This window comes from Polyodon spathula, chromosome 1 (assembly GCF_017654505.1).
Source record: "Polyodon spathula isolate WHYD16114869_AA chromosome 1, ASM1765450v1, whole genome shotgun sequence".
NCBI lineage: Eukaryota > Metazoa > Chordata > Actinopteri > Acipenseriformes > Polyodontidae > Polyodon > Polyodon spathula.
The window spans coordinates 103,355,104-103,416,051 of NC_054534.1; the positions used below are offsets into that span (position 1 = coordinate 103,355,104).

General features: G+C 39.4%; 1 protein-coding gene across 2 annotated transcripts; it reads right to left on the bottom strand.

Moving 5' to 3' along the window:
- Nucleotides 1-10,164: 10,164 nt before the first annotated feature.
- LOC121325705 (lactosylceramide alpha-2,3-sialyltransferase-like) lies at nt 10,165-56,299 on the bottom strand. 2 transcript variants are annotated; one of them, XM_041268577.1, is made up of 7 exons: nt 55,946-56,299; nt 25,487-25,606; nt 18,793-18,913; nt 13,421-13,761; nt 12,613-12,799; nt 12,065-12,223; nt 10,165-11,575 (listed from the first exon to the last, which is right to left on the bottom strand). In XM_041268577.1, the coding sequence occupies exons 2-7, from the start codon at nt 25,522-25,524 to the stop codon at nt 11,318-11,320; spliced, it is 1,104 nt and encodes a 367-aa protein (XP_041124511.1). In that variant the 5' UTR covers nt 25,525-25,606; nt 55,946-56,299; the 3' UTR covers nt 10,165-11,317. The 2 variants fall into 2 exon arrangements, with proteins under 2 accessions (XP_041124511.1, XP_041124521.1); XM_041268587.1 differs by having other exon boundaries at nt 18,793-18,875; nt 55,946-56,298.
- Nucleotides 56,300-60,948: the final 4,649 nt, after the last annotated feature.

Sequence of the window (60,948 nt, forward strand, 5' to 3'; positions counted from 1 at the left end):
TTAATTTTTTTTCCTGAATGTTGTCAATAGATTAACCTTGGACTGTTCAACTGCTTTTATTTTCTTAAGAATGTTTATTGCCAGTTCAGGTATTCATAGATTGAACCATATAACTAATCGTGTCCATGCTGTGTGTGAGTTTGTTTTTAATACTATAGAGTATATTTGTGCTGTGATCTTCTTATTACAAATAAGCATCAGAAGCTGTAGTTCAGAAATAAAAATAAAAAAATATGAAAGGGTCAGGTTAAGTCATTCTTAAAATAAAATGTTGGTTTCCTATAACCTGACTCAGGATTCTGAAGCTGTGTAGTTACAGGGTTTATTAAAACTTCAAGTTATTATCATAAGCCTGGTTCCCTGAAATAGAAATGTAACCATTGCCAAATGGGTATTTACCTCCTAAAAACCTGAAACCTGAATAAAACATATCCAAGCTGCTCGCAGAGCCTGTGATGCAGTCATGGCCCACCACCAAGGGCACAAAATGACAGTGCTCACAGATATCAACGTCATTTTTCCTTCAAGCCTGGATGCAGCGATTTCCTTAAGCCTCTGATGCAGCGACGCTGAACGCAGGTTAATGGTTACATTTCTATTTCAAAAACCTATCTCAATTACTTTCATGCTACGGAAATGCAACCATTACCTAGAGGTTTTTCCTTCAGGTCCACGTGACTGGAGGAAGTGGGGAGGGGGGGGGGGGGGGGGGTGGGGATTCATCACGGGAGAGGTGGTAGGGTTGCCATCAAAGATACACTGCCTTGTCTCTGATTGCCTTCTGTAGGCCAGGGCACTTGCAAGGCTGCAGTGGCCGGAGAGCTTAAGCGCAGGGGATGTGCTGTCTGAGACCACGTCCTCAGACGGGAAAGCCAGCTCCTGCTGGGCCACATCCTCAAGGTTGGAAAAGGACATCATTTCCTCCTGCTGCCAATCTGTGCTCCTAGCCCCCTGGAACCCCAAGAGGTCTGTGAGCACTGTCATTTTGCGCCCTCGGAGGCGGGTCATGACTACGTCACAGGCTCTGTGAGCAGCTTTGATATATTTTATTCAGGTTTCAGGTCTTTAGGAAGTAAATACCCATTTGGTAATGGTCACATTTCGTACTTAAAAAGGAACTGTTTTACTTTTTTTCTTTTCCGTTCTTATGCATTGGTAACTATAATAAGATAAACTATTTGTAAATGTTGTGTTTTCTATTGTGTTGTTATTTATTACCTCTGTTTCTGTAGTGGTTAAGACAATATGAAGGGTGGGTTACACTACAAAAACCCAAGGCCTTAATAACCCATTTCTGACACATTTTTCTTGTGGGGGGGGGAACAATAATTTAAAAAAAAAAAAAAAAACATCTGGGGAGCAAAATCCAACCCCACAATTTGAATTTCTACTTCATATCTCCATGTAACAGCTTGGTGTACTTTTCTTTCTACAGCGCATTTTGTATATGAACATTAATTTGGAGTTCCATAATAAATAATAGTACTGCAAAGGACCCTTTCAAATGCTTTACAATTCCTATAATGTAATGTACAATTGGGTTGTGGATCTGGTGTCAGATGTGTTCAAACAGTAAACTATTATTTGTCTTACTGTCAGTGATCTAAAGCTGAAATCAATAAGCATCGTTCTTCTCTCTCCCATGATATCTGTCACCGATGTGTCTCCAGTTTGTGTGTGGGGGGGGGGGCTAGTACGATAATCACTATTACAATTATTATAGGTTTGATCATTTTACTATAGGAGTCATAAATCTAAACGCTACACAACCTTATGTATCCTATAGCATTTTTGTAAAGATGGTCTTCGGGGTTATTACCAGTATTTTTATGTATTTATTATTATTTATACAAATGAGTTGGTGGTGCTGTGATTAAGCAGCCACCTTTTTAATCTGACATCATCGTTCAGTCGCTTTGGTGATTGGTTCATCCAGGCTTCAATGTAATATCTTTAAAATAAATAAATAATAAACAAATTCAGACAAAATAATTGTCAGTCAGTAATTTCTTTATTTACCACAAGGGAGTGCTATCAGGCTATAACACTGAATATGATCTGAAACAAAAATACACTGAAAAAGTGAAAAAACGTTAAGTTATCAAGGGTGCCCAGTGGTGGGGGCCAAGGTTAACCCAATTGTTTCTTCTAACTTATCTTGTGTTTTGATGCAAGTTAGAAGAAACAACTGGGGCAAGCTTGGCCCCCATCAGTTTTATAATTGTGCCTATTTCCTTTGTGCTGGGCAAGGTTGCCCCAATGGTTTCTTGAAACTTGGTTTGTGTTTTTGATCTCTCCACTTTAAATGGCTGGGCACATTTAAATACTTAACGTTCCAATGTGTTTTTGTTTCAGATATCACTTTTTTTCACTTAATGGATAATAACACACACAAACACATTAAGGGACTAGCAAAATTGTTCACCCTAAGTTGAGGCAATGTAGTCCCATGTGGATAGGGAGAATGTAAATAGTAGCCTAGTCTGTTGAAAGGGTTAAGACGTGACTCTGTGTGACATGGCAGTTATATAGTTGGAGTGAAAGTATGACTAGTTAGGGTTCAGATCATGCCTGCACATTAGGGTTATGTGTGCAAAAGTAAGTATGTTCAGTGGAAGTGTCATTCATATCAACTACATTTTTTCACATTAAAAATGTGTTTGTTACACATAAATAAAATACATTAAAAAAAAAAAAAAGTAAAGTTTGCAATATAAACCCTGTGTGGGAATGGAACCCAAGACACCACGAAGTTTGCACTTACAGTTCGCAACATTTGCAAGCAGTATAGCAGTAAAGTTACAGTTTTTATAACAATTAATGAGACAACATTTTTTTAAAATAATGTATTATCTCGATTGTATTGAAAGCTTTCATCTGATTTTGCAAACTCTCATTATAAGCTTAATCCGTTCATTTAGTATATTGTAACGTTTTCATTAGTACTCAGGGAGACGGTGTTGAATTCTTTGTCACTTTAACACACTTAATTGTATAACCGATTTTTTCATAAAAATATATAAAAATATACACTTAAACGGGATTACACAGCCCATTCCCGCCACAAAATGAAAAAATAAAAATAAAAATTCCAACTTACCAAGTCAGAATTCTGAGATAGTTTTTTATTTTATTTTTTGTGACGGGAATGGGCTTCCATAGGTTGGTGATTCTCATCCTTTAAAAAAAAATCCTTCACCGTGAAGAGAATCCTAAAGGCACTGCACTGTGACTAGTATATATATATATATATATATATATATATATATATATATATATATATATATATATATATATATATATATATATATATAGTGTAGCGTGCACAGGGGAAGGCAGCAGCAGGGCTGGTAGGTGACGTAATCACATGCTAACACATAAGCCCGATATACGCTCTTTGCAAAGGAGCCGGTGCTTTTGTACAGCGGTATCAGTGCTATGCTGGAGTGCGAGAGGTCCCGGGTTCATGTCCGCGCTGTGTGTGGATTTCCTCGCCCTGTGTGAGGCGCCTGCCTGCATTAACCTAGTTTGCTACATTGATGTCAGAAGTGGACTCAGGAAACCTAAGAATATTAAAACATTTCACATAAAAAACTAAACAGAACATATATTGTTTTAATAAATTAATTTCAAGCTATTAACTCATAATATGGCAGAGCGTTCTACTAGCCTATACGTTTCAATTCTCTATATATACTATTGCTCCATATTATACCTGTATTTAACCCTGCACTTAAACTGCCTTAACCATATCTGCAATACTTGTAACACGATTATCTAACCCTGATGTAACTATTGCCATATTATCTGCTCCAATTTAATTCAATGTAACCCTTCCTTTATCTTGTACTTCCTCTTATTAGGATTGAAGTTATTGTGTATTGTACTTGCTCTGAAGTTATTATCATAATTGCTCTTATTTATACTGTAATTCTTTAAAAAAGCATATTATCCTAAGAACTAGTATTTTGTCCCCGTAAACAAGGATTTGTGCCATTGTGCGCTCATGTTGTAGCAGGTACAGCGATTTACAGAAGTATTCACCCCCTACTGATAATGTCACATTTTGTTGAATTACAAATAATGTGTGCACTGGTTTTCAAACACCCTTTTTTTATTCAAAGCTGTAGTGGTTAAACTGAACACTGTTATGAGGAGGAGGTTAAATGTCAGCAAAACTTGCAAAGAAAATGTACAAAATTAAATTTACTGGTTGCATAAGTATTCAGCCCCTTAAGTCAGTACTTGGTAGAAGCACCTTTTGCAGCAATTACTGCTATGAGTCTTTTTGGATAGGTCTCTACTAGCTTTGCACAGTAGGATGGTGACATTTATGCCCATTCACAGGAAAATTGCTCCAGTTCTGATAAATTTGTTGGGGATCATCGATGGACTGCAATCTTCAAGTCTTACCATAAATTTTCTATGGGATTCAAGTCAGGACTTTGACTGGGCCACTCAAGAACATTAATTCTCTTCTTTTACAACCACTCCAGTTGGCTTTGGCTTTGTGCTTCAGGTCATTGTCCTGCTGAAATGTAAATTTCATCTCCAGTTTCAGTCTTGGCTGACTCAAACAGGTTTTCCTTAAGGATTCGCCTGTACTTTGCACCATCCGTTCTCCCCTCTATCCTGACAAGCTTCCCAGTCCCTGCTGAAGAGAAGCATCCCCATAACATGATGCTGCCACCACCACTAGTTTGTGTAGATTCTACATGTAAAGTCTAATTTGAAAGCGTCGTGGAGTACACTCAGATGCCAACAAAATATGAAAACTTTACAGGGGGGTGAATACTTATTCAAACCACTGTATATGGGTACCACACAATGTATATGGGTACCACACACTGTATATGGATACCACACACTGTATACCACACACTGTATATGGATACCACACACTGTATATGGGTACCACACACTGTATATGGGTACCACAATTGCTGTTATTAAAGGGTAGATTAACAGACATAGTTGCTGTCTGGAAAATGCTTAGTACTATTTTATGAGCACCTATTTGCTGCATTTACTTGTTTGAATGACTCACAAAGCCAAGCATTACTGATGTATATGAAAATAATGATTTTGGTTGATTTTATGCACCAGCAGGGTCTTTTCAAATAGCTAAAGTAGGGATTTTTGCCATTCCCTATGTCCTGTATTAAGTAACAGCTGCATTACTTTTATTCAGGCAGTCAATTCTATAAATATTCTCTGCACTGACATCAGCATCAAAAGAAATATGCGTTATAATATTGGTGAATTTCCATCATTGCTGGGATTGCACATATTGCGTTGTTCCACACTCTCCCATCTCATTCATTCTCCCAGTTTGGCCTGGGAAATGGCCTTTACACACCTGATCCTCTCCTCCTGCTTTTGCACCTCATTGACTACCAGCTTCCTCCATTGAGCCGGGGTTGCCTTGTGCCATGTAGGAGGAGCTGAACTGAGACCAAGACCCCCTCTTCCATGCTGAACTTTCCCCATGATATCACAGATTTGAATGGCAGCCTTTGCATCTTCCACGGCTTTCTGTGCCGACCACTTTCTGCCAGGTTTCAACACAGGTGCTGCCTCCCTTACGTATTTGTCATGTGACTCTACTAATGTCTTTTCCAGTTGGACCTTGGTGCACTTAAACGCCTGGGTTAGAGCAGAGACTGGTAGCTGCAGTATTCCTTTACCATAAAGTCCCACTCTGCTGAGGCAGCGTGGAACTCCCAACCATTTCCTGATGTATGAACTGATTCATTCCCACAGGAATCCGCCACAAAACAATTTTACAATAAAATTGCAATACAATTCCAATCCACTTTAGACAGAGGGAGGGGTCTATAGAAGTCAGAAGACACTTTATCTACTAGCACTACCTGTCTTGATTTAACTAAAAGTGCCTGTTTAACTATGCATTTAGCCTATAAACAATTCCAATCCTCTGTGCTTCTTTTACAGATGACAGCACCTTTTTTCCTCCTTACAGATAGCAGACCTCCACCTTCTGATGCTGTCACAAAGACGGCCGGAGTGGGGGACGTCCAACCAAAAACAGGAAAATAAACAAAGAGAGAGGTGGAGTTTGGTGGAGCTGAGCAAATGCTTTCGCTCAGCATTTAATAAATAAACATAACAGAAAATAAAAAGGTTGTAACATACAAAAATACAGGACACGGCACTCGTCGCCAAAATAAAAAGACAAACAAAACAAACTATACAGACAAAACACGGTGAGCAGATATTTAACTACTTATTACTTTTACAATTATTACCTCCGTCTCCTATCCCATTCTCCACTCACCGAACACACAACACCGAGTGGGTGAAAACGTGCTGCTTTTATGCAGCTGTACCGAGACTCAACTGCTAATCAATCATTCAGTTGGAGTCGCGGTACAACTGCACGTGAATTAATAAAGTGCAATTCCCTGTGCTCACATATTATTACTTTTTACTTGCACGTGAAGTGCTGTGCAATCCTCGTGCCTAAATACAAATATACATTTTAAACACTTGTGTTACATAGACCCGTTTATATCCTGTGTACCAATGACTATACACCAATATTTAACACACCACACGCAACATATAACAGAAAGTACACACAGGGGCGGGCACTTCGTCACATATACCCTGCCTGGGCGCTGGAGACCCTGCTAACTGGGCTGCTGTTCTATTTATAGCTGCCTCCAGGTAGCAGAGGACCAACTCCACACCTTCCTCCAGGGAATTTGGGGTGTGTTCCCTCTCGTACGCCTCCCATCACTCCCTGTCGATCAGCCACAGGACCCGGATGGCTATGGGCATGGACTGAGCCTCCAGCCCAGCATTGTCCCAGATCCAGTCCCTCAGTCTGACGGCGTTGTCTGACTTTTTTTTTTTTTTTGTCTTTTTTTTTGTTTGTTTTTTTAAACAACAATTTGCGGTTCCTGCTTTGGTAGGCGTCTAGGTGGCGCTGGTAATCCCATGATGACACCATGGGTCACAAAGACGGCCGGAGTGGGGGACGTCCGACCAGAAACAGGAAAATAAACAAAGAGAGAGGTGGAGTTTGGTGGAGCTGAGCGAATCGAATGCTTTCGCTCAGCATTTAATAAACAGAACAGAAAATAAAAAGGCTGTAACATACAAACGCACAGGACATGTCACTCTTCGCCAAAATAAAAAGACAGACAAAACACGGTGAGCAGATTTAACTACTTATTATTTTTACAATTATTACCTATTACGTCTCCAATCCCGTTCTCCACTCACCGAACACACAACCCCGAGTGGGTGAAAACATGCAGCTTTAATGCAACTGTACCGAGACTCAATCCAGGATACTGGTGGAATCACTCAACAGCGGGGATGCACCAAGTTAGAAAATAGACAGACACTCACGCGAGAGGTACTGCATAGGCAGCCGCTCACACACGACAGACAGATAAGAGAAAGCAGCCTACAACACAAGCAAGAAGGCTGCTGAAAGATAGAAAAACAAAGAACTCCAATTTTTAAGAGTCGTTGATTCCAGGAAAGTGGCAGCACAAATGCAGGAGAAATGCAATAGACTCAAGAAGCTCTTTTCTACCAACACGCTCAGCTAAACACAGAGGTCTTACTGTACCGTCTTGAGAAGGAAAAAGAGAAATGGCTTCATCCGGATGACGGTTTTAATCCCTCGGTGGGAGGGACTGAGTTTGTCACCCCAGGAAGGGGCCTGTTGGCAGCTCTGATATAAAGAGCTCAACAATACCTACCCAATGGGCAGGCATATCCCGTACATAATGTCATTGGTGGTCGTTTTCGAATTGAAAGGGAACTGCACTCATAGATGACAGCACTTATACCTAGGTAAGATGGCGTCTCTCTTTACATACCAAAATGACGTAATGTCCCATCTAGTGTTTCTATATCTATCATAGAGAGGAAACCGTACTTCCTTGCACCAATAGGGACCACACTGACAGGAAACCAACAATTTTCAGAGATCAAGATCAGAACCTCAGAAAGAAGAAAATTATATGACTCTGTGGAAGGGTGGTGGGTAATTCACTTACACAGGAGACAGACAGGTGTACTTGAAAACACCAGTTTTATTTTCAGGGAGTGTTTTGTTTCTTTAGCCCGCAGAGGGCACTGCTGTCTGTGGTGTGCATACCAACTACGGTAAACAAAAACACGGGAATACCAAGCAACGGTAAACAGTTCAGTGTGCAGGCGCACTCGCAGGTGCTCCAAAGAATAATTCAAAAATAGAAGGCAAAAGGAAAAGGAAAAATAAAACAGTAATAAAACTACAAAAAGGTGCTGCACTTGGCAGCAATATCCCGGTCGCCGCTACCCGCACGAACCGTATCACTGACCCACTCTAACGGCTCACTAGCCTGCTCTAAACAGTATTTCAGGGTCTGCCCAAGGGCTCCCCGCTGTCACTGTCTCGCTGTTAAATTGTTTCTTCATCCCCGCTGGTTCTCAATCCGCGACCAGCGCTTCCGCACATTCAGCACGTCTAAAAGGGCAGACCTGAGGCAACATTAGAGCATTATCCTATAGGGCTAACAATCTCCCCGAGCCACCTCTCAGCCATTCAGAGAGAGGGAAAGTCCACACACCCCCTTTCCCACCTTCCCGTGTCACTGCCATGACCGACAGGCGGTTATTGAACGATTGCTGCCCTCTTTCTGCAGCACTATGAACACGCCAGCAGAGTCAGCACAGATCTCCCCCTGCTACAGACTCCCAAAAAATATCCAAAATGTAAAAAATATAACAAAGTCCCGAGAATTGTTTTCTCAACTAATCGTGTAGCACTGACAGTTTAACACAATTAATTAATTGTGTTAAATTAATCCAGTGTATGAAATGGAAGGTATAATTTCTAAATTAAATTACAGTTTGTCAAAGTATAAAAAGATAAAATCTAACTTAGGACAATTATCCTTTTTTTTATTTTAAATCACACAACAACAATATAAAACATCAGCTCTAATATTTTACTTCATTCGTTCATATATACTCCATTCACAGAAGCAATAAACAAAACAGGATTTCCATGGTCTGTAGCAGGGGGTGATTGTAGTTAGTTCACACATTTGACCTTTTCTCTGGATACTATGATACCTTACTGTCAGCAAGCCTATACTACGTTGAAAAGCAAAAGCAGCCTGTACACCCATCACAAACCCAAAGTACTTTCTGTAAATACTGCAAATATGCCAAAATGATTAAAGAAAATCTGGATAACGTATAACACATCACAATGAAACAAACTGCATGGGCTGTTTTCCTAAATTTGCTGACAGAACAGAAATCAAACCAAACGACCTGGAAACAGCGTCAGCAACTGAATTAAATACTATTTTAATTATGCTACGGTAATTCTAGTTTCATTGGCATCGGTTTAAATCATATCAGAAACAGAGAGACATTAAATATTATCACCGATAATTACTTTATTAGGTCTAACACTGTTTTTATTGGGACAGCAGCACAAAGCAGTATGGTATTTTGGATGATACTAGAACACACTTCACATCCAGGTTACACGTCAAGCAGGTTAACTAAACCGATTTTCAAATCATGTTTAATGTTGATTTAAGGACTTTAAAATCATTTAACCCTAAAACATGGTTTCAATCAATCTTTATTTTATATAGTGCCTTTCATAGTGGACCACCATCACAAACCGTTTTACAAGATACAGTGCAAACAATGCAAAATACATTAAATACAAGGCTAGGATGTGAAAAATCTAGAATATTGCGGATGCGTAGGTCGTATAGAACCATGAGTATAAAGACACAGTTTAAAAAAGTTAGAAGTAGCAAAGGCACAACAGCTAATAACAGGATATCAGGCTTACAGAGCATGGAAAGCAAGAGAAAACAAATGGGTCTTGAGAGTTGATTTAAAAGTGAGCGACAGTGGGGGCATCACACACCAAAGCTGGGAGAGAGTTCCAAAGAGTCGGAGCCATGAAGCTAAACGAGCGTTCTCCAAGTGTGGTGCACTTTTGTTTGGGGATAATAAGCAGGCTCGAGTCGGAGGACCTCAGCTTGCGGGTAGGGACATAGTGGGTCAGCAAGTTGAGGAGGCACTCGGGACCTGTGTGATGAAGTAATCCTGAACTTCACAGGTAGCCAGTGCAGCTGGGTGTGATGTGATCACGTTTTTTACATCTGGTAAGGATCCTGGCGTCAGCATTCTGAACTAGCTGCAGTCATTTGGTGGCGCGTGCCGGAAGACCACCATAGAGAGAATTGCAGCAGGCGAGCGGAGAGGAGACAAATGCGTGACAAACTGATGTGGACAGGGCTTAAGAATCATAAAGATAGTCTCTGTGGTTGCACGTTTAAAGAAACTGGGAGAACCCCAGTGCCCCATGAAACGCTTCCTGAAGAAGCTTGAAAAAATCTCAGGAAACTGCAGTTTTTTTCCCTCCACCCAAAAAGAGTGCCATAAGCACACTGAGTCTCAAGAAATAAGGTACAGCCTTGAGCCAGTGGAGATACCCTTCATCTTTCATGCCTTGTCTAGAACATGCTGCTGCCACCGTCAATGCATGGGAATGTTACAATTAACATTTCTAAAAATGGAAAGTTCAAGAAAATTAATTCATTCAAAACAAAGTATTTGGATTAGTTTTTCCAGTGAAGGAGCATTCAATAAATGTCTGCATTTTAGTTAATTTTAATTTTTTTTTTTTTTTTTTTTTAAATATGTTTCTCCTAATAAAACACTAGTTTTGAACAAACATTCACATGAGGTTCCATTAACAGGTCAGCAACTCCAATCTGCATAGTGCATTTTTTGACAGATGAAATAAAGTTTAATATTCTTAAAACGTATTGAACCCGACTAGTATTGCTTTCTTAAACAGTCTACAAAAGTTGAATATATATAATATCATTGAAAAGTAAAAAAGAAAAGATAACTGAGTAGGGCCTGAGAAATTAGTTTGTCCTATTGTCATCCACAATTTGGCTCAGCAAACCCGACAATCTAGCAATTACATGTTTGTTTTTTTTAAAACATGGATAAATTCCCTATAACTGCTGCATGATACCAAAAATGAATGACCTACATTGTATTGTATGAAAACGATCAGACACATACACATCATACAGTATGGAGCCGATATGCTTTTCAATACACCCCTAAAAACACAATTATCAAAATTGCAGTGCTTACCTTAAATTAGTCACCTATTTTCACATTTACTTCATTTTATTTGTACAAGCAAATTCAATAAAATTAAACATACTAAAACACTTCCTGAAAGAGCATTAAAAAATCCTCAATATTATGTGCTAGCATTAGTGACTAATGCTAAATTTCAGTTTTCACAGAAACTGCAGTGTATTCCTCCTGTGAGGTCTGTGATTACTCCTCCTTTAACCAGTTTCGCTAGGAACTGCTTTTCAGCATCCACATTGTGCATTGTTTGCCCCTTCATAGCGTCCATGCGTCTGTTTTCATAGTAATGCAGCGGAGCTTCAGGTTGTTTGAGATCATATCCAAACCCAGCCAGGCTCACCTCGTCACACAGGTATGTGGCCAGGACTGTGGCAGTGACCCCAAGCGTCGGCACGTTCTAGACATAAACAAGAGGAGAAGGTTACTGAGAATGGAGTTTAGCAGAACATGTACGGTAGCCTACCTTTCTGAAAGCTTTTGTAAAATGGTGTGTCCCATAAGTCAGGCGTCATAGGTGTCATTTAATATTGGTGGTCTCATTATTTCTTTCAGGTGTGAAATGTCTCTAAGCAGAGAGGAATGAATTTAGAGCAATTTGATAAAGATAGCCAATGAGTTGATGGACTAACTGAACAGAGAAAATCCTAAATTGGCATTACATATTATATGATGCCTGGCCTGCATGACTCCTTGTAAGCATATTCCACAGTGCTATATAAAATAAAAACTGATGTCGGTATTAGAATTCAAATCATATTCTGTAATTCCAGTATACAGAATAAAGAAAAGTTCCTGTAACACATGTCCATTCATCACACTCGTGACAATCAGAAGTCAGTGCAGTGACCTTACAGGACACAACACCTTAACCCAAGAGACACTGTACCTGGTCCCACCCCCAAAACTTCCACCGCGGTTCTGAAAACCGGAGGAGGTCCACCGCTGTTTGACTGATGATTTCAGGGTTCAGGATTCGAAACTGGGATATTCCTATGGGGATTTCCTTCGGCACCCCCTGCCAAAAAAACAACCTATCCCATAGGGACTGAAAAAAAAAAGGTATAAATAAAAATCATTACTGCAAACTAAGGCTCTCTTTTTTTTTAGTGTCCATTTCCTCACAGAAAAACAAAAGTCTCAACTCGCATGTTTAGGTGCACTTTTAATTAGGACTCTTATGTATGTGCTTCGTTTAATCTGGCTGGCAGCCAAGACAAAGGACCTTAGATCTCAGTTGAATCTCAACACTGATTCTTGGAGCTTTATTTTACTCACACCACCCGCCTTCGCAATGGCCCTTTCCTGGGGTCAGTGGGTTTTCACGGTCCTGTCCCTTGAACTGAAACGCTATGATTCATATTACAATTTGCCGCCTCAGTGAAACAGGACGTGGCAGATGCTGTAGAAAAGTACTCTCTTTCACAAACTACTCACCACCGTTTCCCTTTTAATCATGGCCTTCAACCAGTTAAAGTCAACTGTTTTGTAAATGACTGCCACAAACAGGGTCTTAGGATCTACATCATCCCATGATTTGGGGCTTCCCTCTGGATAACTCATCCTGATAGTGGTTTTGTTGCCAATGTCTTCAATAAAGTTACTAACAGGAGCATTATTCAATCTGGAGAAAAAAATCAAATACAATCTTTTTTTAGCCAATACATTAACATGTGTTTTAACTGAAAGTCTGCGCATAAAATAAAAATGTCACGCACCATCTTATCTTAATGTCTTTCATGTTCTAACGCAATATAGAAGTATGTAATCTTCTTTTATCCATTAAAATAAAAGTTTCAATGAACTGCCCCGAATTCTGCTGATCTCTTGGAGTAAGGGTTTAAGAATGAGATATAATGCAGTCCTTCAAAGCTAAACAAAACATTTTTCTGTAAAGAACAGGACCTGTGAGACTGAAGTTATGCTGGTACTATATAACAATGCCTTTGCTGCCCTGTGTTATCTATAATAAATTAGCCCATTTTGCAGGACGTAGTGGAAAAGCACAGATGGCCATGAGATGGGATGACTGGTTCCTCGTCTCATATTACGCTGGTTTAGCCCTGTGCGTCTGCTGCTACAGGCAGGAGCACAGAAAGTAAACATAGTATTGTGGAAGAATAGACTACCTACCCCCAAGTAAATAAGATATAAACTTAAAAATGATAAGTACCATGTGAGAATGCTGTGCTACTGAATAAAATTAGTTTTAATTAGACAATATACATAGACACATATTCCTTACCTGATTACAACATCAAACTGATTCAAAAGCTGGCCCACCTGCAGCCCGCGCATGATACCACCGCTTCCCACCACCACGCAGCGACTGCAGGACTTCACGCTGCTCTCCTCCCGCGCAGCCTCGGGGAAAAGGCCTAGAACTTCCTTCAGTTTCTTCTCCATGCTTTGAAACCCAAATGGAGGGGGGTATCTGAACACTGCCTTGCTCAGAACATCGTTTTTCCTCAGGAAAGGAGGAATATCTGTCTTGTATTGGTCAGGAAAGAGAGTGGACATATTCTTCCTGGTGGAAGACCACTTGCATCTCCTCTGCAAGATTTTAGTGACAAAAGTTTGTACACGCTACAAAAAAAGCATAAAAAGGGGATTTAACTTTGTGACAGTAAGGACATGGAAATTTTGCCTACGTTATATATTGTAACTTAGCTTGCAACTCACACATGGTTAGTTGCCCCTTTCAGACAGGACACAAATGGAAAATTAAGTGCTTATGCACACTTTAATAAAACAAAATAAACAAAACACAAAATAAACACCAGCCATCTCCCTCCTCCCTTAAAAGACCACCCACCCTCAAGTCTACAAATGTCAATTTTCGCCCTCTTCCACAGCGGCTAGAGGGTGGGCTGGTCCCTCTGGCGCTTCCAGGGAGGGACAGCGACCCGGTGACACGGGACCCCCACCGGGCCGACTGCAGCGATGACCGAGGCACAGGTGGCTGCAGCATCAGATAGAGGTCTTCACCTGGGGACCGGCGATGTCCAATCACCCAGGGGGAGCGACGCAGCTGACAGGGGGAGCCAAAACAACGTCTGGCAGCAGCCTAGCGACATCTGGGTGTTCGGAGAGAGCAGAGTAGGGAACCGGGGGCAGAGCTGTGACCGATGGTGCAGACTCCTGGCCTCCAGGTCTATCATAGGGATGTCTACAGACCGTCAGGGTGTCCAGGAGCACGGGGCAAGGTACCACCCGCAGTACTGCCAGACTGTATCGCATTGATGGTGGAGGTGGGGTCTTCACCTCCTCACCCTTGCTTATTGCTTCTCCCTCTCCCTCCGGAGACAGCGCGGCTTCTCCCTGCGGGGCTGCTCTTCCCTGCTCCCACTTTTGGAGCAGCAGCTCCAGCTCGCTCAGTTCCCGTTCTGGCAGCCCTGTTCCTCCTCCACTTCCTGTTCTGCTCCCGTTGAGCAGTGGTATTCTTGTTGATCCCGGCAATCAATTCCTTAATACTGTCCATTTTCTTCTGGGTCATAGGGGCGCCCACACACACTGCCACCATATGTAGCTTAGCTTGCAACTCACACACGTTCGTTGCCCCTTTCAAGCAGGACACAGGAAAAAGAAATGGATTTTTCCAGTGCTTGCGCGCACTTTTTAATAAAACAAAATAAACAAACACAACATAAATACCTAGCTCTCACCTGAGCACTAACTACCATACACAGGAACCTAACTAGTACAGGACAGCTAAGCCATTTACCTGTAATACAAACTAACAAAACAAAAAACACAAAAAGGCTTTTTCACACTACCTTTGTTACAGTTGAAACCACCATCAGCCTGGCTCCTTTACACTCCAGCAGCCCTAAACACACTGGCTGCTTTCTTTAAATATCTTGCACATGGCTCTAATTTACAATAAATACCAGGTGCAGGGGATAACTAATAATGAAACAATAAAACAATTAACACATTTATACATTCTCACATCTTTCTTTTCTAGCAGGGAGGAAATTAACCCTCTCCCTGCTCACAATATATATATATATATATATATATATATATATATAATATATATATAATATATATATATATATGCTATATATATATATATATATATATATATTGCTCTGGAAAAAATTAAGAGACCACTGCAAAATTATCAGTTTCTCTGGTTTTACTATTTATAGGTATGTGTTTGGGTAAAATGAACATTTTTGTTTTATTCTATAAACTACTGACAACATTTCTCCCAAATTCCAAATAAAAATATTGTCATTTAGAGCATTTATTTGCAGAAAATGACAACTGGTCAAAATAACAAAAAAGATGCAGTGTTGTCAGACCTCGAATAATGCAAAGAAAATAAGTTCATATTCATTTTTAAACAACACAATACTAATGTTTTAACTTAGGAAGAGTTCAGAAATCAATATTTGGTGGAATAACCCTGATTTTCAAGCACAGCTTTCATGCGTCTTGGCATGCTCTCCACCAGTCTTTCACATTGATGTTGGGTGACTTTATGCCACTCCTGGCGCAAAAATTCAAGCAGCTTGGCTTTGTTTGATGGCTTGTGACCATCCATCTTCCTCTTGATCACATTCCAGAGGTTTTCAATGGGGTTCAGGTCTGGAGATTGGGCTGGCCATGACAGGGTCTTGATCTGGTGGTCCTCCATCCACACCTTGATTGACCTGGCTGTGTGGCATGGAGCATTGTCCTGCTGGAAAAACCAATCCTCAGAGTTGGGGAACATTGTCAGAGCAGAAGGAAGCAAGTTTTCTTCCAGGACAACCTTGTACTTGGCTTGATTCATGCGTCCTTCACAAAGACAAATCTGCCCGATTCCAGCCTTGCTGAAGCACCCCCAGATCATCACCGATCCTCCACCACATTTCACAGTGGGTGCGAGACACTGTGGCTTGTAGGCCTCTCCAGGTCTCCGTCTAACCATTAGACGACCAGGTGTTGGGCAAAGCTGAAAATTGGACTCATCAGAGAAGATGACCTTACTCCAGTCCTCTACGGTCCAATCCTTATGGTCTTTTGCAAACCTCAGCCTGGCTCTTCTTTGCTTCTCATTGATGAAGGGCTTTTTTCTAGCTTTGCACGACTTCAGCCCTGCCCCTAGGAGCCTGTTTCGAACCGTCCTCGCCGTGCACTTCACCCCAGCTGCCGTTTGCCATTCTTTTTGTAGGTCACTTGATGTCATCCTACGGTTGCTGAGTGACATTCGAATGAGTTGGCGGTCATCCCGGTCAGTGGAGAGTCATTTTCGCCCTCTGCCGGTCTGTAGCTTTGTTGTCCCCAATGTGTGCTGCTTGACCTTGTTCTTATGAACCGCCGTCTTTGAAATTTTAAGGATGGAAGCAACCCGACGCTCACTGTATCCCTCTGCCAGTAAAGCCAGAATTGAACCCTTCTTTTCCTCACTCAAAACTTTCCTTTTCAACTCTTTGGGCATGGTCAATAGTTATTTTTTTATTCCAATTACTTTTGAGGTACTACTAGCACTGTTTTGCCATCCAGCTGGTCCTATTGCAAGAGGATAGTGATGACCACAGGAGTGGTTTTTATACTTTTCCTCGTTAAATAAGATTTGGTTCAGGTGATCCCCTAATCAGTACCTCATTCAGTAGAATGAGGTGTGCCTGTGTTGGAATTCAACAGACACTGGAATGGAATGGCTGCCATACATGTAGAGATGCTGATTTAAGAAAAATTTGCAGTGGTCTCTTAATTTTTTCCAGAGCTATATATATATATATATATATATATATATATATATATATATATAGGGGGGGGGGGGGAGAGGGGGGGTGACCTCTCCTTTCTAGTAATGCTGGAACACGATATTTTGTAGCGGCTTTAACACTGCAATTGGAATAAAAAAACATGTGCAAATGCACATTTGTTTAATTGTTGAATTGTTTTGTTACTTGTTTTATTAGTAATTATCCCCTGCACCTGGCTATCATTGTAAATTAGAGCCACGTGCAAGGTATTTAAAGAAAGCAGCCAGTCTGTTCAGGGTTGCTGGTGTGTGCAAGCATTGAAAAGCAACATAGTGTAAAAACCTCTGGAAGTGTAAAACTGTTTGTTTGTTTGACTCATGTAAAGGGTTAGCCGACCTGCACGATAGTTTAGGTTTCTGTTTGTGTTTTTTAGTTAGTGCTTGAAAAAGAGCTAGTTGTTTATTTTCATTTTGTGTGTATTCATTAAAAACAGTGCATCAGCTCTGTAAAACTGAATTCAGTGTCTGGGTCTGCATCTGAAAGGGGCAACGAACAACCATGGGTGCTGGCCGGGTTTACAATATGTGTATATGTATGCATATTATATATATATATATATAGTATATATATATATATATATATATATATCAATATCTTGTCACTATGTACTGTCCAAGAACAGCAACATTCTGGAAGATACTGAACACTATATTTTGTAACCCTTGGCTCTGACATCCTAGCCTCATCTGCACTATGTTTACTAGGTGACCTTTGAAGCTTCCTAAAAAAAGGTTTTAATATGCATCTACTGTATGCAGAATACAATGAATTTACATGGGTGTAACCTGTTATTGAATAATTATTTAATGCTGTGTCTTTCCTTAAGAGGGAGCAGTAGTGCTATTAGGTGGTCAGTTGTGAGCTTGTCTTGTGAATGTCAGTCCTTGCATGTACCTGTTAGTCGAAATTTGCAATCTGAGTGAAGTATTCATTATGAAAATAAATATTTATACCTGTGAACATTAGCAAGTTGCTGTTTCCTGCGTTCTAAATACCTCCGTGTTCTTGAGAGAATAATGTGATTGTGCATGGGGGTAAGCTCGGACTGTTACACACCATAACAATTCAAAGTTTTGTTTTTTTTTTTTTTTTTTTTTTTTTAAATCTACCATAAAATTGCTACTGTGCTGCACTGGAAAAAAAATCTAATAAGGAATATCTGCTACAAATCAAGGATTACTGTATATCCCGGTAGCTCTTCCATTCCGAGTGCAGGCTATCGGTCCAATTTAAAAAAAAAAAAATAGCCACATTTTAGGCCTGCTTTTCAGTCACATATGTGAATGCGCAAAGGGTGCTGAGCCACACGTGCGAACGGGGTTGCAGGCCTAAATCTGAGGAGGCCCGAGGTGGACCAGGGCCAGCACACTAGTGTGAACTGGTGTCCAAGTGGAAGAGTGGAGAGTGTGTAGGAGTGGGCTAAGACGAAAGTAAAAAGTGAATAAATGTAGAACACCAGGATAGCTGTGCTTATGTACTGTATGTGTTGTATTGTGTGCTATTTTGTTTTGTGTGTTTTGAAGTTTGCAGTATTACAGATCATGTTACATTTAATATTAAATATGTCAAATGTGGTGAACACAATTATCTACTCTTATTATACTTAACCAGGAAAAAGATTCAAGTTGGAATGTAACAATTAATCATCTAATCTTATTATGGACTGAGATCTTCTGAGGTGTTTCGTTAAGGCCATATTGTTCCACAATCTTTAAATTATATCCAAAAAGATTATCTGCTCATCGGCAGGTGAATTGTGCTCTAATATCGATGGGATCTGACGCTGGTTTATTTTTTTCAAACTGTGCGAGTTATAAACTAGCCAAATACAACAAATAATTGAAAATATTCAAACCTTTGCGTGATTGGAATCCACATTATACCCCTCCCCCATGCTGGGCTTCTGTTCAGTCTTGGATGCTTTGATGTTAATGTACGCTAAGAAAAGTAATACAATTGAAATCAAAACAGTAAACCTAAAAGAGAGAGAGACCAAAGATTAGATAGATAAATAAAAAATATTTCCTATGATGTTTCTAACATTTAAGAATGAAGACAGCAACTCTTGCTTAATGAAAAACTTACATCCCAAAGTGTCTCTCAATTATTCATATTTTATTAAGAACAAGGTAAAAATAAAAACTAAATAATGCTTACACGTGTCGACATACCTCATTAGTAATATACGCTATAGCAGATGTCACATGTTACTTTTTAACCAATGAGAATACAGCATTTAGTTTTGACAGGTGCCTTTAGCCAATCAGGTGCAACTGCAAGTCCCACCCACCTGTCTTGTCACATTTGTAGTTTTAATGCAAATATAGAAACCATGTTCTGTGTTTGTAATTTGTCACAGTAAAATGGTATTTAATTTAAATGTATTAGAGTAAAATGGGTAAACGGGTATACATTGTTTTGTTGTGCTATTTCAGAAAATAAAATAAGCTTTTTACAAAAATAAAATGAGCTCAAACGGGTATACAGTTTGTTATATTATTTATTCAGAAATAAAATGAGCAGTAAAATGAGCAAACAGAGGGTACAAAGTGCTGAAAAAATAAACAAGCTTAAATTGGGGGAGAAAAAACAAATGTAGTGTTGAAAAATAAAGCAAGCTTGAAAATGTGAAAAAAAAAACAAATGTATAGTTGAAATTAAAATTAGTAAAAAGGGAAAACAAATGTTAGTGTTGAAAAATAAAGCAAGCTTGAAAACAAAGACAGTAAAATGTTAAAAAAGAAAAAGTACATTACTCAGAAGCATGTCTTTGTTTAAACAAAAAAAAAAAAAAAAAAAAAAAAAGACAACGTGTTTTAAAATGAACAAGGGTCAGATGCTGTAAGTTCAGAGCTAAATAGACCTATACAGAAGTAAACTGACACAGGCTGGTTTAAAACAGAGAAGCGTGGCTGTTGAAAAAAGACAATGTTTAAAATAAGTAACAACCTGTTTAAGAAATATGCATACTTCTTAACCCAACACATAAATACACAAATAAAATGTGAGAGCCTGTATATATTAAGTTTACATTTTAAAAACCTTATTGCATTATTTTACACAACCGGATGTACAAGCATGTGTAAAACAGCACGTCGGCTTCTGAAATGTCTGTACCAAGTGTCTTGAGTTTAAAACATTAATTTCCCAATGAAAAATAAATAAAATGCAAACCTTGACTATCAGCTGCTGTTTAGACTTGTTACAATGTATTTACTTAAACTGAAGAAAAAAAGGGGTTTTAAAATAAAACATTATAAACCTTACATTTGTTTGTCTGAGCATACGAAGAGTCATTTGTGATTATCAACTGAACAAAACAGTCTTTAGACACGTATTTAAAAACTTTGCAATCAGGCGTTTGTATTGAAATGCAGAGATCAGGAATGTCTAGTTAAGTTTATTTAGTTTTAAAGATTAAAGTCTAATATGCTCCAAACATTTACTATCAGCGCCCATATTTTAGACTATTTCCAACTTTGTTATAACGTATTACTTAATACAAAAAACAGTTTTAAAATAAAATGCGACAAACTTAGGCTGTGTCTATTCTCGTGTGAGCGTGGCAAATGTGAGATGTGCCGGTATTCAACTATGGTTTTTGGATGCATTATAGCATGTATACTTGCGTTGTCTAAGGATGCAGGGGCCAGCCCTTTGACAAGCAAGACAGCTAAAGAAGTGAACGGCGCATTTCAAAGCCTCCAACTGCTGCATCCTGCGCTAATATTTCAAGAGAACTGTCAATGCAATTGCGATAAACACAGGTTGTGGAGTTATTTAGCACAAGGCTCATAGAATGTAATTTAATCTGTTGCACAGAGCTGCTGGCTGAGACAGACTTCGTTCAGTCCTGATGGCTGTTTGGAATATGGATGGTGGTGCACACATGCATTCAGTAGTACTGTATTATGTATTCAAAAGCACTGAAGAGAGCTGTGTTGATCGACTTAAACCACTAGGCTAACAATGTTTGTTTTGAAGGCAGTATTTTCAGGTTGTACAAGACCATGGAAGTTGTGACTGGGAATTGTTAGAGGGGACTAAGAAAATACAAGAGATCAAGACTTTTCTGATCTGAAAAAGATTCAGATGACAAAGCATTTGAAAACCACTTGAGTATTATCAATTAAAGGGCTTTATAGTGTTGGAATCTGGTGGCAAAATCTGTCTACAGGATTTTCTGGAGTACATTCACATGACTGCCCTTTCAGAAACACTTTTGTGTCAATGTTCTGAAATGAACTACGGGCCATACTGAAGACATGGGTCTAGTAATTATTTTATTTGTATAAATTTAAATGCAACAACAACTCTATACTTTCGTTTTATTTACTGTAAGTGTTTTCTTAATATGAAAATTGACTTGAAACTACAATCTTTAAAACTGTTGCTTTAAAACTACACACATGGCCCTTAACCAAGGTAAAACTTCAGTAATTGTAAAAACTACAAACATATGAAGGGGTAGTGGCACTTCCACAACACGCTTAGCACACGAGGGGAACTGCCAGCCACGCTCGCAATTCTCTCTGTTCAGTCAGATACAGACAAGCACTGACACTAGCATTTGATTTTTTTATTTTTCTTCAGTTCAAGTAAGTACATTTATAACAAGTCTAACATAGCAGCAACCGATAGTGAAGGTTTGTATTCTTTTTTTTTATTGGACATTTTAATGTTTTAAACTCAAGACACTTGGTACGGACATTTCAGAAGCCGACATGCTGTTTTACACATGCTTGTACGTCCAGCTGTGTAAAGTAAATTATGCAATAAGGTTTTTAAAATGCTAACTTAGCAATGTATATAGGGTCTCGCACTATTTTAATTTTATTTATGTGTTAGGTTAAGTATGTACATTTCTTAAACGGGTTGTTCCTTATTTTAAACATTTTGTCTTTTGAACAGAAATGCTGCTCTGTTTAAGATCAGCCTGTAACACCTCTGTGTAGGTCTACTTATCTGTAGAGCATCTGTTCCTTGTTCATTTTAAAACACTCTTTTTTTTTAAATATACACACTTCTCTATTTAAAGCCATCCTCTGTCACTTCCTTCTGTATCTGGAAAACATAGCTCTGGACATGCAGCCTCTACATGTGTTGACAATTCACATTTCCCCCCTTTTTAAAAATAAAAATGTCACTTAAGTAACAGCATTGCAACCTTGTTTTTACCATTTACTGCAACGATTCCCCATTGGTTCTGGACCATTTCTTATCTTTTAAACTGAGTGACCAGCAACACCCTTAGCACATGACCAGCGATGCTGTTAGCCAGTGCTGGGGTCATACTGCATACTGTAATATGTCACTGATGTCTGGTGAAATGCCTAATCAGATGAAACAAGCTATAGTATCTCCCATGTTAAAGTGTGGATGTTACTGTCCCTGGCACATTCAGGCGGGACTGGCGTGTGGGGAGGAACAACATCAAGTGGGAGCCACTGGTGGACCCCCGGAAGGTGCTGATGCCACCACTGCACATCAAATTGGGCCTTATGAAACAATTTGTCAGAGCTCTAGATAAGGAGTCGGCAGCCTTCAAGTACCTTCAAGACTTCTTCCCTAAGCTGTCTGAGGCAAAGGTCAAAGCCGGTGTCTTCGTCGGACCACAGATAAAGAAGATCCTGGAGTGCAATGAATTCCCCAAGAAGCTCACTAGTAAGGCGAAAGCGGCTTGGAACAGCTTTGTCGCAGTGGTTCGGGGCTTCCTGGGTAATCACAAGGCCGAAAACTACGTGGAGCTGGTTGAGGCTCTGGTGAAGAATTACGGCACAATGAGCTGTAGGATGTTCCTCAAAGTCCATATCCTTGATGCTCATCTTGATAAATTCAAGGAGAACATGGGAGCGTACTCGGAAGAGCAAGGCGAGCGCTTCCACCAAGATATACCGGACTTTGAACGCCACTACCAAGGACAGTATAACGAGAACATGATGGGAGACTACATTTGGGGGCTGATTCGTGAAAGTGATTTAAAGTATAATAGTAAATCTCGAAAAACTACTCACTTCTAAATCTTTTGTAGTCATTTTTGTATTACTTTAGTATAAATACATGTTAATTTGGATTCATATGTTGTTTGTTTCTGACTTTATGTGAACGAAAAGACACAAATTCGCCCGTTTTCTCATTGGAAATAGGTAAATTTCAAAATATCACTGTCCTGGTCACAAAAGCAAAGTTTGTGGGGAATAATAGCCATTTTCTATACTTTTGAGGCATAAACAATTAGGAAATAACACTTACCACCCAGGAACAAAAATTGTGTTACATAGTGTTATCAATCTGGTTTTTAGAAAAGCTCATTCCACAAAGACAGCATTGCTGAAACTGGCAAACGATATACACCGGGCTATAGAGAGACAACAACTGGTGTGATCTTTATTGACTTCTCCAAGGCCTGCTGACTTAGTTAATCATAGAATACTTTTTAATAAGTGAATGAATCTTGGAGTTAATGGTGTGGTTTTAAATCAGATTCATCAGAGCGTTTCCAAGCTGTGGTCTTTGACAGGAAAAAAATCTGATTTGTATGCCTGTATCCTCAGGGGTCAATTCTTGGACCTCTTATTTTTGAACTTCAAGATTGGTTTGATAATGGTTTGTTAAATAAAAAAATCATGTTTTCTGGTTCAGAGAAAATGATACAAAACAATCATTCCAATTGTATTATTGTTACTTAAAAACACACCTTTGAAGAGAGTTGATACTTTTAATGTCAATATCGATACAACTCTTAAATTTGAAAAACACATAAAGAAATATGTAGTAAAACTAAGAGAAAACTCGGACTGTTGTATGGCCAGCGTCATTGCTTACATTTTACACCAAGGTTTAAATTAGCTGAGCAACTTTTGTTTCCTGTTCTGGACTATCACGATGTCATTTACACGACTGCTAGTAAGGAGTCGCTAAAGAAGATTCATACAGAGTTTAACCGGATTTGTAGATTTGTTCTTCAGAGTACTCCTTTAGAACATCACTGTACCTTGTATTCTAGGTTAAACTTGTCACCTGATAATAGAAGGAACTTTCAATGGAATCAGATTCTTTTTAAAGGGGTGCTTAACAAACTGCCTGTTTAAGTAGCCTGTTCCAGGAGTTTACTTAATAATTGCACCCTACAAAATATTTCTGGTACCACATATTTTAAAATAAAGATGGCAAGTGCTATTAGAAGGAAATCTTTAGTTGTTTCCGCAGTTTCAGATTGGAACGCATTAAAGAATATATTTTGTATGTACTGAGAGAAAATATGTTAATAAAGAGAACTGCAATATACTAATTTAAATATCTGTTTCGTCACCTTGGTGAGATCTCTAGCATTGCCAGCTACGTGCGACATTTTTTCGAATGCATAATGAAAGACAATTAATCCCATTAGATTCTATAGTAGGGCCCCACATTCACCACCAAAAAGCTTTTCTTAATAGTATCCCCTCGCTGTCTGGTTTAAAAAAAAATAAAACCACACAAACATTTACAGTGCTCTTTGTATTTTAAACGGATAAATCATTGCACCGAAATAACACTAATATGTTTTGGGTAGATTGCATATTACACTATGATAAAAATATAACACTGTACAGTACGCCTACACAGTGTACAGTACAGTAGTAAAATCAAATGAATACACACATCACTTTTTTATTTCAGCCTGTAGGCTACCAGTAACACAAAATAAACCATGCTGCTGCATTGCACACACTGGTGTACAATGCGAATAAAATATTATTTTAAACTGAAACTAAATGGTTTTAGGTTTTTTTTTAATTATTATTGTTTTTATTATTATATTATTATTATTTTTTTTTTTTTTTAACTTGGCCTACCACATGTGTAGTCTATTGCTCCCAACACATTAGGGACTCCAGGAATGTCACAGAGATGTGTTTTCAAACTAGGTATTTGGGTGTTTGCCTCAAAAAGAAGCACAAGAAAAAGCGAACTGGGAAATGACAGCAACAATTGTGACTGTTTTAAACAGTTCTTAACAAACTGATGCAATTGTCGTCAGCTTTAGTACATCTCATTATAATATCTGAGAACCCTCATTTGTAGTATCTCTGCCTCCTTTTTGCAAATTTATGCAGGAATGCCCAGAATTACATATTCTACTTCTACTCAAGTTGCCTGACACAGCAAAGAGTGTGTGAGAAACACGGTGGCTACAGAAAGTAGCCACTGAACACTAGAAACAGACATGAACGTAGGTAATAATAATCTTTATTTTCATATAGCACCTTCCACAGTGGACCACCACAAAGTATTTTACAAGATACGAGACTAGAGTGTGTGAACTATGCATCAGCTGCAGAGTCGCTTACAACAACGTCTCACCCGAAAGACGGAGCACAAGGACTTGCTCAGGGTCACACAATGAGTCAGGGGCTGAGCTGGGATTTGAACCGAGGACATGCTGGTTACAAGCCCGTTTCTTTAACCACTGGACCACAGAATGTATCACATATTGAACTGTAAACACTTAATCAGCTGCTGTCGGTTAGTAAGTTCAGTTAACGTTCCTTTGTAGAAACTCTTACCTACAAGCACCTCTAGAGGGAAACACGCGGTTCCTCATGTTTTCATCTGGTGGCTTGTGTTATTCCATGTCAGAACACACACTCTAGGGCTGCCGGTGTCTCATACGTGTGAGCTATCCACTGCAGGGGAGAACAAACACACATTAGTCTCACTAGACCAGCTTTTCAAGGTCAATTTGCATGATATTGTTGTAAAAGGAAACATAGTAACAAACAACTTTTGATTCCCTTTGCTAACATCTAGAGTGATTTACCTGTTTTGCTTAATTTCATTCAAAAAAGTTCCATGTGTCTTTTGTTTAAGTTGAATGCTGCATGAGTACATAAAGTATAGTGAAGTGCATTGCTGTATACTAAGCATTTCTCACTTTTATTAGTTTAGCACCCCACTACACCCCCTGTGATCTATACCATCACACAAACTATTTACAGCCACCATTATCACTCAAACAGTCTTGAGTACTGGTAATGCTGTGTGCTTCTGGACTTACTGCTTACATATAACATGACCCGGGAGACGCACTGAACCATACAAAAACATACAAACATACAGCAGCTGTGGCTCAACTGAGAAAAATATAATTAGATACTATCTGTCTGCTTTAAAATGGACAAGGCCCTAGCTTAGGTTTACTGGCTCGAGCTACATTTAACAGCCAATATTCAGTACGAAAGTAATGGAACGACAATTTTGACTCTTGGAATAGTGATCGATGGGCTTGAAGTTAAATCTAGCTCTGTAGTTAGGAATCTTGGTGTGGTCTTTGACCTTAGCCTTACTTTCGAGTCACATGTCTGCAATGTCACCAAGCTGTCCTTTCTTTACCTTCGTAACGTTGCTAGTCTGCGCCTGTGATGTCTGTGCCTGATGCGGAGAGACTAGTTTGTGCCTGATGCAGAGAGACTAGTTTGTGCCTGATGCAGAGAGACTAGTTTGTGCCTGATGCAGAGAGACTAGCCTCCTTTTTAAGAAGTCACCTCAAATGGTTATAATTTAATACCGTCGCAGTTTTAGCAATTTAAAAAAGCACACAAGCTTCCCTCATGGTGGATGCTTAAAATAAACAGAGAAAAAAAAAACAGCATATATTAATAGCAGAAATAGCTAGCAGAGGCAACTACACTAGTATATTGTATGAGCCAAGGGAACAAGATCCACATAAAGACAATACAGGGATTATTTGGAGCAGGGATCCTATGCCATATGGAGTTACACATGACAGCCTTGGGTAGAGTTCTACAGTACAGCATCTGTATAGTGTAACAAGATAATGTTAATCAAACCCATCCCATTAGTGCACTGACCTTAACCCTCTGAATGGGGAGCTGGCTGGTTACTGAGTAATAAAACCAGCTGGTTTGGGAACAAAGAGCTGGATTCATAAAGCTCTTCCACAACTTTTGCCAGAAAGTGCACAGTGGGAAATGTTTAGTTGTGGTTATACTCTGCACCTTGCATAAAAACAAGACACTGTCATATCATATAAAAATCTGTCTTACCATCCTAATGTCTAACGTTGCTGTTGAGTGCAGCTTTCCATCCCTTCCACAAACCTACACTCGTCCATGACTAAGACTGGGGTTTTTATATGTGTGATTTCCGTGAAATCTACCCATTGCCGTATAATATGTAGTTCCAGTGAAAACATACATATATATATCAATTAAAATAACTACAGAAAACATTTGCCTTAATCACACACTGGCAGTTACACTAAATTTATGAACCTGGCAGCTGGTGTAGTTTTCTTCTGGTAAATGATTGAACACAAGGAAAAAGGCACAGCATCAAAGATCGGAAATATTTCTGCTAAAGATTGCTCTGTCCAATACAAAGAGACCTTTCACGTCTGTTAATTTCATGGTTTTGTTTGTTTGATAATTCACTTGTAAAGTAAACTAATTGTGGTTAAATCATTCATAATAATTAATGTCCAAACAGTAATTAGAAATTAGGCAATGTTTCCTTTACCTGTATTTGATTCAAATATTCAAGAGTTACACACACAATTTAAATAGTGGCACAGGAACCATTTTTAAAGTAGGGGTGCTGAAAGCCACTGATGAAAACTATAATCTAAACTGTTCATCTACTTCATGTAAAGGCTGATGTTGTTCTTGACAGAAGTATTAGCCCAGCGAGTGCACAGACAGCAATGTGTACTCATTTAACGACTGACCTTGTCAGACTTGAACTCGCATAACCATTTTGTGTTTTTGCTTGGCAGGTGTGTTTCCATGGGAACACTGCATGAGCCCATTGTATGATTAGACACAGTGGAATATACATGTATAAACTGAATACATTGTTAATTAGAGAATGTACTGTGTTTAAGGGAGTCCATGTAAATAATTCCTGCTCCTGCAAGGTTAAAACTGATGGAACCCAGAATTATTTTGCCATCGTAAATGATAAAGATTAGAATCAAATGGAATGTGGATGATAAGCAGGTGCTAAAACCAAGGAAGTGTTATAAAACTGGAGCAGAGCACGGTAAAGTATTGGGTGAAACAAAGAAGCAGTTATGAAAGATGTATCAATCACATTTATTTTGTATAGTGCTTTTCATGCCAAGGCATCCCAAAGCACTGTAAACATTCAGCTAGGTATAAAATTAGACGTTGGGAACTGAATTAGGTATTTTTGGCAGTGTTGTCTTTATCACCTCGCAACTCCAGTTTTCTGCGTTTTTTTTTTTCCACTACACCCTGCCAAGTGTAATTAATTCATCATGTGACATCATTCACATGTCTCTGCTGAAACTCAACATGGCAGCTGAACCAGCGAAGAACAAAATGCAACATTTCAGCAAAAGACAGAGCTAAAACATTTTCTGATTATCTATATGAGGATGGTGGGATACTATTCAAGTTTTGCTATAATTTGATTTAACATGTATGAGTCGATACCATTAAAGATTATATTGCCAGTCGTAAACACGTAGAGAACAAGAGAGCAAAGCATTGCATTCTATGCTGTAAAACTCAGACCTAAGGTACTGTGCTCAAGAAGCAAGTTAGCTAAATTATTTTCATATTTAATCATTGTTTAGTTTATTTTTTTCCACTCTACCTGCATTTAATAAAGCTATAAATTATCAATGTTAAACCATGATCATTTCTTAATTAAATTACATTATCTGACAAAGAAATGAGCTCAAAGCTATTTTTCTAGCTATATATTCCTGAAAGGAAATTGATTGCTTTACTGTGTAAAGGACGCAGTCACGTCATTTGTTTCATAATGACATTGTCTGGAGACACACCTCTTGTTAAATTTAGCAAATAACAAGGTAGAATTTGCAAAGAAACAATTGGGAGGATTAACTATTAATTATAGAGTCAGTCAACACTTTTTTTTTTTTTTTTTTTTAATGTTTCATGCTCTATCCTGGTTATTGTAATCCCAGTAAAATGCTAAACTTCATTTGTGGAGCCCTGTAAATAGGATTACTCTCATGACATTGCTGGACTGTAATATTTTTTTTTTTGTTATTGTAGTGCCAGCAATACGCTAAACAGGTCTTTTCAAAACACCTTTATTTGTAGACTGAACTACAGTGTCAGTGGAAGACTGTAAATATGACTCTCACAACAGTGCTGGATATTTGGTTTCTGAACTCATGGCTTTAAAAAAAAAAGGTTGAATTGTGGTAATATTTATTAAAATTACTTCACTACCAACATCGTATTTATGTTCAAATGCTATGTTTAACAATAAACTGTTAAAGTGGGGAAAGACGAAATTGGTCATTTTTTAAAAATGGAATTTGCTATTCCCCAGAATGGAAAATCATTAGGCCTAACACAGTTAGATTTAACTCCTTGTGACACAGACGCTGGTGACTTGCAGTTCATCTGCTTGCTTGGTTGACATTGGGGCTAGAATGTCAAACTTTTATTAATTTACAACTGATTGCAAGTAAAACCAAGCTGTTGTTGTTACTGTACAAGGAAACAGCTTTGAGAAGTGAGGATTCTGGCCATGTCATTGAGAGTGAAGTGGAATGAGTTTGTGACAACAGGATTCACAGGATGGCTGTGTGGGACATGCAGTATCATGCTCCCATTGAATTTGGTACAAAAGGACCTAGAACTATATAGAATCACAAGTGTAAAATGACGAGGCTCCTCGTTTCCCGTCATAGCACAACGGACAACACACTAACTGGATATAGAGCACTGAAGTTTCACATTAATTTAGAAATTATAAAATAAAAAGGTTAAACAACAACTCCCAAAATAAACATACACACACACACACACAGTTTAACCTCATTGTAACGAATGCCCCCGGGACCTGGAGAAATATTCATTATACCAGGTTGTTCACTATAATAGGGTATGGCAACTTGCTGTATCAGAATAATGAAGAAACACCCAAATTGAATTGAATATCTGTATACAGTATAGAGTAGCAGCAGTAACAGACAACTTCACATTGATCAACATTTAAACTGTATATTTAAAAGAACTGTAAAGAAATGAAGAAAAAGTACACTTACATGCTGAATACAGTAATTACGAGCCCTTTCTCTTGAAAAACAGAAAAAAATTGCTTTATAGTTTTTGTGCTTTTCTCAATGCACGCTGTTTCAATCTTGTTACCTCCTTACACCTGTTGCCATGATTGCAGCTTGTGTGAAGATGGCAAAGGTTGCATATATCACACATGATTAGCACAACAACAGATTATCTATGAAATCAGCCTCGTGGAACTTTTCAGGTCCGCAACTTTAAAGAGCCAACTGCACCAGTTGTTCAGAGATATAAAGCTTTATTAGTTTGCGCAAACGAGAACAGCTCAACACATCAGTGTTAGGAAGCCCGAGTAGTGTTCTGTCATACAGAGTTAGCATACAGTTATTATACCTTTACAGAGAGACAGGGTCGTTTCCCTTTCAACCAATAAGCTGGAACCAGCTCAGTTGGGGTACTTAACAACAGGGGGGACACATTAAAGATCAACCGATAAGCTGGAGCCAGCTCAGTTGGGGTAATTAACAGATAAGCTGGAGCCATGTTCCTTTTTATCACACCACCCACAGTTTAGCTCTTTCAGCCACACGTACCTGCAGTTTAATATATCTACTTTATTTCTATAAACTTAATAGATCATAAACTCAAAAGATTTTAAACATATAACTCAGTGAATAAATGTAGTACAGGGTAGCAACAAACAGGTACAGGAATGGTTCTATGCAATTATTCCCCTACATCCCCTCCTTTTGTAATATAATTACAACTCAGATAATTGCAATCCTGCAAAGGGATTCTTCCTCATCTTCATTATTGCATTCACCTTCCCTGGTAAGCAAGGGCATATTAAAAGTGAAATCAGTAGCTCTAGTGCACAGTTTCTTTAGGCAGAGTATACAAACATACATAGCTATTAAAAAGGGTACACATATGTTTCGCAGTGTGAAACACCCATAAATACTCCATTTGTCCTGTTTCCCCGACACCAACAAAGGGTGTTGTTGGAGAAACAGGCAGTTCATGGGACAGTGTGACTTAATGGCATGTTTCGATTCGGCCCACCAACCAATTGCTTACACCACTGTACAGGTATACTCAGACTATTATTCGAATAACAGTCAGCATGGTTGACGGTACAGTCGGAGTTGCTGAGATCAGTTCCTGTATAAACATTCATGGCTCCTCTAAAAATGTTCATGAATACATTTTGGCTCTTGTTGTGGAGATCCACCATCTCATTTATACAGATCTGTTGTGTCATTTCCGTGCTGGAGGCCGTAACTATAGTCATTGCAGGTGCAAGGGTGTTTGTTGACACTTCTACTGGGTACAAGGGGAATGGTTCCCCTGCTGAGTGTGTCATTAGAGAACAAACATAGCAAGGTTCGGTGATATTCAAAGTGTTCCTGGTAGTGTGGCGCAACAGAGACCACCAGGCATTACTGTATGGTCTACATTGTGTTCAGCACTCCACTGGTGCAGTGTGTTCCTTTTTTGCTTTAGTACTGGGAGACTCAAGGAGCAGCAGGGTGAGGAGACACACGCTCAAGAGCATGGTGACTGGTCCCAGGAGAAACTGGAGTGGAGAGTACTTGGTCTGGATTGTGCGGTACCTTCCTGCAGTGTCTGACGTGGACCTCTCAGCTACCTTTATTGCGGTGGGAGTTGTCAGCAATACTTGGAATGGTCCAGTCCAGCACTGTTGGTGCCAATACTTCCTCCGAAGGTGCTTGATCACCACCCATTCGCCGGGGTGGACGTTGTATCCAGGTCCTTATGTTGGGTCTTGCTGGGCAACTCAACAACTCAGATAAGACAACCATTAAATGTATTTATCTAAATGCTAGAAGTATCAGAAACAAAATTCTAGAACTTGAAGCTACTGCACTAACAGGTAACTATGATGTGATAGGTGTTACAGAAACATGGTTGTCTGAGAGTGATGGGGACGAATATAATATTTGTGGGTATACACTGTATAGGAAAGACAGGCAGGACAGAAGAGGAGGAGGGGTAGCGCTATACATAAGAAACAGTCTTGAAGCCCAGGTGTTAAACCTGGACAAAGAAAATAAAACCGAATCAATATGGGTCAGAATAATGGACAAAAATTCAAAGGGCATAATAATAGGAGCATACTATAGACCGCCAGATTCAGACGGTGAGCACAATAATCTGTTATAGAATGACATTAGAAATGCGTGTAGCAAAGGAGAAGCCATACCAATGGGGGATTTCAACTTCCCCCAAATAAAATGGGAAAACCCGGTGGGTAGCACGAAGGATGAAATTGAAATGGTGGAAATGACAAATGACTGCTTCCTAACACAATTTGTCAAGGCACCGACTAGAGGGGAGGCATGTCTTGATTTAGCCTTTTCAAATAACAAAGATAGAATAACTAAAACAGAGGTCAGAGAACCACTGGCAAACTCAGACCACAACATGGTCTCATTTGAAGTGTTTTTTAAATCCCCAAAAGTAATGACTAAAGCTAAGGTTTACAATTTTAGAAAAGCAAACTATGAAGGTATGAAACAGAGACTAACAGAAGTAGATTGGAGTAAAATAGAGAAAACACCCACAGAAGAAGGGTGGCTGTTCTTCAAAAATGTAGTACTAGAGGCGCAAAACAATTATATCCCTAAAGTAGACAAATCTAAATGTAAAACTAAATTGCCAAAATGGTTTAATAGATCAATTAAAAAAAATATTCAGTGAAAAAAGGCACTTTACAGAGCATTAAAAAAAGATCAAAAAGAAAGTACGCAGAAAGAGTACGCAGAACTGCAAACGCAAGTCAAAAAGGAAGTTAGAAAGGCCAAGAGAGAAATAGAAATTAACATTGCTAAGGGAGCTAAAACCAATTCCAAAATGTTTTTCCAATATTACAACAGCAAGAGAACATTCAAAGAGGAGATTAAATGTTTAAGAGATACAAATGGCAAAATCGTAGAGGAAGAAAAAAAAATAGCAAATATATTAAATGATTACTTTTCACAAGTTTTTACAAAGGAAGATACTGACAACATGCCCCACATGTCATCCAGTTCCTATCCAGTTTTAAATAACTTTAGCATAACTGAGGCAGAAGTGTTAAAGGGACTAGGAGCTCTTAAAATAAACAAATCCCCTGGGCCGGATGAGATCCTCCCAGTAGTACTCAAAGAAATGAAAGAAGTAATTTACAAACCGCTAACCAAGATCATGCAGCAGTCTCTTGACACAGGGGTGGTACCGACAGACTGGAAAATTGCAAACGTAATACCGATCCACAAAAAGGGAAACAAAACTGAACCAGGTAACTACAGACCAGTAAGCCTGACTTCTATTATATGCAAACTTATGGAAACTATAATAAGATCCAAAATGGAAAATTACCTATATGGTAACAGGGTCCTGGGAGACAGTCAACATGGTTTTAGGAAAGGGAGATCGTGTCTAACTAACTTGCTTGATTTTTTTGAGGATGCAACATCGATAATGGATAATTGCAAAGCATATGACATGATTTATTTAGATTTCCAGAAAGCTTTTGACAAAGTCCCACACAAAAGATTAATTCTCAAAGTGAACGCAGTTGGGATTCAAGGAAACGCATGTACATGGATTAGGGAGTGGTTAACATGTAGAAAACAGAAAGTACTGATTAGAGGAAAAACCTCAGAATGGAGTGTGGTAACCAGCGATGTACCACAGGGATCAGTATTAGGTCCTCTGCTATTCCTAATCTACATTAATGATTTAGATTCTGGTATAGTAAGCAAACTTGTTAAATTTGCAGACGACACAAAAGTAGGAGGAGTGGCAAACACTGTTGCAGCAGCAAAGGTCATTCAAAATGATCTAGACAAGATTCAGAACTGGGCAGACACATGGCAAATGACATTTAATAGAGAAAAGTGTAAGGTACTGCACGCAGGAAATAAAAATGTACATTATAAATATCATATGGGAGATACTGAAATTGGAGAAGGAATCTATGAAAAAGACCTAGGAGTTTTTGTTGACTCAGAAATGTCTTCATCTAGACAATGTGGGGAAGCTATAAAAAAGGCTAACAAGATGCTCGGATACATTATGAAAAGTGTTGAATTTAAGGGAAGTAATGTTAAAACTGTACAATGCACTAGTAAGACCTCATCTTGAATATTGTGTGCAGTTGTGGTCACCTCGCTATAAAAAAGATATTGCTGCTCTAGAAAGAGTGCAAAGAAGAGCAACCAGAATTATTCCGGGCTTAAAACGCATGTCATATGCAGACAGGCTAAAAGAATTGAATCTGTTCAGTCTTGAACAAAGAAGACTACGTGGCGACCTAATTCAAGCATTCAAAATTCTAAAAGGTATTGACAGTGTCGACCCAAGGGACTTTTTCAGCCTAAAAAAAGAAACAAGGACCAGGGGTCACAAATGGAGTTTAGACAAAGGGGCATTCAGAACAGAAAATAGGAGGCACTTTTTTACACAGAGAATTGTGAGGGTCTGGAATCAACTCCCCAGTAATGTTGTTGAAGCTGACACCCTGGGATCCTTCAAGAAGCTGCTTGATGAGATTTTGGGATCAATAAGCTACTAACAACCAAACGAGCAAGATGGGCCGAATGGCCTCCTCTCGTTTGTAAACTTTCTTATGTTCTTATGTTCTTATGTTCTAACTCTTACCCTAGAAAAGAGATTCTTAAGCACATCGTTAAAAGTGACACAGTACGCCATGAGCTCATCATCACAGCCTTGGAGCGTTAACTGGTGTCTGGTGTGGGGCAACTGATTAGGCATACACATAATGCGAGCAGTCAAAACCTCATGGGGACTGTGACGGTGCAGTGGGTGTGGGTGTGGAGCAAACGTAATAGAGTCACTTCTGAATTTGCAAATACCCTAACACAATGGTAGGGTGAACTCTATTAACAAAAAAAACACAGTTCAAAGCAACAAAAATATAAATCATAAGTTCCAACAGAGCGAGTCCCTCTCAGCTCCTTGGGTGCACTTCTGGGGTGCTGAAAAGTGCAGGTGCCCAGGTGCTTAAGTGTCCAGTTCTGTTGTCCGGGGTGTGTGGTGTCCAAGGTGAAAAGTGCTGGCAGTGGTGCGGCAGCTCCTTGGCGTCAGGGATCACTCTGACAATAAACACAAACACGTAGCACAAAAATAACCAAATAAACAAACACACAGCTCAGGAACCTAGCTCCAGTATTACCTCAACAAGCCTCCCACTTACAAAATGACAGCCCTTATATACCAGGGGACTCCACCCCATGATCAGCGCGACTCAGCACACCTGCCAGTTGTCTAATGCAACACAGCTGATCACAGTGATTTTGTCCCCTAATATGGTCATTCCGCCCTGCACCAAGATGGCCGACTTCCTTTTCCACCCCTCTCTCCAAGTCGGCCCATCTCTGAACAGGCATGCAAGTACCTCTGCTTAGTGCCCTCTTGGGTCGGGAGGGAGATTTGCAGCTCAGGTCCTCACGCTCCCTGTCACAGGGACTCAAACCATGTGCAGCATGAGGGCGTCCCCTCATGTACATCAGAGCCAAAGGTAGTACCGTTCTCCAGGCCAGCCCAGTTTCAGCACACAATTTTGTCAATTTGCTTTTAAAATACTTTTTCCCTTGCTATGGGGTTAGTTCAATGAAATCCACCATTATATGGTCAAATGGCTGATTAGGTTTGGGATGGGCGGACATGGGAACACCTGTACCCCTTCCCATGTTGTTCTGCATACATATAACACACTTGGAGCAATATTGTTCAGCAAAAGCAGTAAAACCAAAACAAAACCAAAATTGATAAACAAATCTACTACCCCTCCTTTGGACACATGGTCAAGACCGTGTGCCCACTTACACATAAAGGGATTGCAAGATCGGGGTAGTATGGGCTTGCCCTTAGGGCCTAACCACAGACCAGAAGAGGATCAGCCGCCACGTTGTTTCCATTTATGTTTCTCCTTGTCATTGGTGGAGGCCTGTAAATCAAAGAATATCTTGGAGAGAAAAGGGTTGGTCAGTAACAACAGTAGTAAACAATGAGGCAGCAAGGGTAGTCCCCTGTGTAGCTGCAGCTTTAGCTGCTGCATCTGCACATGCATTACCTAGGGAAACAACATCAGTGGAGTTAGAGTGCGCTGCGCATTTAACTACTGTGACCGTGGTCAGGTAGTCCCAGGCAGGGGCTGCTAGAAAGGGCCTGTTTTAGTGCCATAAAGGAATATAGCTTGCACTCTTTCAGACCCCAGCGACTTTCCTGTTTGCACCGAGCTCCCGGGGCCTGAACGATGGCTCCTTTTAGTACCAGTTCTTCTGACAGTGGTTTTATGCCATCAGTAGCATCCCATCCCAAGGGGTTTTGTTTTCGTTTGGGTTGGTGCGTGCTTTTGGGTGTCACCACCAGAGGTTTGCAATTCTTAATACGACCAAAATAATTTTTACTAGTGGGCCACAGTTGCTGGGGTATGTCTTTCAACCAGGCTGGCTCAGGGTCATGTAACAACACGACATCCTGTGGCCCAGGCGTGTTTGAAAGCTCCAGAGCCACTCGATGGCACGCCCAGGCCCCTCTTTGTAACATCCGGTATACTTGATCGGATGGAGAGTACTCGCCTCTGGGTGCTGGCACCCAATCAACTAATTTAGCTAGTGCTAACACCCACGGACCCAAATCTTTCCAGGCTCGTTCTGGTCGCTTAGCAAGAGATACATGAGGGGCAGAGCCCTTAGTAGAAAATAACACTTTCTGTTCTTTTGACAGACAGATAGAACAGAAAAATCCTTTGGCCAGTATAAAATATTCAGAGGACAAATATTCAATATAGACAGGGCACGGAGGAGTAAACCAATCTTTTTTAAATTCAAGGTTGCGTTGGCCATGCGAGAAAAGCGCCGTGCAGTGCATACGAGGTGCTGGCATAAAGTCTGTTTGTGAGCCGCATACTTCTCGTGCAAGCCGTTCCAATTGTGTTGTTAGGATTTCTGGCAACAGGTCCCACGCATACATGCATACAGCCAATCGGCTTCTCCATGATACAGTAATGGCACTTAAGAACATAAGAACATAAGAAAGTTTACAAACGAGAGGAGGCCATTCGGCCCATCTTGCTCGTTTGGTTGTTAGTAGCTTATTGATCCCAAAATCTCATCAAGCAGCTTCTTGAAGGATCCCAGGGTGTCAGCTTCAACAACATTACTGGGGAGTTGATTCCAGACCCTCACAATTCTCTGTGTAAAAAAGTGTCTCCTATTTTCTGTTCTGAATGCCCCTTTTTCTAAACTCCATTTGTGACCCCTGGTCCTTGTTTCTTTTTTCAGGCTGAAAAAGTCCCTTGGGTCGACACTGTCAATACCTTTTAGAATTTTGAATGCTTGAATTAGGTCGCCACGTAGTCTTCTTTGTTCAAGACTGAACAGATTCAATTCTTTTAGCCTGTCTGCATATGACATGCCTTTTAAGCCCGGAATAATTCTGGTCGCTCTTCTTTGCACTCTTTCTAGAGCAGCAATATCTTTTTTATAGCGAGGTGACCAGAACTGCACACAATATTCAAGATGAGGTCTTACAAGTGCATTGTACAGTTTTAACATTACTTCCCTTGATTTAAATTCAACACTTTTCACAATGTATCCAAGCATCTTGTTAGCCTTTTTTATAGCTTCCCCACATTGCCTAGATGAAGACATTTCTGAGTCAACAAAAACTCCTAGGTCTTTTTCATAGATTCCTTCTCCAATTTCAATATCTCCCATATGATATTTATAATGTACATTTTTATTTCCTGCGTGCAGTACCTTACACTTTTCTCTATTAAATGTCATTTGCCATGTGTCTGCCCAGTTCTGAATCTTGTCTAGATCATTTTGAATGACCTTTGCTGCTGCAACAGTGTTTGCCACTCCTCCTACTTTTGTGTCGCCTGCAAATTTAACAAGTTTGCTTACTATACCAGAATCTAAATCATTAATGTAGATTAGGAATAGCAGAGGACCTAATACTGATCCCTGTGGTACACCGCTGGTTACCACACTCCATTCTGAGGTTTTTCCTCTAATCAGTACTTTCTGTTTTCTACTTCAATGATAATGCCTTCCTGAATAAATTCTATCGTGATGCGTAGAGCCGTTAACATATCCCTCCCATACAAATTTACTGAGCACAAATGTGAACATATAAAACGCATGGTCAACAGACATATCATTACACTGCACCCTAGCTCTGGTAGTAACCTGTTCCTTATTGGTTTGACCTGAGGCCCCAACAGTTAGTACAGTGTTTCCTGATAACTGCAGGTGTCCTGCCTCACTGTGTTTAATTACTGATCTAGCTGCCCCAGTGTCTACTTAAAATATAATCTCTTTCCCTTCTACTGTTAATGTTATAGTTGGGCTAGTATGTGTATCAAATTGTAAAGGGCATAATTTAATTGGTTCGATATTAACTTCTTTCTCTACAGTTCCCTCCTTATTTCATGGTTGATTTAAGCCCCATAACCCCAACTAAGGTTGTATTTGCTGTTGTGTTGTAGTGCCCCTTTCAGGGCAACCTCTAGCATAATGTCCTAATTTACCACATATAAAACATTAATCTCCACTATGGCCCATTGGGCCCCTACCTTGCCATTGACCTCGTCCTTGTCCTCGTCCGTGGTGACCACGTCCTCCCCGCTGTCCTCCACCCCTGCGTCCTTGTTGTTGTTGCTGCTGCTGGTAGTACTATAGTTGTACCATCTGCAACTTCCCTTGCTTCTTTTCTTTCTCTTCTTTTTTCTTTTCTTTTTGTGTTGCCAATTGTCGATTCTGATGCACTATGTGGGCTAGCAAGTTGGTCAGTGTGTCGGTTTCCCAGCCGATGCATGACTGCGCTACGGGGCCACGGAGATCAGGTTTAATGCCATTCATAATGACAGTCTTTAGTACCTCTGAGTATTGGTCCTGGTCATCTCTCATACCACTGTGATCACAGTAGCACTTAGCAGTCGGGCATAATAGTCATCCCAACTTTCTTCAAGACCTTGTTTGCAATATTGGAGCGGCCATTTGGTAGTGATCCGGTTACATAGGTCCTGGAACTGTCACTGGAAGTCTCCATCTGCTGCAAAGTTCATGCTGGTGTTAAATCCTTCGCTAACACTGTGCCAGTCCAGTTGCATTTTTCTACGCAACACCTGTCCGATTTCACCGGCGCCAGGACGGTACATCTGTATTAGTCCCTGCACTTGCTCTTTTGCAATGTCCACAAACTGTCCAGAGTTTTTTTACGGTTGTCCAGCAAGTCGTACTGTACCATCTTTCTTGTTACGTTCTTGCTCTCGCTTAGGGTATCTTCTCACTGTTGGGTTTGGATCAGTCGCTTCTCTTGCGCTGTCTTCGCTTGCGGTGGAGTAGTCAGTTTCCACCACTGTTTCAGGGGGTGGGGGTGGGGGTGGCGGTGCAGTTGGTACGGTTACCGGAGGCGCGGTCACCCCGGAGTATGGAGGGGGAGCGAGTCTCTCACTGCGCTGTTTCGACTTCCTCTGATCCATCTGCAACATAACTTGAGCTTCCCTGTCTGTCTTTCCCCTTTCTTGTTTCTCTTTGTCCTTGTCTGCCATTCTTTCCCACTTCCTAAAGCTATCCCAGTCTATTCTGCCCTTTCTCTTTTTCTTTTCTTTTTCCTAACCTTCTAACTGGCTGCGTACACTGGCTAATTTAGTTACACTTAAACTTCCTTCTAGTGAAAACCCGCCCTTGTCAAACCATAAATCTATTTGTTGTAATACAACAGGACCCCATCTGTCACATATTCGTTTCTGTGGTCCTGTGAGGTTATATACCTGACATTTGTTTAACTGTTTACTACGTCCCTGCCCCACCCTGTTTTGCTAACGTACTGAAGTAGAGAGAGAGAGAAAAGAAGAGACAACATATCAGACAATTAAACACACATGAGCTCTTTTCAGAGAAATCAACAGACAATTAAACACAAATGAGCTCTTTTCGAACAAATCAATCCTAAACAGAAACTGGCTCAAACTTCTCAAACTTCTCAAACTGTAAACAGATTCTGTCTCTATCTCAGAGTCTAATTGCTGCCAAACGCTCTGCTAATTCGTATCGTAAACACAGTTTATGCATTCCCGCACACACACGCACACACACACATAGGCCTACTCAAAATTCACACACAGTTAAACATACCAAGACAAAAACACAAAACGACGTACTTCAACATAAAGGCAGTTTGATGCTGGTAACAGAACTCGGTACTTTATAGTACTGAGTTTTTTGTTTCATTATTATTTGTTTTCCATTCAAAGAAAATGTTATCTCCCTGCTCAGCTCAGGCATGAACTAAACAATCATTAATAAACAAATTCTCAAAATTGCTTTTTTTTTTTTTTTTAACTATTTTTTTTTCTTTTTCTCGGACGTCCTATGGTCCCAGACCACAACTAGGTTCCAAACCTTCGGACGTCCTGTGGTCCCAGACCACAACTAGGTTCCAAACCTTCGGACATCCTGTGGTCCCAGACCACAACTAGGTTCCAAACCTTCGGACGTACTGTGGTCCCAGACCACAACTAGGTTCCAAACCTTCGGACGTACTGTGGTCCCAGACCACAACTAGGTTCCAAACCTTCGGACGTACTGTGGTCCCAGACCACAACTAGGTTCCAAACCTTCGGACGTCCTGTGGTCCCAGACCACAACTAGGTTCCAAACCTAGTATGGAGTACTCTGTCTTTTTGGTCCCAGACCAAGGTTAACCTATTGAGTCACCTCTCAGTTGCTCTCAGGATCCTTTCTCCACCTCGGTGGAGCCCTCAGCCAGACTCAGAGCGGACCCTGCCCGTTCCCAGAACGCAGTGTCCTGATTCCAGTATTTAAGTTGGAACCCCGTAGACGGTTGACTCTTTGTCCCAGGACTATTTCCACCGGGCGGAGTTTAGAATCCTGTCGATTACGCCAAAATGTCGTGGAACTTTTCAGGTCCGCAACTTTAAAGAGCCAACTGCACCAGGTGTTCAGAGATATAAAGCTTTATTAGTTTGCGCAAACGAGAATAGCTCAACACACCAGTGTTAGGAAGCCCAAGCAGTGTTCTGCCATACAGAGTTAGCATACAGTTATTACACATTTACAGAGAGACAAGGTCTTTTCCCTTTCAACCAATAAGCTGGAACCAGCTCATCTGGGTTAATTAACAACAGGGGGGACACAATAAAGATCAACCGATAAGCTGGAGCCAGCTCAGTTGGGGTAATTAACAGATAAGCAGGAGCCATGTCCTTTTTATCACACCACCCACAGTTTAGCTCTTTCAGCCACACATACCTGCAGTTTAATATATTTACTTTATTTCTATAAACTTAATAGATCATAAACTCAAAAGATTTTAAAACATATAACTCAGTGAATAAATGTAGTACAGGGTAGCAACAAACAGGTACAGGAATGGTTCTATGCAATTATTCCCCTACAACCTTTGAATTAGGCTACCAAGGGCTTTGTTTTCACTGAGAGAGTAACACATTCACACTGGAGAAAGTTCAGTGTCAGTCACTACAGAGATGGTTTTATCCGGGTAGATTTTTGTGATCGTTGCAATAGGGCTAATTTCCATTGAAAAAAAACACAAAAACGACGTTCGTAATGGCGCTTATTCGATTATAGAAGCATTCGTTATAGTGAGCTAGTAAATGTTAATATATATATATATATATATATATATATATATATATATATATATATAATATATACACACACACACAATTTGTGGTTGTTTTCTGCACACAAAAAGCTAAATCAAGCTTGTATTAGTATTCTGCTTCTGGCTTCCTTCTATTCTCTCGCACATAATTAACACCATATCATGTATCTGAGGCTCTTTGTAACCCTTTCCTGGGTTCAGTAAACACACACACACACACACACACACATTTTACAATACTATTGAACATTTATAAAAAAAACATGTTTTAAAAGTGTAAGCGAATTCTGCCATTCTATGAATTTGCTGGAATAATGAAGCGCATTTAGACTGTGAACTATGGGAGTGGACGAAATCAAACACTGGTACAAAATAAAGAAACTATTTAATAAAATAAATCACAAAAATAAACCCCATTTACATGTGAGGGTGGAATATGTGGTGAGTGAAGGAGGAGGACATGACCAGATAAAAATTTACCTTTTTTTTTTTTTAAATGCTGCATTAAGAATATGCTGACCCGAGATATTTGCTCATTAAAAAAAAAGCCTTTTCTCTCCCACATCAATATGGTTAACGTAATGACCCTTAAAGTTTGCCACAGTATTTTTGCATGGTATTTGTGCAGTTTTACCATGGTTTTCTATGGTTATATCATGCATTTACGATAGTTTACCCTGGTTTGCCATTTTTATTAATATTCTTTACTATACTTTGCTATTCTGATTGGGCAGGTTTTGTGCTTTATTACACATTGCCATGCTTTTACTATGGTAAACTTTTCTTAAGGTAGAAGGCAGGAACCACCTGCATTACTTACAACAAAGATCTGAAGTATACTATTGGAAAACGCTAGCCTCAATGTAATCTGCAGGGGTGAAATTTTCGTTTCAACAGTGCGGGGGGGGGGGGGGGGGGGGGGGGGGGGGGGGGGGAGGGGGGGGGGGGGGGGGGGGGTCCCATGAAACTGGGGTATAAAAGAGGGTATTGGTTATATTAGTGCACAACATTCGCTGCATAGCTGTCATATTGTAACAGTTGGCTATCTGAGATACCAATTCTTATGTTAACTGTCAACAAAGCCGTCACTAGGACACAGTAGTAAACCCACATAAAACAAGTTATCCCTACTACAACCTATCCTAAACCAGGGAGCACAAAACCGAGGACCTTTCACAACTACAAATTTGAATATAGAGCAAGTAGGCCCCCACTAAATAACTAAAAAGAAAGCAAGCTTGATACAACACTATTACATTTTTAACATAATTTAACAACCGCCCCATTACTCTCTTCACCCATTAATAAGTTAACAGTTTATCACTTTAAAACCACAGAGTAGACTGTAGAAACATATATGAATAAAGTGCATTTAACACAGCTGTTTTCACACACACAATAACAGTCTTAAACTATTAATACGAGTGTCAGTAAGAAAGCCACAGATTACACTATGTAACACAATTTTTCTTCCTGGGTAGTAAGTGTTATTTCCTCATTGCTTTTGCCTCAAAAGTATAGAAAATGGCTATTATTCCCCACAAACTTTGCTTTAAATTTAAATTTACAGTATAATTGTAAATCTCAAAAAACTACTCACTTCTAAATCTTTTGTAGTAATTTTTGTATTACTTTAGTATAAATACATGTTAATTTGGATTCATATGTTGTTTTTTTCTGACTTTATGTGAACGAAAAGACACAAATTCGCCCGTTTTCTCATTGGAAATAGTGATATTTTGAAATTTACCTGTCCTGGTCACAAAAGCAAAGTTTGTGGTGAATAATAGCCATTTTCTATACTTTTGAGGCATAAGCAAGTAGGAGATAACACTTACTACCCAGAATCAAAAAAAAAAAAAATTGTTACACAGTGTTATTAAATACACAGTTTACATGTAATATAAACCTAGAATACGTAATTTAATAATTAATATCTGCATGTGTTCTCCAACCAGGTCAGAAAGTCATTCAATGATTGTTTCTTTTTTTTTTTTAAAAAACAGATCAAAGTTCCTTACTGAACCTCTTCAAAGTCAAAATAGTATAACCCAAAGTGTGATTCAGTTCAGTTACCGATCGTCACAATATCAACATTTACAATCTTTTAAAACTTTCAGAGATCTAGTTGCATACTCTCAACAGAACCAGTTTGCCATATTACACTTTGCACAATATTTAGGTATCAATACAACTTATGAAACAGTAATAACACTTGCATCAGTAAATCAAGTGGCTGATTTAATGAGTGATCCAGTATAAACTTTAGTTGAAAATGTTATCCAGTTAAAATGCCTTTGAAAAAAAGCAGGAACGAAACTGTATTACTGTTAGTCTTTGAATGAAAAAAAAGCACTGTGTAGAATGGGTTTAATATCTGTACCACTCTGTGATTGTACTCTTTGCTGTTACAGCAGGTCAAAGTTCTATGTATTGATTCCTCATTTCCTGGAAGTTATACACATATTAATTTTGTGATCTGGATTTGCACGGCATGGCAATATCAATGAAAAGTCCTGTTTTGGTATACAATACCAAACCATAACCGACAAGGCCTCTCTTTTTCTTTCACGGTAGCTTAGCCTACTGTATAATTAACTTTCAAATTGCCCTTGCCAACCAGTAGACAACAAGAACCTGTTTTTCTAAAAAGATCAGAAAACAGTGTTCTCCTGTGATCAAGTTTTTCTTGATGAATATGGCAAATGGCTACATTGTTCAGGCAACATTATTTCATAGAATTACAAAGCTTTCTAAGAGCACTGAAGTTCCTCTCAGCTTCAGCAGGGGAGGCAGGGACAACTAACAGTGACCTCACAAGGGCCTCAACCTGATATAAAATAACACTTATCATATCAACCTAAATATCCTACATCTGTTCAATTCTTACAAATAATATTTACTCTATAAAGATTATAAAACAATCTTAATAGTGTAAATATTGTAACCTGGCCAAAATAAAAAATACATGCTGCTGCTGCTGTGTGCAGTCATTACAGAGGAACTCAAGCAGGGATCTGTTAACATCAGCTAAAAACAAGGCAATAAAATTGGCAACTTTTTCAAACAGTATATGAATACTGTTGAATGCTGCTATTACAAGCATTGCATAATTAATTACGGTCCTTACATTTAATATGCAAATAACAGCTTTAAGACTGACAACACTTGTTAAGCGTCAGCATTAAAAAATAAATTTGCTTCTACTAGTCACTAATGTATAAGGCTTTTTTTGTGTACTCGAATATTCAATATGCTATTCGAATTGTTTGTTTTTTTTTGTTTTTTTTTCCTGTAATCGTGTATTGAACTACATTGACCCATCCCTAATTAGGATTATTATAATTCAGTTTTACTGTTGCTGTGACCATATGGTAACAGCTTGGTTGCATGTTTGCTTGTGAAAAAATTGCTATAAATTGTACACAAACATTTTCAAATCTTAACCCTCTGTAGTCCATTTATTCAGCACTTGTCAGGCACGTCGGTCCAATTTACTTTCACACGCGCTATTTCAATCCCCCCCCCAGAGTAAAACAGGTTTAAATGGCACTGCATGGCAAAAGGTCATCAGTACTGCAACTCCAGCCAAGCCCCACCTTGTTCACTGTATTTTTTACCTACCTCTTTATAGACGTGCATACTGATAAATCCTCTCCTGGCCACTTGTTTCATCACCAATCTCCTTAATAATGCAATGCAAGTCAATATTTTATTACTATAACATCTCTAAAAAGTTTGCAAATGCCTGTGATATTCTTTGAGCGTTGACTGCGGAAGCAGCTATCTCCTTTGTTTGTGTCCGTGTTATCTTTGTGGTGCATGGGGGCTATCTGTATTGCTCAGATACGCTCCTTTTCTTTTCAGCTTCGCTCAGCTCCTATCGGTCTCACTCGGCCATTGAAAGGTTTTCTCTGCTTTTTCCAGAGAAAAAACGACTAGAAACCTGTGATTTACGTCTTTTTGGTGATGTCAGACACTGTCAGACGTCGGACTGGAAAGGGTTAATAGTAATTTCATTTTCTGACAAGCACACCAATGTGTGCACGTTAAATGACTGAAGTAACACATATTGAAAGGCTTCGTTTAGCCACTTTCTTTTGAGACGTGGGCTCTCTTTGGTTACCGTACACAGTTAGAAACATACTGAAAATAAAAACAATCATGAAAAAATATATAAATATATTGAACCTGATAAAATTGTATCTGGGCCACTAAAAACACTAGCTCAGTGGCCCAAGGGATGAGTAGTTAAAAATCTAAACGTAGAGCCATGACAGTGTCTAACAGCTTGTAGTAATCAGCTCTGTAGTACTCCAAAGGAGATGTTGGTGCACATGCAACAGCCTCACCAGTAAAGTGTCTGGGTGGTTCTCATGTGTGGAGTTTGAACTGGCTGGATATTCAAGGAGCTGATTAATCCTGTTGCTTTATCGTATGCTTTGCTAAAGCTTTCCTCTGTTCGTTTTTCTTGGAAAGGTTTTGACACACTCCAGTGCAGCAAGTTTTCCAGCAATGGTTTGTGTTCCCTTTTGAAAACAGATGTTTAGGCACTCCAATTCTTCCAACTTCAAGAGGATTAGTCCTAGGACTGTTTTCCCCTTTAAAATCTTTCCAGAAGTCCATTTCCTTTAGTTGCTGAATCTGATGCACTAGATGAAGCCATCTCTTCCAAACTAAGCAACACTGCTTCTTATGGTTGAGCACTCACCGAATGGCTGGGGTACAAACAGTCCACTTTGTGGGGCACAGCGGTTTCAAAGTAGTGTACGATCCACTCTCTGACTTCGCTATTGCCCCGAACATTACCTGGAATTACCCCGATTGTCCAAACAAGCATCCCAAATCGTGAACCAACTGCAAAGAATCCCAAGTCACAGGAGAGGCTGTACAAGCTGTCTGAATAATGAGATTTACATGAGAACCACAAAGGACATAGAAAGCTAGTGGCTGTTCTTTTCTAATACAAGCCTCTGAAACAGAGTATTGGCCCAACATACTTGCAGCACCATCATATGTTTGCCCATGAAGACCAGAAAGGGGTAGATTGAGGCGCAGTAAGGCATCAGTGGCAACCTTAGATATACTTTCTCATGTTGAAGACACTTCATAGAGACCTACAGATTCTTCATGTGGCATCAGATCCTGATCCACATAGCGGAGGCAGACTGATCAATGATCACTGAATATTGCAGCAGTGGCAGAGAACTGATTTGCTTTGCAATATCTCTCACAATGGAGTTGGCCATTAAACTCAGGATCTCATTTTTAATTTTAGGGCTGGTACAATCCAGGTATGTGTCAACCACATACACAGTTTGGGATCATCCTCTGACCTCAGCTTCAGCAGCTGGCTAGATTCCCCTCCTTTTCCTCATGACCTCTAAAAGCCAATACTTGCCGTGCCAAAAACTGCACTATGCTTATAATCTTCAACAGGCAAGGTCTTGCCTCTTGTTGCTGTGATGCCAAAGCATTAGAGAGCTGGGTGTATACTGGTCTTGCCTCCTGAACATGAGCTGTCACTGCTACCTTATGTGATTGCGTGCTTTGCAAACTTCTCTAGGGCTTTTTTCTCATTTCTAAATCCTGTGGATACAACCGCAGGGTCTGTATTTTTGGTGAACGGTGACTTTTTGCCTCTGAAAGCTTTTGTGCAATAAAAGCATAAAACCCCTTTCAAACAAAGCCTGTAATGGAGCCAGGAAAAATCTTTGAACCATTTCTCCTTTAAATGGAGAGTCCTATTTGTAAACTTTTGGTCTTTAACTTTTGGCCGATGTGGGGTATTTCCAATCTCTTTCAGACCCTCCTAACTCTGTGGCTTCTGCCTCAAATGCCTCTGCAGGGTTAGAAACTCAACACTTGCCACTCATCCAAGGCGAATTAAATCTGATGAGGACTAGTTGATGTCTGTGTCTCAGTAGTCCTCGGGGCGAGTACTTACAATAAATATACACATATACTCTCACATTTAGTTTTCCGTTAAAATGCAGGGAAATCAACTTTCTAATGGAGTGTAGCAGTGGTGAATAAGCATTCACAAATAATGCTTAGAAAACTGAAACCTCCGTTCATCTCCCCCTCACTTAATGGCGTTTTACGTTTGTGTTCTCCCTCTGCGAAGGATGCAAAGTTTATCGTTTGAATTTATTGACATGTGTTGCATCTTTTGAAGTAAGTGTAAAGTCATTTTACAAAAATGTGGAGATTTTACTGGGTTACGACCCTGACTGAAGATGTCATTAGCAAAGAGGCCATATTGTACTAACAAGGTCAAGCAATAGGCCACGTTTTACTAAACATTTTAAAACTAAATAAACAAACAATTACCATAATGAACACTATCGTAGTACGTTGTTTAATATATTCATAATAAAGTTGAGTTCTTATCTAATAACAGTAACATGCTGTCTGTAGCTTGGTGTTTACATTATCATCAGCATATTATACCAATACAGTATTGGCAAGCGATGGTCTGTTTGAAAACCAGGCCTTAATCACTGATAGTAGGGGCACAGGCAGTGATTCCGTGAGTGCTGCAGGACTCAGGCATCAATGGGAGAAAATAAGGTCCTGCACAGTGCAAATAAATCACCTGTCTGTCAAATTATAGTGTGGATGCGTCACAGCATTTAAAAATATAAAATCCGTTTCTACAAAGTCTCCCAGCTTTATTGAACAGATCTGTGTTTCCCTTGTTTTTCTTTTGAATTTGTTATGCTTGCATTAGTATCTAAACCTAGTAGATTCAGCGTCCGTCAGTTCTGGTAGATTCTAATGTACTTGCTGAAGCAGTTTCCTCCCACTACTAATTAAAATAATAGCCAACTAGCTAACAGTCTCATCCCGAGGGCTGCAGTGAAACGTACTGTCTTTAAATGGGAACTTTAGTGAAGACCGCATGTGTACGTGAGTACATTAATTATTGTAGATAGTAATTCATAGCCAGCCAGCCAGCATTACTGTACACAGCAACACATGTAATGTACAATACAATAAACATTATTTGTGTCATTGCTGGCACAGCTCAGAATTTTTTCCTCTTTCATCTCGTCTGGTGCTGTAAGTGTCAGTTTCTCAGGACACAGAACAGTAGTCGCTCAGTAACAAGGTGCAAACAGGTGATTGATCTGTATGAGCATTTACGAAGGTGCTTTGTTAAAAAAAAAAAGTTAATTTATTTGTTTTATTTTTTAACTAAATAAAATGTAAGCCTATTTTTAGCCTGTTGTTGTTGATTCCAACTTAGGCACTTCACATAAGGACTAGCAAGTTTCAAAAGGTACTAGACATTTGGGCTAGTAGAACAAAATGATTAGTTTCTAACCATACTCTGGTGCTGGGCAGATGTTGATGTTCATTTGATTCATTTCTCTCTCTCTCTCTCTCAAAATAAACAGGACACCAAAGTCTACTCAAAAACATTTGTTGGGCTTGGTTTTCTGTTTAGAAATGAATAATAGGGGAAAAATAATACAAATAAGAATACACAAAATACAGCCCACTACTCAAAGGGAACTTAACGGATACTATTTCACAGCAGTTCAATTAAAACCTCCAAGTCCAAGTACTGTTTTTCTTGCATTATTTAGTATAGTAATCCCTCACAAACCGCGGCGGTTACGTTCTGAAAAACCCCGTGGTTGGCAAAACCGTGGCTGGTAAATACTAGAGCTTATGGAAAAACAGGGGCTTAGGTTCTCCTTGGCCGCGGTTACACTTACCAAAGACTATCTAAGTTGCATTTTCCTTCACTAATCACAAATGAAACACAACAACAATGCAAATACTATAACATACTGGGTAATATGACATGTAAAAAGTAATAAAATTATAACATAATAAAAAGTAATGTTTTATTCACCTTGAATCCTTAGAGTTGAAGGCCAGGGTGTTGTTGACTGGTGACAGTTACGCTAAGTCTCTCTCTGTGGCACTGCTGCTCACACCTGCCTGCTGCTGCGCCACCTCATAAAATAACCGTGACAGCATTGTGATTGTGATCTAAATGTCTGTCCCTGGGGAATAATCCGAATTGCAAAGACAGCAGTGCGCGTTTCCTGATAGCTTTACTGATCTCAAAGTTCTGAATAAGGGAACGAATACGATCGAGTTTACATATGTGAAGGCTGGCTTCAAACTCTGAAAGCTGGACGCCAACTTCTGAAAATATATTTTTGAGATTGGTGATCACTTCTGCAGGTGGATTACTGTAGGTGGATCTGAGAAGAGATCAAAAGAAAATCGTAGAGTAGGTGGAGCAAAAATGGAATATGGTATGCCTTGAGAAGTATCCAGCATAAAACTTTCTGAAAGTGTATCAAACATTTTCGGGCTGCTACTGCAGCCAAAATTTAATTGTGCAGAAAAATAATATTTTTCTTCCCAGCATGTCCCAAACTGCGTGACGAACAGAGGGATGGATTGGCATTACTTTAAATGCATCTGATATATCTGCTTTTGCTAACCACAAAGCACGACCTGCTAATTTAATTGAATGAATTACATCTGAGATGGTAATGTACTGTAGAGAAAACTGATCGTGAGGAATGAGCGAGTTGATGCTACTGGTGCTTGATCCCTGTGGTGCTGACAAGTCAATGATGAGACACTTTTTTCCTGACGATGCCGATGGGGTTAACCCTGCAGACTGAAAACGGGGAACCTGAAAATGGGCCGGCCATAAATACTTTTTCGATCTCTTTGGATGAGAGACTGTACTATCTTGTGTTCTTGAATAGCAGAACAGAGATTTTTTGCTTTGGGGGGGGGGGGGTGGTGTGGGGGGGTGGGGGGGGGGGGGGGGGGGGGGGGGGATTTGGGGGGAGAGGCCGGTAGACCTGCACACTCCGCATGCATTGACTCTGAGACCGCTGAAAATCTTATTAAATAGGTCTAGATCAGGTTGTCCCCAGTCGATGATATGATTATCTAAAGCCAAAATAGCTGCTGCTTTAACTGAAAATGATTTATGGTAATCATAAAACACGGTCCCCATATCTGACAGTTAGCTCAACTATATAGAATTCGTAGGAATCTAATTCCCCGTGCTCACATATTATTACTTTTTACTTGCACGTGAAGTGCTGTGCAGCACGTTTCAAGCTTTCGCTCTGCCAATGTGTGAGAAGCCACTTGTGCTGTCACAGCCTGTGAAAGCATGAAAGCCAGGAAGCATTTCACATAAAGTCCAAAGCTTTCCACAGTATCAAGGACTGGAATGTGATGTGACTTGCTTTTTACTCCTGTATGGAACAAGTGAGGCACAGCAAGCAAACCAAAGAAATGAACACAACACATTTCTGTAATCGAGAGACACAAATGGCTTAACAAGGATCAACTGAATTGATCAACTGAATTATTAAAGGAGAATAAAGCCTGGTACAAACACAGAAAAACAGCAACCCTAAATATAGTTAGAAACACGTTGCGAGCCTCCTCGACCAGGAGTTACTGCAAATGAGAACTTGTTCTCAAGGGTTTTACTTGATTACATAAATGGAATGATTGACTGATTAGTACTTCAGGTGAATGTTTATTAATTAAGCAAATTCACACGAATACATTGTGAAACAGCAAAAGGGTGTCCTTTTGGCAGTGCGACTTTAAGGGCAGGGTCAATAGGCTTCTCACGATAAAAATAGCTGTAAAAACCCATGTAAACCGGAGCAAGTATTGTGCTTGTGGTTCACGAGATTTCAGCAGTCGAAATCCCATTCTTCTGACTTAATCTCAAGCAGAAAGGCCGTACAAAACATACCCCCCCCCCCCCCCCCCCCCCCCCCCCCCCCCACAACAACACACACACACACACACACACACACTGTACATTTATGGACTACTTCAACACTAGAACCACTGCGGTTATACTCATACCTACAACCGTCAATGGCAGTCATTATCACAGTGTATTTTAAACATCAATATTAAAATGAAAGACAAACTATTGGCTACAAACCAAATGTTTTATTGAAGCACATCATATCAAACAGCTGCACAGCCGAAATGCTGTTATTTAAATTAACAATTAAATATAAAAGGGTTTATTTTCTAACTTACCACACATAAAGCACTACTTAAAAAAAAAATCATTTCAAAAGAAACTAGTGTGTAAACAGGTATATGTACACACAAAACTGTAAAAACAAAAGTAGTTTTTAATCTAAAATGAAAGTAACATGTTTTCTCTTGCGTGTGTGTCACTTAGTACAGCACAAAAACCAGTCTGAGCTGCTGCAGCCTACTGCTTTGCAGTTTTCTTAATAAATACAGTCAGAAATAACATCCGTCCATGAAGTAGAGGTCTTCACGTGTCCAAAATAATAAACCCGACCTGAAGAACTAGCGGTCCACTTTTCCATTTCCCCCAGCTCTAGTATGTATTGGCTACAATATACAGTATTATAAAGGAAATTGAAAATTGGAAATCTCTGTCTGTGTGAACTTCACAATGGGGAAATACATAAAAATGTTTGTGTAAAAGAGAAAAGATAAAAAAAAAACTTCATCTGAAATCAAATGAACTAAAGCACAATCTCGTAAATGCGTCATTGTATTACAGACTATAAAAGTCAATGCGATGAAAGTGAAACATAACGTTTCTGTTTTGCAAAACAATAAAAATAATTCTAAATTTACTATTTAAGAACACAGTATATATATATCAAAGTGAAAAACGACGCCAACAAACTTGAAGCTGACGCTTATCTATAAGCTTCAGGTACATTCAAACAGTATTCCGATTTCAAAAGAAAAGAAGACAGTGACAGATACGTTGAACAAGGCATGAGGGGGACCACTAGGGGTCTGGTTTTGGAGCAGAGGTGAAAAGCTAGAGTTCCTATAACTTTAAAAATAATCACAAGCAATCCATGTCAATCCTTTCTTTAACCATACTTTTTTTGTTTACTACACGAAAAAGGCATGTGAATAGAATAATCTTGCTAGAAACATAAATCGAAATCATCTCTTTTTTTATTATTAGTGTATTTTTCCAGAGGGATATCAGACAACGGCTGTTAGGTAAACTGTTCCCCCACTACGACCACTAGTTTACTGAAAATTGATTTTATTTTGTTTCAAGGACTCAAACTCGAAGTCAAGGACTCGTGGCTCGGACTTGGACTCTACTACAAGTCAGATTTTGTATATTTATATTCTACATCTGCCGATGCTGGGCTCTCTCTCTGGGGCCCTGGCAGCGCGGGGCACTCTCTCTAGGGCTCTGGCAGCGCTGGGTTCTCTCTCTAGGGCTCTGGCAGCACTGGGTTCTCTCTCTAGGGCTCTGGCAGTGCTGGGTTCTCTCTCTAGGGCTCTGGCAGCGTGGGGTTCTCTCTCTAGGGCTCTGGCAGCGCGGGGCACTCTCTCTAGGGCTCTGGCAGCGCTGGGTTCTCTCTCTAGGGCTCTGGCAGCGCAGGGTTCTCTCTCTAGGGCTCTGGCAGCACTGGGTTCTCTCTCTAGGGCTCTGGCAGCGCGGGGTTCTCTCTCTAGGGCTCTGGCAGTGCGGGCTCTCTCTCTAGGGCTCTGGCAGCGCTGGGTTCTCTCTCTAGGGCTCTGGCAGCGCGGGGTTCTCTCTCTAGGGCTCTGGCAGCGCTGGGTTCTCTCTCTAGGGCTCTGGCAGCGCGGGGTTCTCTCTCTAGGGCTCTGCCAGCGCGGGGTTCTCTCTCTAGGGCTCTGGCAGCGCGGGGCTCTCTCTCTAGGGCTCTGGCAGCGCGGGGTTCTCTCTCTAGGGCTCTGGCAGCACTGGGTTCTCTCTCTAGGGCTCTGGCAGCATGGGGTTCTCTCTCTAGGGCTCTGTCAGCGCTGGGTTCTCTCTCTAGGGCTCTGGCAGCGCGGGGTTCTCTCTCTGGGGCTCTGGCAGTGCGGGCACTCTCTCTAGGGCTCTGGCAGCGCTGGGTTCTCTCTCTAGGGCTCTGGCAGCGCGGGGTTCTCTCTCTAGGGCTCTGGCAGCGCTGGGTTCTCTCTCTAGGGCTCTGGCAGCGCGGGGTTCTCTCTCTAGGGCTCTGGCAGCGCGGGGTTCTCTCTCTAGGGCTCTGGCAGTGCGAGGCACTCTCTCTAGGGCTCTGGCAGCGCTGGGTTCTCTCTCTAGGGCTCTGGCAGCACGGGGTTCTCTCTCTGGGGCTCTGGCAGTGTGGGGCACTCTCTCTATGGCTCTGGCAGCGCGGGACACTCTCTCTATGGCTCTGGCAGCATGGGGTTCTCTCTCTAGGGCTCTGGCAGCGTGTGGCTCTCGCTCTGGGCTCTCTGGCAACGCTGAGCTTCCTCTCTGGGGCTCTGGTGATGCGGCGCTCTCTCTATCTCTGGGGTTCTAGTGGCATGGAGCTGTCTCTCTCTGGGGCTCTGACAGCACGAGGTACTTTCTCTCTGGTAGCACAGGACAGTCTCTTTCGGGTGGTAGGTGGTACTCTCGCTGTAGATACAGCGTCTGTCAGTTCTGGCAGATTCTGCTGTCCTGAAGCGTTTTTCTCCCACTGCTAATTTTAAAAAAAATAAATAAATAGCCACCTAGCTAACAATTTCACCCCGAGAGCAACAGTGAAATTTACTGTCTTTAAATTGGGGCTTTAGTGAAGGCAGCATGTGTACGTGAGTACATTAATTATTGCAGATAGTAATTCATAGCCAGCCAGCCAGTATTACTGTAAACAGCAACACATGTACTGTACAATAAAATAATCCTTCACGGCAAGGTGAAAGTCAGAAAGTCAGAAACATGAACATTTCGAGTCACAAAAAGCACAAAGTTCTAATAAGCTATTGAATTTATTTAAAAAAAAAAAAAAAAAAAAAACATGTTTAGGTGTGACAAAAGCTTCTTCTGTATATAGTTTACGCAGTGTCATTTTTAGACTGCTTTCTCTCAGATTACTAACCAGAAAAGGCTATATTTCACACTGTGGTTGAATGGATGGCCTCAGTTTGCCTACCGCATAGGGCCCACAAATTGATAAGGGCAGCCCTGTCCCTACTGTACTGTACAGATAGTTTGTCATTGATCCCTTCGTCTCTAGATACAGTATGAGATGTAGCAGTAGTTACCTCTATAAGCCAGCACACTGCTGTGTTATCTGGCACACTTTTGTGTCCCATGCATTGCCAGGTTCGATACGTTATTAGATGCAACAAATTCTGCAGTCATTTTTACAAATGCTTCATTTTTAGGTGATAGTGAGTAACATATTTTACAGTTTGTAGGCTTCCTGAGAGGAATATTTCATGCACACATAATATGCTGACATATTTGTTGTTGTTATAACTAACTGGGGGTTATTTTGTTATTCAGCCATTGTCTGAGAAATGTAAAGTACATATTAAAAATTACATTAAGTTGTTTCACTCCTTTTTTTTTTTGCTCAACTTGATATAGGAAAATAAACATTCACCATAAACGTTGCTTTTTATTGTTGTAGTAGCATATTTTACTCCATTAATTTTGGGAAAAAACATAAACCACACACACACATTACTTGTTCAGTATGCATTGGCACCTAAGAGGTGAATTTCGCGGTGACCCCTTAATTAAACAATTTCCGCGTAATCCGCAAAGTCGTGATTTAGGTAGACCCCTAGCTATAGGTTATCATTTATAACAGTACACATTAACTCATATAATGGTTAGCATAGTCCACAATATAGATAAAATATATATATATATATATATATATATATATATATATATATATATATATATATATATATACAATATATGTATATATATATATATATATATATGTAACACACACATTGCTCATTAACTTTGCACTTGGAAATGTAAAAAAAAAAAAAAAACATGTAATATACTGTACAAGCATACAGCTGCGAATCCCTCTATTTACCAAAAGTACATTTCTGGAATTCCATAACTCAACCAGGCTCCGTATACGTAACGGGACGCAAGTATGTGTTTGCTACTCATTCAACAGAGGCCATACATATAAGAGTACATGAAACAATTATCGGTACATATTACTTCACAGCGGAGACAGCAGTATTTTAACCTAATGTAAAATACCACTTAGCGCAAATACACACGTTGTAATACATTGCACACCGATTCTGTTGCGTAAAGCGTACATAAATTCAAGGGATATCATTTTAGAAATGTATGCAAGCTGATTATTTTTTCATTTTTTCGTGCGATTTCTCTTTAAATAAAACCAACTAGACCGGTGCTCGCCAGTCGGTCTGCACTGCAGAATAATTCGGAATAAAGCATGTATAATAACAATAATAACAATAATAATAATAATAAGAATAATAATAATAATAATAATAGCAATTGCACAATACCTTTCACTGCTCTATCCTCGGAGAGAAACACAACACAATTGTGAATTCGCATGAACCTTGATTTGATGGGTTTTTTTTGTTTGTTTGTTTTTTTAAAGTGAACTGAATATAGACAATGTCTAATTATTTTGCGATCTGTCTTCTGTATGTTTAGCAGGCTTTCTTTGCCGTTTTTCTTTCTTTCTCGCTCCCTCTCCGCGAATCTATTTTCTGGGGTGGCTGTGGTCTGTGCACTTTTGATTGACAACCCGTGAAGCCAATAGATGGACTAAATGTGCTTCTTGGATTACACCCTTGGTGCGTTCACAGAAATCTGACTGCGCAGAATTTGTGCAGAGTGAACAATTAAATTGGTCAGATTCTCAACAGACTCTGCGCTGAATGATCTTCGTGAACGCACCCTCTTATCTATGGAGGGTGCTCTGAAGCCTTTTGAGGGAGGATCCGCTGCATTCGAACCAAAAACAGAAATTAACCCTAAACTCCCAATGTTTTTCTGTGTGTGTGTGTGTGTGTGTGTCTTTCTCTCTCTCTCGCTCTCTCTCTCTCTCTCTCTCTCTCTCTCTCTCTCTCTCTCTCTCTCTATATATATCTTATATATATATATATATATATATATATATATATATATATATATATATATATATATTTTTTTTTTTTTTTTTTTCAAGAATTCAATTTTTTTTTCTGATATAGTTAATTAAAGGCTGAAGTAAAGTCTATGGGGGGCTTATACCGTATATGTTATGGTAAAAGTCCTAATATTGGCAAATCTTAAAATGTACTGTCAACGTGACAACGTGTTATTTTGGACATTTACAAGTGCAGTGTTAGAAGGTGGTACATCGTCAGAATGAGGTATATGTGCTGCAGCAAGTACAGTGCCTTGTCGCAGTTTGTGTCATAACCAAAGTGTGATTTTTCTGTTGAAAAAACCAAGGTCCTAATTGGTTTAATTTGCATGTAATAGAATGTTATTTTATAAATATATCCAATTCCATATCTCCAACTGTTACGTATCCTTCAACACTATTGTGAATGGTTTTATATGCAAATTTACTACAATCAATCAGTCTATTTTATATAGCTCCTTTCACAGTGGACCACCATCACAAAGCACTTTAGAAGATGCGAGAATGTTGTTTGTTCTACATCAGTGGATCACAATATTGTTCAGTACTGTGTTGAATTGCTCAGTTGTGCATTAGTGTAAGCTCATTAATGATTATTTTGTTCATGGAAAATGTTCTTCGACTTTGTTTATTGTTAATGGAAAATATGTATCCAGAAATACATATATTGTTCAACATCAACGTTTTTGTTAATGGAAAATGTGTATGCAGAAATAAATATATTCTTCAACATTAATGATTTTGTTAACTGACAATTTATATGCAAGAATAAATACATGCTTCGATGATATACCTGCATCTACCAATAAACCACAAGATTAATCGTTACATGAATGAAAAGCAATCTTGCTTCATAATTGTGGACATTTACCACCTTATTTGGTAAATGTTGACATTGACCGGTAAAATTTAAGATTGACCAGATTTGGACTTTTGCCGTAACATATATACAAGGAAATGTATACATATATACAGGGAAATGTATACGTATATACAGGGAAATGTATGGAATGGTGATTTTCAATCAACAGTCCCAAAAAAGAAGGCATTCCAAACACACCCATGTGGCAGTAAACAAGAATGTAGATAGAAAATAATCCAATTCAAACTTCATCTGCATTATATACCACATAAAAGGTAATGTTTTGACATAGTTGGATATTTATTTTGCAATACTCAAACCTCAATTTTTGGTTTTCGTTATTTCTGCTATTTTTCGCACTACCTTTATGAAACCCCAGGGATTTTCTTCACTGTGCCAGCCTCTCTCCTCACACAGCTTGGAGACTGCCTTGATCAAACTGTTCACCCTGTTTAAAAACCTGCGCTAAATTGAGGGCAGGTGATACTAATTAAACTAAAATAAATTAACAGGTAGTCAATTAAATTAAATAAAGTAATTACACCTGTGTCTGTACAATCACAGCCACACACACATTTCTCTTGGCCAGAGATCCATTCTGCCACACTTGTTAATTTTGCTAAAACATTTTGGGTAAAATAATACTTTTTTAAAAAAAATAAGAAAACATTTAGGTTTTTGAATATAACATTACCAAGTTAATACATAATTATTATATATATATATATATATATATATATATATATATATATATATATATATATATATATATTATATGATATATATATATATATTTAGTAAATCTTTATATAATGTGAGCCCAAAGGGTGAAGAAAAAAGTGAAAATATGAAGGAAAACATTGAAGCATAGAGCACTTAATTTATAATGGAGTTCGTCCTTGAATGTGTATTCCACAAACACACGCACACACAGTCTGGAAATGTCAGATCCCTGTTTCACACTGCTACCTTGCCAGCCTAGCCAGGGAGTTGCAAGGAGAAATGCAAATTGGCAAGCAATCCATCTCACTTTAGCTGCCAACTGACTTTTGGAATAGCATTGATATTGTGACCTGGAGGGAACTGTTCTCTCACTGGTGCCTCTTACCCAGTGGAGGTGAACCCTCTTTAAGGGAGTCCACTAATTATATCAGATCCAGACTGGCATGGGAGAGAACATTTCTTTTAAAAGTGTTTTTATGTGAACAAAAACAAAGCATCCACTTGGTTCGTGAAGAAGTGAAATAACTTATTTGTTTACGTTCTACAATGCATTGTGTAAGAAGCAACAGGTATTGAGCAGACATAGTACAAGCAATGTACCTGTATAAAACTGGTCAGTATCAGAATTAATCCTGCATACTGTACTTCAGTGACATGGCAGCATTTTACAAAGACATGCAATACATTCTGTCATCCCACTTAGGGGGCCATTCTTAAGATAATGACCTCGTACAATTAGAAATTACGAAAACAACGTGGAAAGCAATGAACTGCAAAACATGATCTGGCAGGCAGTCCTCTGATTTATCAACAAGTGAGCTGTAATGGGATGAACTTGACAGAAAAGCTAGACAAACTGTTACATTATCGATATTTATGGGCATCATGCAGTTATGCTGTGAGTAAAAGGCTTTTAAATGTGTTGTGAGATGTGTTTTTGCTATAAAGTGTGACTTTTGCATGTCCTGTTTGTACTTGTGTGATTGTTATGCAAGCATAGTTTGAAAGGTGTACTACGAGCCATATTGACTAACTCACCATAGCAGCCACTCCACTGCGCCACCTGGCTGTCCATATAGGAAGGGGTAATAGATTTTCTTTATGTATGCTTATGGGTTAATATAATATTTTGTTATATTAAAAGTAAATGGCAAAGACTCTTAACACACAGCAATTATGGCATTACATCGGCAACACAAGATTCTTTCTAAAAAATCATTGCTACAATAAATATAGCCATAAATGCCTACATTTTGCAAAGGTAAAAGGTGGCTATTTTGACGGTAGACACCAGATTTTCGTTAACAAAAATAAATAAATAAATAAATACATTTATAAATAAAGATCCCGGGCAGTGCCTTAACTGCACAAACAAGTTAACAACAAATTCAAAGAGATTATGTTTTTAATGCTAGTAGATTTGGTTTAAGAAATGATAAAAGCACAGTCCTGAATATCACGGCACAGCCAACTTGGAACAAATTAAAAATAATGAATAAATATTTAAACACAAAAAAAAATGTTGACACAAAAATAGGAGCAGCAGCAAAGGTCATTCAAAATGACCTAGACAAGATTCAGAACTGGGCAGACACATGGCAAATGATAGTTAATAGAGAAAAGTAAGGTACTGCAAGCAGGCAATAAAAAATGTGCATTATAAATATCATATGGGAGATATTGAAATTGAACATAAGAACATAAGAACATAAGAAAGTTTACAAACGAGAGGAGGCCATTCGGCCCATCTTGCTCGTTTGGTTGTTAGTAGCTTATTGATCCCAAAATCTCATCAAGCAGCTTCTTGAAGGATCCCAGGGTGTCAGCTTCAACAACATTACTGGGGAGTTGATTCCAGACCCTCACAATTCTGTGTGTAAAAAAGTGTCTCCTATTTTCTGTTCTGAATGCCCCTTTTTCTAAACTCCATTTGTGACCCCTGGTCCTTGTTTCTTTTTTCAGGCTGAAAAAGTCCCTTGGGTCGACACTGTCAATACCTTTTAGAATTTTGAATGCTTGAATTAGGTCGCCACGTAGTCTTCTTTGTTCAAGACTGAACAGATTCAATTTTTTTAGCCTGTCTGCATATGACATGCCTTTTAAGCCCGGAATAATTCTGGTCGCTCTTCTTTGCACTCTTTCTAGAGCAGCAATATCTTTTTTATAGCGAGGTGACCAGAACTGAACACAATATTCAAGATGAGGTCTTACTAGTGCATTGTACAGTTTTAACATTACTTCCCTTGATTTAAATTCAACACTTTTCACAATGTATCCGAGCATCTTGTTAGCCTTTTTTATAGCTTCCCCACATTGCCTAGATGAAGACATTTCTGAGTCAACAAAAACTCCTAGGTCTTTTTCATAGATTCCTTCTCCAATTTCAATATCTCCCATATGATATTTATAATGTACATTTTTATTTCCTGCGTGCAGTACCTTACACTTTTCTCTATTAAATGTCATTTGCCATGTGTCTGCCCAGTTCTGAATCTTGTCTAGATCATTTTGAATGACCTTTGCTGCTGCAACAGTGTTTGCCACTCCTCCTACTTTTGTGTCGTCTGCAAATTTAACAAGTTTGCTTACTATACCAGAATCTAAATCATTAATGTAGATTAGGAATAGCAGAGGACCTAATACTGATCCCTGTGGTACACCGCTGGTTACCACACTCCATTCTGAGGTTTTTCCTCTAATCAGTACTTTCTGTTTTCTACATGTTAACCACTCCCTAATCCATGTACATGTGTTTCCTTGAATCCCAACTGCGTTCAGTTTGAGAA

What these genes read in the sequence shown, in the direction of transcription:
- LOC121325705 (XM_041268577.1), bottom strand. Translation starts at nt 25,524, where the DNA reads ATGAGGAACCGCGTGTTTCCCTCTAGAGGTGCTTGTAG. An exon ending in TGGATTCCAATCACGCAAAG is followed by an intron (nt 13,762 to 18,792) that starts GTTTGAATATTT and finishes CTTTTTTTGTAG; the next exon opens with CGTGTACAAACTTTTGTCAC. An exon ending in AGTTTTGGGGGTGGGACCAG is followed by an intron (nt 11,576 to 12,064) that starts GTACAGTGTCTC and finishes GTTTATGTCTAG; the next exon opens with AACGTGCCGACGCTTGGGGT.